Source organism: Cannabis sativa, chromosome 5 (assembly GCF_029168945.1).
Source record: "Cannabis sativa cultivar Pink pepper isolate KNU-18-1 chromosome 5, ASM2916894v1, whole genome shotgun sequence".
In the NCBI taxonomy this organism is placed as follows: domain Eukaryota; kingdom Viridiplantae; phylum Streptophyta; class Magnoliopsida; order Rosales; family Cannabaceae; genus Cannabis; species Cannabis sativa.
Window position 1 is genome coordinate 5,233,227 of NC_083605.1, and position 72,089 is coordinate 5,305,315.

At 31.8% G+C, this 72,089-nt stretch overlaps 6 protein-coding genes across 9 annotated transcripts; 3 read left to right on the forward strand and 3 right to left on the reverse strand.

The window, feature by feature from the left end:
* Positions 1–3,292: 3,292 nt before the first annotated feature.
* LOC115715957 (uncharacterized) lies at positions 3,293–3,836 on the reverse strand. The gene is made up of 2 exons (XM_030644637.2): positions 3,535–3,836; positions 3,293–3,431 (listed from the first exon to the last, which is right to left on the reverse strand). The coding sequence occupies exons 1-2, from the start codon at positions 3,834–3,836 to the stop codon at positions 3,293–3,295; spliced, it is 441 nt and encodes a 146-aa protein (XP_030500497.1).
* A 1,305-nt stretch (positions 3,837–5,141) lies between these two features.
* On the reverse strand, positions 5,142–13,857 carry LOC115717227 (uncharacterized). 3 transcript variants are annotated; one of them, XR_009687782.1, is made up of 4 exons: positions 13,393–13,857; positions 11,718–11,765; positions 7,396–10,578; positions 5,142–6,054 (listed from the first exon to the last, which is right to left on the reverse strand). XR_009687782.1 is itself a non-coding variant. In XM_061115313.1 (2 exons), exons 1-2 carry the CDS (start codon positions 7,540–7,542, stop codon positions 5,605–5,607), a joined length of 597 nt encoding a protein of 198 aa, XP_060971296.1. In that variant the 5' UTR covers positions 7,543–10,718; the 3' UTR covers positions 5,142–5,604. The 3 variants fall into 3 exon arrangements, 1 of the variants encoding a protein (XP_060971296.1); XR_009687783.1 differs by having other exon boundaries at positions 7,396–10,154; positions 10,438–10,578; positions 11,718–13,857; XM_061115313.1 differs by lacking the exons at positions 11,718–11,765; positions 13,393–13,857 and having other exon boundaries at positions 7,396–10,718.
* A 2,783-nt stretch (positions 13,858–16,640) lies between these two features.
* On the forward strand, positions 16,641–17,989 carry LOC115717492 (cytosolic sulfotransferase 14-like). Its single transcript, XM_030646478.2, has 2 exons — positions 16,641–16,869; positions 16,961–17,989. Exon 2 carries the CDS (start codon positions 17,097–17,099, stop codon positions 17,814–17,816), a length of 720 nt encoding a protein of 239 aa, XP_030502338.2. The 5' UTR covers positions 16,641–16,869; positions 16,961–17,096; the 3' UTR covers positions 17,817–17,989.
* A 3,095-nt stretch (positions 17,990–21,084) lies between these two features.
* Positions 21,085–23,378, forward strand: LOC115717363 (putative pectinesterase 63). Its single transcript, XM_030646331.2, has 2 exons — positions 21,085–21,633; positions 22,419–23,378. The coding sequence occupies exons 1-2, from the start codon at positions 21,145–21,147 to the stop codon at positions 23,034–23,036; spliced, it is 1,107 nt and encodes a 368-aa protein (XP_030502191.2). The 5' UTR covers positions 21,085–21,144; the 3' UTR covers positions 23,037–23,378.
* A 14,907-nt stretch (positions 23,379–38,285) lies between these two features.
* On the forward strand, positions 38,286–52,349 carry LOC115717033 (cyclic nucleotide-gated ion channel 1-like). 2 transcript variants are annotated; one of them, XM_061115314.1, is made up of 8 exons: positions 38,289–38,505; positions 38,658–38,713; positions 39,345–39,813; positions 48,347–48,559; positions 49,956–50,263; positions 50,351–50,462; positions 50,938–51,186; positions 51,737–52,349. In XM_061115314.1, the coding sequence occupies exons 2-8, from the start codon at positions 38,679–38,681 to the stop codon at positions 52,214–52,216; spliced, it is 1,866 nt and encodes a 621-aa protein (XP_060971297.1). In that variant the 5' UTR covers positions 38,289–38,505; positions 38,658–38,678; the 3' UTR covers positions 52,217–52,349. The 2 variants fall into 2 exon arrangements, with proteins under 2 accessions (XP_030501831.2, XP_060971297.1); XM_030645971.2 differs by lacking the exon at positions 38,658–38,713 and having other exon boundaries at positions 38,286–38,505.
* Positions 52,350–65,109: 12,760 nt separating this feature from the next.
* Positions 65,110–70,479, reverse strand: LOC115716012 (cyclic nucleotide-gated ion channel 1). The gene is made up of 8 exons (XM_030644701.2): positions 70,192–70,479; positions 69,441–69,550; positions 68,448–69,015; positions 68,027–68,239; positions 67,052–67,335; positions 66,701–66,812; positions 66,330–66,566; positions 65,110–66,050 (listed from the first exon to the last, which is right to left on the reverse strand). The coding sequence occupies exons 2-8, from the start codon at positions 69,467–69,469 to the stop codon at positions 65,352–65,354; spliced, it is 2,142 nt and encodes a 713-aa protein (XP_030500561.1). The 5' UTR covers positions 69,470–69,550; positions 70,192–70,479; the 3' UTR covers positions 65,110–65,351.
* Positions 70,480–72,089: the final 1,610 nt, after the last annotated feature.

The window sequence follows — 72,089 nt, forward strand, 5'->3', positions numbered from 1 at the left end:
TTATTAATTATTGTTTTATTTTTTTTAAATAATAATTGTTTTATATTATGAATTATTATTAATTATTGTTTTATTAATTATTGTTATATTTTTTTATGATTTTAGTAATAATTATTAATTATATTTTATTATCAATCAATAATTATTTTTTTATTATTAATTATTGTTTTATTATGAATTATTAATTATAGTTTTATTTTTTATTTTTTATTAATAATTATTTTATTATTATTTATTAATTATTAATTATTATTTTATTATCAATTAATTATTATTGTTTTGTTATTAATGATTAATTAAGATTTTTTTCGGTGAGATTTTTGTTGTAAATTATAACTGTGTTTTTTTAAATGTTTGTGACAGATTCAACTGTTAATGCGTGTGTTATGTATAATGGTGTTTGGGAGCTTGATGGTAGAGATTGGATTTATAAAGGGAGTGCCGCTTTGACAATTGACATTGATCCGAACCTAAGCTACTCGGAGTTTGGTTGATGTTTTGTACGAAGAAGCCGGATGTTGACAAAGCGGAGTATGACTTGAAATTGGAAGTAAATTACAAGTACAGGAAAGGCTATGAGTATCCTCCTGAAGTTATTCGAAATGATAAGCGTGCAAGGTACTTTTTATCTACACTTGCGAAGAAGCCAGATGAATTTATTCCTTTGTTTGCGACTTTGTTAAAGAAGAATGTTTGGGTTGATCCTAGTCCCACACCAAGTTCTGTTAAGGATAATCGTAGCGAGGTTGGGAGTTTTGTTCCAGAAACAAATCCAGAGGTGTTGGTTGCGGATGTATTACCTGAATTAAACACTATGATGCCGAGTGCTGATATTGTAGCACAAATGCCCTTCATTGATGGTTTTTGTGATGGTCTAGACCCTGAATATTATGTTGAGGGCAATGATGGCGTAAGAGACGACGAAGGTACAGAGGCCCCTGCTGCTGTACCTTTGAACTTGACTCCACTATCGTACCAAATACCACCGAGGCCACCGAGGCCACCGACACATAAAAGAATGCCTCGTAGAGAAAATTGCCAAACACCTGGTACTAGTAGTAGTCGTCCAGGCGAAACCAGTCATGCTAGAGGAACTACTGACAGTACAGGTCCTAATAATGGTAGAGAGACCAATGATGTTAGTGGTCTTACTGATGCTCGAGGTACCAATGTGACTGGATGGAGCGATCCATTTTCTTCTTCGACAAGTTACGGTAAATTCAAGGAGAAAATGTATACAAGAGAAGACATCGAGGATCATAGTCATTATATATCTACGGGTGGCACACCAGGCGGGGAGTTACATGTGGGAAAGTTTTTTAGAGACAAAGAGCATTTAAAGATGGTTGTTGGCCTGTATGCAATGAAGAAAGGGTTTGACTACTACGTTAGGAAGTCCGGTACTGATATTTGGTACGTCACATGTAAGGATACAGATTGTGGGTGGAGATTAAGAGCGAAGAATAACGTACTTTCTAACATGTTTGAGGTGAGTACATTTCATAATGTACATACATGTTCCCTTGATCTTCGAGGAAAAGATAACCGTCAAGCATCACCTGTAATAGTTGCCCATCTAATTAAGGATAAGTTCACAACTGACGGCTCGGATCAGTTGCCCTCTGATATAAGAAAAAGTATGCACAAGGATTACGGGATCCAAATGAGTTACGAAAAGGCATGGAGGTGCAGAGAGAAGGCAATACACCTGTCTCGGGGTACACCTGAAGATTCGTACTCTTTATTACCTAGTTACTTGCACATGCTACAGTTGCGGAATCTAGGTACCATCACGGATTTTGTGGTAGAAGATGGTCGCTTCAAGTATTGTTTCTTCTCTCTGGGTCCTTCTATTCGGGGGTTTAAGTTTTGTCGACCTGTTATATGCGTTGATGGGTCTTTCTTGAAGACTAGGTATGGTGGGCAAATGTTGTGTGCAGTGGCTTTGGATGCAGGGAGTCATATCTTTCTGATAGCTTTTGCTATAGTTGACAGTGAAAACCACAATTCCTGGACCTATTTTATGAGAAAATTGAAAGAAACGATTGGTGATGTTGAGAACTTAGCTTTTGTTTCGGATAGGCATCAAAGTATTGTTCGTGCTTTGGATATCGTGTTCCCTGATGCACACCACGGTGCATGCTACCACCACATTATTATGAACGTCAACCACAAGTTCAAGACTGACGTCTTCACGAATCACATTTACACGTGTGCGTACACGTATTCAAGATCAGAGTTTCACAGAGAATTCGAGAACATTCGGGCCATGAATCCAGCGGTTGCAAAATATCTTGAGGAAATCGGATTTGAAAAATGGGTCCGGTCGTACTTTCCAGGGGTACGTTACAATGTAATGACGAGCAACTGGGCTGAGAGCTTCAACAACACAACTAAGGATGCAAGAGGCTTGCCGATCACTGCTGCTGTAGCATTCCTGAGGTCCAAAGTCCAGAAGTGGTTTGCTTCACAAAAAGAAAAAGCTGACAAGTGGACGAAACCCCTAGCACCAAAAATGGAGGAGGACTTGGCATTGCATTTTGAAAAAGGTCGGTTTTTGAACGTTGACTCATGCGGGCCTTACACGTTGCAGGTTCACCCTGGAAGAACAGTTCTCACCGGTGGCGTAGTGGACTTGCAGGAAAAGAGTTGCACTTGCGGCTTGTTCCAGTGCATGAAGTTTCCTTGTCCTCATGCATGTGCTGCATCTCAGGAGCGAAGTATTAGCGTGTACACACTATGCTCGCCATATTACACAACAGAATATTGGAGGAGAATATACGAAGGAACAATTATGCCAGTTGGTGACGAGGATGATTGGGAATTGCCTGATGACATAAAGAACATGACAGTTGGAGTGCCTGTTGAGAAGCAACCAGTAGGGCGACCCAAGAAGCAAAAGGTTGGAAGAATTAAGAACAACCGAACTGCTTGTAATGGTGAAAGGATTATCAAATCACGAAAATGTAGCAAGTGCGGTGCCAAGGGACACAACAGAAGCACTTGCACCTACCGAGGTTTAACATAAATTTTTAGTTTATTAGTATTGTGATGCGCTGGACTATTATGTTATTTATATTTATGGTGTAAAATATTTTTAATTTGTGGCATGAACATGTGTTGTACTGTTACGTATTTCTTAGAAAATTATTTCTAAACTTTGTTAAACATCTGAGCCAAAAACAAGTTCTACTGATAACATAAAATAATTTTAGTGAAAGTAGTTTGTTCAAATTGAAAAGTGTAAAAGTAAACATTGTTCAACAAATATAAAAAATTAAACATCTAAAGTTCATGCCAAGTTCTGGTAGAATAAATCTACTGCCCATCTCTGGCGAAAGAGCGACATATGCTGATCATGTACTCCATCGAATGGTAGATCCAATAACTTATGCTCAATATGCTCTATGACGTACATTCCACAATCGCCGCTGCAATAGTAGGTAAACGCAAAATTTAATAAACCATAGAGAATATTATAAATTTTTTTTGTTAATTAATAAACATACTATAAAAAAAATGCATTTAAATTACCTCGATTTTGTCTGAGGTACAACTTTATTGTCCATTATATCCCAGTCGAAGGGTCTGACCTGGCTTTCGGAGGCTGTCATTTGAGGGACCATCACCATGTAATGAGTGTCACATACACCACACTGGTCCACCAATTTGGCTAGTAAAGGGCACCACACATCCATAAGCGAATTCAGTTCGTCTTTCGTTAGAGATCCAAGACTCGAATCGAAGAGGAATATCTTCCACAACTCAAGATTGACCTCCATAGCGATCCAATGTTTCTGTCCGTTCAAGAACATGGCCATGTATATGCACTCCATACCCTTCCAAGAAGGCAAAAATTGGTTTGGATCCCCACGAAGGAGTTCCAAGATGGACTCATCCCAAACAAAACCATCATGGTCAGTATTGCTCTTTCAAGCATCCCACCGACCCATCAACGATGAGGTAAACCAAGATGGCATGACAGTACACTTACGTGGGTACAACTCCGGGAAGAAGTGTTGCCTCCTCCTCATCATATGGAAAGGAGCATCCAAATGCTGCACAGCACATATAAATAAGTCAGCACAACCACATTACAACATTAAAAAAAAATAATAATAACAACGGTAAAAAGCAGTAAATAACAACATATAATACTTAGTTAATAAACTTACGTCATCAGAAAGCCATAGTTTGTCTGTATTTAGGGTCGAGAACCAAGCCACGCCACACAGACCGGTGAAGACGTCCCTCGGATACTTGTTTCCGATGGTTCCCACTAACCAATTTCGAAAACTATGTAGTAGCTTCTCATCAACGGGCCGAAGTGGGTCAACATTCACATTGGTTGTTGATGGCTTCATCTTCTTCTTCATTTCGGTGTACTCGTCAAACCACCTTGGCCTTTTCTTCGTTCTCTTCTCCACCGGTGTTGGAACGGTCTCTAAAACCTGAACCTCTGAATCTTGGGTATCTCCAATGGACGTGACCGACATGTTCTGAGGTGTCTGGAGTACATCTTCCACATCATTAGGTCTGTAATCATTCGGAAGAATGAACTCATCATCTCCTGGAGACACGGCGTCTGGTTGTGGCTCTGCCTCTGCGCTGGGCCTTCTCTGATCTCCCATAAGAGCCAATAGGGTCTTCAAGTAACCCATTATCTCATTCTGCCCTTTCAAAATATCAGTCTGGCCTTGCTTCAAAGCAAGCTGTTCCTTTTCAACACGCTCCAATCTTGCCAATATGGCAGAAGATATTGGCACCTGAGGCTGTGAGGTGCTGGGAATAGATGCTGACTGCGGCATAGATGCAGAATCGGGCATTGAGGCAGACGGTGGAACAGAACGGGCCCCTGATGGTGGAGAATGTGGTGGTGTATCATCTCTGAAGATTCCAGCTTCCTCCGCTCGTTGTTCTAGCGTGAGTGCAAGCTTTGAAGCTTGGCTGCGCAAACTATCCTGAGTAGGCGGGCCATCATTGCTAATAACCAATTCCTCCATATCCACAAATAGAGGCGCCTCACCTCCAGTGACGTGGCTCAAAAACTCGACCTCATTACTCCGCGGACATAAAACGGAGTACACTGTCAACTGCAAATTATAACAAATTGATTATTAGACTTAAATTGAAATAAAATAAATAAATAAACGTAAGCAAATGCAATGAATTAACAAACTCACTTTTTTTGCAAATAATCTGATGACTTCCTCTTTCCCGAGTGGGGCATCCTTACTTTCCCAGTTCACCATTCGTGGAAAGCGATGCGATCTTCTGATTGCAAATTTCTCAGCAAGCTCGAGGATGGACTCATAAGCCCAATACTGCAATGCTACAGCATATCCATAGGCCGAATACTTTGACTCCTTCTGAGTCGTTCCCTTCTCAATCTTCTCATCCATATGCTTTTTCTTTTGTACGAAGTCCTTACTCCAAGTATCTTTCAACAAGTTGAAAGAAATTTTCCCCCACGGGTAATTGTAGAAAAAAGGGAGGTCCTCAACCATTCTAATGATAAATGGGGGAACCAGGGTCTTCTCTTCTTTCCCAGTCAGAACACCCATAACGAACAGCACCAAACCCAACTTGTAACAATCATCCTTCTCAGTGCAGCTCGATCTCAAAGACGCTGCGCAGACGACCAATGCTGATAGATGGATCCCCATTAAAATATTCTACTATCAAACGGTCTGACGTCGCCCTCTCCGAAACCTCAGCCTCAGTCGGTCCACGTAACAAATTAAGCCCAGTCACCAAGGCAAACTCAGTTCGGCCGAATCGGCATCTCTTCTTTGCAATATAAAAATGCACCTCATCATCTTTATCTGATTTTATCTTATGCATGAAGAGTTGATGGATAAGAGCACCTGAAAACGCTAATGGCTCTCTCTCAAAAAAATTGTTGAAAGGGGATTCCTCCTTCACCCTTTCCAACAACTGCATTTGTACAAACTTGGCTTTTACTTTGGGGTAATAGTAACTACCGCCCCGCCAAGTAACACGACCAGTGTAATGTTCAGACACTGGCAGTAAAAGTCGTGGAACTTTGGAAGACTGCACAAAAAAAAAAAACAATAATCAATAAATAATAAAAAATTAATAAGACAATAAAAATTAATACAAAAAATAATAATTAATAATTAAACAATAATTAATAAATAATACAAATTAATAATTAATAATTAGTAAAAAAATAATAATTAATAAAACAATACAAATTAATATAATAATTAATAATTAATAATAAACATTAATTAATAATTAACAAAAATTAATAATTAATAACTAATAATAAACAATAATTAATAAATAATAAAATAATAAAAAATAATACAATAATTAATCATTATTAATAAAACAATAATCAATAAATAATAAAAAATTAATAACACAATAAAAATTAATACAAAAATTAATAATTAATAATAAAATAATAATTAATAAATAATAAAAATTAATAATTAATAATTAATAATTAGTACAAAAATAATAATTAATAAAACAATACAAATTAATACAATAATTAATAATTAATAATAAAACATTAATTAATAAATAATAAAAATTAATAATTAATAATTAATAATTAGTACAAAAATAATAATTAATAAAACAATACAAATTAATACAATAATTAATAATTAATAATAAAACATTAATTAATAATTAATAAAAATACAATAATTAATAAAACAAGAAAAAATAATACAATAATTAATAATTATTTAAAAAACAATAATTATTAAAACAAAAAAAATTAATACAATAATTAATTAATAATAAAAAGAATACAATAATTCATTATTAATAATAAAACAATTATTAATTAAACAATACTTAATAATTCAATACAAATAAAATAATACATAAAACAATTACTAATATTTAAAAAAAAAAACGAAAAAAAAAATCAACTTCCATACCCATCGGGCCTACAATCGGCCCCATCGGGCCTACATACAATCGGCCCATCGGGCCTACACCTGCCCCATCGGACCCCTAACCTACAAAATACCCCAATCGGACCCTTCGAAGCAGACCATCGGGCCTGCATGAAATCGGCCCATCGGGCCATCGGGGGTCCCATCGGGCCATCGGACCCGATCCTTTATTTCCCAAATTCGGTCCATGTATCGGGCCATAGCATCGGACCCATCGGGGGTCCCATCGGGCCATCGGACCCGATCCTTTATTTCACAAAATCATCCCTACATCGGGCCATAGCATCGGACCCATCGGGGTCCCATCGGGCCATTGTCTTCCAAACCGATTTCTTAGCCTAAATCAACCCCTAAATCTAACAAATCCGTTCAAATCAAACCCTAAAATCAATACTCTATGTCATAATCACTCAAAACAATAACAAAAATAAAAAAAGAGGTCGGTCGAACATACCTTGGCCATTTCCGTTTGGGTCGTACGCGGTGGAGGATGGCTGGACCTTCGTACGCCGTGGAGGGGGGCTGGAGAATTGGTCCTGCGCGGTGGAGAGGGGGCTGGGGCTTCGGTCGTACGCGGTGGAGAGGGGTCGGGTCTGCTCATCGTGCGTTTGGGCGAATTTTGGTTGGGATCCCTTTTGGTTTGAGAGAATAGGGGACGAAGAGAGAGAGAGTGACTTTTCAAATGAGGGGGTAAAATTGGGTTTTAGTAAAATGTATCCCACTTTACAAATTATATCTACTATTGTATTAGGTATCCAATTTTATTATTTATTATGCATACAAATTCAAATTTCCCTTTTATTTCATTGTACTATATATATTTATATATATTATCCCTGATAACCAAGAGAGTTAATTCTGTTAGTTTTAGTTTTGGTACTGTTACATTAGTTAGTTAGTTGTTAGCAACTTGTTTATTTTCTCTGCACTTTTCCTTTTCTGTTTTCTTAACAGAAATCTGTTATGTAATTGTACCATTCTTGTGTTCTATAAATAAAGTGTAAATCCTCATTATTGAGGCAAGTATTATAAAGCAATCCTTTGTGTTACTCTCTTTCTCTCTCTGTTTCTCCCTGTTCTCTAAGTTTTCATGGTATCAGAGCCATTGACCTCTGTCAATGGCGTCTTCTGGTGACAACTCGTCCCCAGCTGGTGTCTCCGATCCTGGTGCAAACCCCTCTGCAATGGCAGCTCAGTCCTGGAACCCGTTTTCTCACTCACTTACTTCCTCTCTAACCATCAAACTCGATCGCACAAACTTCTTAGCATGGAAATCACAGATTCTTCCCACTGTGATTGGCCATGAGCTTGATGAGATCCTTCTCACTGATCAGTCTCCCCCACGGTTTCTTCTCAATAATGCTCCAAATCCTGCTTATCAACAATGGCGCAAGAAAGATCAACTTCTTCTTTCTTGGCTTAGATCTTCAATGACCGAAGGGATTCTTGGCACTGTGGCAAGTTTTACTAGCTCCAATGGTGTGTGGAAAGCCCTGGAACAAAAATTTTCTAGCCAATCCAAGGCTCGATTACTACAACTAAAGAGTCAATTATCCAATATTCACAAAGGTAACCAATCAATTTCAGATTATGTTGACAAAATTAAAATTCTGTGTGATTCTCTTGCTGTTGCGGGTCATCCTATATCTGATATTGACTTGGTCCTTCATCTTCTAAATGGTCTTGGACCTGAGTATGACTCGGTGGTCTCTGGTATCACATCTCGAAGTGATACTTTCTCTCTTGAGGAGGTACAAGCCCTTCTCATGTCCCATGAAACAAGGCTTGAGCGACACACCACTATGATGGATCTCTCAACTAAGATGGCTGCTAATCTTACATTTGGGTCAAGAAATGGTGGATACAGATCTCACACCAATAACACTCAAGTTCGAGGCTCTTCTACTGATTCATTTTCCAGATTTCCCCCCAAGAATCATCATCCATCTCAGTACACCAGATCTCAAAACCCAAATCGCCCTTTGTGTCAAGTCTGCATGCGTTATGGCCACACAGCTCCAACTTGCCACTACAGGTTCGATAAGAACTGGATTACTCCCAAATCTGTAGTTGGCAACCCATCTCCACAAGCTCATCTCACAGAACAGGTTCTTGAATATGACCCTACTGCATTTGTGGCTCAAACCATCCCTGATTTTGGTGATGATCAAGGTTGGTATGTTGATACTGGTGCAACTCATCACATCTCCTACAATGAAGCTCCCCTTGACTCATCTACTCCCTATTCTGGCCAAGAAACAGTAGCCGTGGGTGATGGTAAGAAACTTATCATCTCTCACATTGGTAAAGCTTTCATTCCCTCAAAAACTTCCTCTTCTTTGCATCTTAATTCTGTCTTACATGTCCCTTCCATTACTAAAAATTTAGTTAGTGTTTCTAAGCTTACTAATGACAATCATGTCTTTCTTGAATTCCATAAAACGTGTTGTTTTGTTAAGGACAAGCAAACGAGAGCAGTTCACTACTACAAAAAGTATAATTCACGTCGGTTTTTAAGTGTCACTTAAAGAATTTACGTCGGTTTATAAAACCGACGTATATACCGTAGTCGCAAATAGTTTTTTATTAGCGTCATTTTTAAAATGACGCAAAAAACAATTTTCGACATTTATAAACCGACGCTAAATACTTACTTTTCTATTTTATTTTATGCGTCGGTTAAAAAATGACGCTAAATGTTTCGTGGCATTTTAAAACTGTCACAAAATACTTATTAAGTCGGTTTAAAAATGTCATATCAATTGTCAAAATACTTTTTTTTTTACCTATTGCGTCACTTATAAAATGAAGCACAAATGTAAGTAAGGAAAAATTATAAATTTTCATACAATTTTCCCCACCTGCATTATCAAATTTTAGAATAATTATAATAGTATAAACATAATACAAAAAAAGTTAAAATAACATTTTTAAAACTTATATAAAATTAATAATCGATTCTATTAACTACTCACATAATACCAAAATTGTTAATAGAATCGATTCTAAAACTTAAATTCCATGTATATCGTAAACTAAATTAAACTAATTACATATGCAAAAGTTAACAACAATCATAAAACTTGTTACTCATGTATTATAACAAAAATAATAACCTTGTACTTAATCTATAATCAAAGGCTTCACAAATTCGGCCAACTCATCCCGTACTGCATTGATATCCTCGTTACTATAGGGAGCGTCTGACTTAAACTGTAAAACAAAAGATAAAAAATATTAATCATTACATTAAAAGTATAATTAAAATAAAAAACTAAATGAAGAAGAGTTATACATGTTTAGACATGCAATTAATCTAATAAAACATCAACAATAATACAAACAAACAAAACAATAATTAACAGTACAAAAATGACCACCCATCCAACCGCAGTCATGCAATCCCGAAACTTACTTCACTATGGATGAATATCTAGGATATTCAAACTCTTTTAGGATTTATAAAATATAAAGAAATAAAGTTTAAGTTGCTTACCAATTCCAAGCTATCGTTCAATGAAAAGCTTCACACAATCGATAATTCAAAGGTTCTAATCTCGAGCTTCAGATCAACCTCACCGCCACCCAACCAGAAGAAATCGGGGTTAAGTTTTGTAATCGCTTCGTCCAAAATCACCTGAAATCAATTAATCACCCATGTGAAATTTCAAAAGCTGCTTTTGTTTTTGATTCCATACATAGGTCAATTTACAGCAGCTGCTGCCAAAAGAAAGAAAAACTAATCATGTTTTCCTTTTTCTTCCTTAAATCTAAGCACAACACTGAACTGAAAAAAGGGGTGCTCTGTGTCAAAATTTTGATGCAGTGATTTAAAGATCTTTTTTTTTTTTATTTTCTTTGTTAAAAGAACTTCATGTTTATGTCACAAACAGTCAAAGTAAGCATCATTTAACATCACTGGACCATACTTTTGTTTGCCTATGTTAATTGCTATCACAGAAATGAATGTAAATGAAAGCTCAGATTAGATGTGATTCAATTCAAAAGGACTTTAATGCATTTGACATGTCTACAAATGAATATCAAAATACTAATTAATTTATTTATTTTTTTTGTAACAAACCAGACCAAGTAAATAAAAGGTTTAATTCTCTTTTAGTAAAGCTAAAATAATTTTATTTTCTTTAACATATTCTATCCAAGCATGGCCTCAAAATTCAAGATCTTTATTCCTAAAAAAAAAGGGCAATATGTCAAAACTACAGCACCCATCAATATGTGTATTCTCCTCTAATATAAAAATGCATAAAGATTACCCTTTTAGGAGTGACAAAAAGTGGTCCTCCCTATCCAATTATCTAACCCAATAACAAAATCAACAACAAAACGATAAATCGACCTAAAGACCAACGATAAATAGGTTGTCGGTTAATCTTAGTCATGTCATCTAATATTGCATATTAGAATTAGAATTACAAAGATGACATGTTTTTTTACACTCTTAATTAGTATCGAAATCTGATATTGATTTTTTTTTGAAAACAAGTCTAGAGACCATGTTAGAATCATTATATTTCTATTTTTCTCCTATAATTTGAGACATCAACCAAATTCATTCCTCTAGGCTAAACTAAACACTAGACACCTTCAAATAAGGATTTAGTAAAAAAGGTAACTAAACTAAGACTTTTGCAATAGTTTATGGACCAAGTCTATGTTGGTCATTTTATTAGTAATACTAGGACACTCAAAATTCAGCAATAACATTCTCATTCCACTTTGAAATTTATCAGAAGAGTGGTCAAAATTTAATACCAGATAATTTGTGTGGAATTCGAAGTGTCCTAGCATTAATTTCCTTCCCTGCAAAATCCAATAATAATAATTATTATAATAATAACAATAGCAAAACATCTAGTACTACCCTCTACCTTAAGGAAAAACCATTAGAGATGTTAATGGGAAAATTAAGACAAAAAGTAGAGTTATGATAGATTTTTGTTTTATAAACTCCCATTACAGTGATAATATATATAGGTGATATATAAAAACTATGATGAGTTCTTGAATTTCCAATTAAAATGTAGATTTAACTTATAATGAAGGCCAACCAAAGAGAGAGAGATAGACCCTTCAGAATATTGACTACCAAATAAATGAATGAGTTCTATACCAAATATATTGAATTATATCGTCGCAATATATTACCTCACAATTTAGCATTTCTAATTACATAATTAACACTTCAAAATATCATTGTGGAATTATATCAAACACTTAATAAACATAACTAACACATTTCAATGAGAAATATAATCAAACACTTTACTGAAAAGCCAAATCAAAGTAAATTGGTTTAGTTTAAATATATATAATTACATGCATATTAATATAAAAGTAAAGCCATTCTTCCTGGCTCAAATGAACAAAAAGCAATACCAATAAATATTTTAATATCATTAAACTTGCAAAAAATAGCTTCTTCACCATAAAGATGACATGAGACATAATTCAGCATTTAGAAACCACTCTCAAAATTACAAAATGGGGGTTCTTTTAAAACATTAAGATAACCTGTCAATCACATTAGCTAGAAATCTATATTCATATTAACTAAGCGCCTAGCCAAAAATCCATGTTCCATTAATCATTTATTAAGAAAAAAAAAACATAACAGATCATAACTTAAACCATTTACAAAACAAAAAGAAGCAAGTAAACCAGTGGGAAGGAAGCAAGTAACCAGTGGGGAAGGAATGTTTAAAAGCCAGTAAAATCAACCCTAACTAAAATTTTTGCTAAACCAACTAAAAGGGCAAAACTTTTAACATAAGCTAAGAGTTTGAAATTCAAGACAAATTGAAAAACACAATCCTTCAAATTCTGCATTAAAAATCCTTAACAAAAGCAGTTTTTAACACTTCTCAAATGAGTAAATCAATCACCTAATTTTCATAAGACCTGTAAAAACTGAAAAATGTAATCTCTAATCAAACAAAAGAAATGAGAGAGAATAGAGAATCTGTATAAACAAAACATAAAAAAAAGAAGTAGAAAATATTATGAAAAAGAAATCTATTCCATAAATATTTCCAGTATGTACAAACTATAACTTTAATACTACAAAACTACTTCAATGAATAATTATGGGTGGGATTTTACACTACATCATCATCTATAGGAGAATCACAAAAGCAAAAAACTGTATTGAAAAAAAATAAACACACAAAAATCTGTAATGGAAATAAATTAAGCACTAAACTCAACCAAAATACTCACCAAGAATCCCTAATCTTTTATCATTTTCTTATGCAGTTATGAATTAGAAAAAACCAATTTTGAGTATCATAATTTCTTACAAAAAGAAAAAAGTTTTATCTTTGTCTTTTCTCTGTAATAACACGAAGAAGAAGAAAAAAAAAATCAAAACTCAATTTAGGCAAAGGTAACAACAAGAGAGAGAGAGAGAGGCGTATACATTATAACAAACCTCAAAATCTGAAAATTTAAGCAGAGTTATCCTTCTGCTGCTATGAGCCTTGCCTCAAAAACGAATCCCCTACTGAGACCATCACCACTTCCGGGCACACCATCTATCGATCTCCAATCCAGATGATAGATCGATTGACTGAGAGGGAAAGAAAGGGTGGAGGAGAAAGGGACCTGGTGAGAGATAGAGAAGGCGGAGGGTGGAGGTCTTTGAATCGCCAGCGGTCTTCGAATCACCAGAGGTTTTCAAAATTTCTAGGGTTCACGGATGATTTGCTCATGGTCTATGAAATTTTGGGTAATATGAACAATAAGAGAGTTTGTGTCATTTTGTCACACTCGCAACATGTTTACCGTCGGTTTGAAAATGACAGAGAAAATATTCGCGAGGCTTTTAATACAAAGCTAATAGTATATAATTTTTTTTCAACTTTTTCCTTTTGCCGTCGGGTATCTAATTAGCGAAGGATAGACAACTGACGCAAAATACCTATTATTCGTGTCATTTTTAAAACGACATTTACATTCATTGAGGCACTATTCACGTCGGTCAACGCGATGAACAGTCGCGTTGACCGACGTGAATAGTGAATTTTGTAGTAGTGGTTCTTGTCAAAGGGACACTTAAAGATGGGCTTTATCTTCTTGGAGATGATGGCTCGAACCTGTCCAGCACTTCCATTCAATGTCAGCTTGTAGAATCCAGTTGTTCTTTTGATTCTAAACACTGTTTCTGTCAACATTGTAATACATATGGTTCTCTAAATCCTTGTAATTCTTCTCATATCAATAAAAATACTGATTCTTGTTCTTGCTTTCAAAATCATGCTGCTGTGTATAATTCAAATTTATCTACTGATGTTAATTTGTGGCTAGGAATGTCAGTCGGGCCGGGCCCGGCCCGGCCCGCCACAAACCCGGCCCGGCCCGACATCACTTTGGCCCGGCCCGGCCCGGCCCGACTCCTTCTTTTGGCCTAGCGGGTCAAGCCCGGCCCGAGATAATCGGGCCGGGTTAGGCCCGACCCGGTTTTTTTTTTTTAGAATATTTATTATTTTGTTTTGTTTCATTTGGTAAAGTGGATGGTATTTAATTTTGGTGGTGGTTGAGACAATTCATTATAGACACTTTTTTTTTATTCATTATAGGCAAAACTTGATTGAGAAGAGTCTTCTTTTTCAGATCAAGTTCCAATTTTATTTCGGGTCTAGGATACTTCACTATTTCCCCCCTTGATGTGCAACTTTGCAACCCCTATGCCCACCCTGTGAGTGGCATTTCCTAATTTATTTTAACGATAGTACAATAATTCTGTTTGTTAGGTGGTCGAATAATATATACACTTGTGTGTGGTGCTCTACAGGAGATAAGTCCCGGTAAGTTCACCTACCACACCCTGACCCACCAAAGGAAAATAGGTTGTCAATAATCAAGCTTCTCAAAGAAATTAAATTTTTATTTTTTTTCCTTAAAAAAATAATAAATTGATTTTTTCTCAAAAAAAAAAAAAAAATCCTAAAGCGCACGCTTCCTCTCCTTCCCATATTGTCTGTGTTCTTCTCTCTCTCTCCCACTATATAAAAATGCATATATAGCGTTACCTCATCACTCCAAGAGTATTTCCAAACAGTGTATTCTTCTTTCTTGTTTCTTCCTATCCAGTTATACCCAGACCATACCCTCACTTTAAACTCTATATCTGTCTTCATCATCCTCAGGAAAAAAAATGGGAAGCATTGGGGCAGAGAGAACCATTACAGGATGGGCTGCCAGAGAAGAAATTAGAATTTGGGATTTTTTTTAGGGATTTAGGTTTTTTTTTTAATATTTGAAATCGGGCCGGGCCGGGCTCGACCCGAAATAATTTGTACCGGGTCGGGCCGGGCCGGGCCAGAAGCCCGATAAGAGCCCGAATAATTCGGGCCACAGTCGGCCCGTCGGGCCGGGGGCCCGGCCCGGCCCGCGAAAATGACCCAGATTGACATTCCTATTTGTGGCACTCCAAACTTGGTCATCCCTCACCCTCTGTCCTTACTAAAATCTTGAGTCAAGCAAATGTTCCTCATTCCCTCAAAGGATTGCAATTTTGCAATGCCTGTCAGCAGGGAAAAAGCCATAGATTACCCTTCCCTCTGTCTACTACTCGAGCAAATCAACCTCTTGCCCTTATCCATACTGATGTATGGGGGCCTTCTCACCTTGCATCTAAGGACAATTACAAGTATTACATTGTTTTTGTTGATGACTTCAGCAGGTTCTCTTGGGTCTTTCCAATGTCTGTCAAGTCTCAATCTTTTGAGATTTTCATTCAATTCAAAAGCTTAGTGGAAAAACAATTTAATTTGCCCATTAAAAAGGTTCAGGCTGATGGTGGGGGTGAATATCGAGCTTTTGAAAGATTCTTAAGAGATCAAGGGATCTGGTTTCAGCACTCATGCCCTCATACTCATGAGCAAAATGGAAGAGTAGAAAGGAAGCATAGACATATCACTGAAACAGGTCTCACTCTCTTAGCCAAATCTGGTCTTGACATGTCTTATTGGTGGCATGCTTTTCAGTGTGCAGCCTATTCTATCAACAGAATGCCTACTCCAGTTCTTAATAATCTCAGTCCTTATGAGTGCCTATTTCAGCAAGCCCCTGATTACAATATTCTCAAAGTGTTTGGCTGTGCATGTTTTCCCCACTTAAGACCTTACAATCACCATAAACTTGACTACAGATCACTCCAGTTGATATTCCCATTATCTGGGTCGACAATCAAGGAGCAGCATCCCTAGCTGCTAATCCTATTTTCCATGCTCGATGTAAACACATTGAGATTGACCAACATTTTGTTCGTGATCAACTCCTAAACAAAGAACTGGAAGTGAGATATGTGCCTACTATTGACCAAGTTGCTGACATTTTTACAAAAAGTCTTCCCAAGGATCGTTTTCAGTATCTAAAATCCAAACTCAAAGTGGTTACTACCCCCTTTCGTTTGAGGGGGAATGATAACCAAGACAGTTAATTCTGTTAGTTTTGGTACTGTTACATTAGTTAGTTAGTTGTTAGCAACTTGTTTATTTTCTCTGCACTTTTCCTTTTCTGTTTTCTTAACAGAAATCTGTTATGTAATTGTACCATTCTTGTGTTCTATAAATAAAGTGTAAATCCTCATTATTGAGGCAAGTATTATAAAGCAATCCTTTGTGTTACTCTCTTTCTCTCTCTGTTTCTCCCTGTTCTCTAAGTTTTCAATCCCTACCTATACCCGCTAATCCATGTATAAATTTTATAAAGACAGCTCAAACTTTATTGTGATATCTACGCAAGACGCACGAGAAATCCTTAAATTGCTCCTAAAACACTTCCACACTTCTCTATATATATATCATTTTCTTTATGCATAGAAATTTGTCAATATTCTCTTCTTTCTCTCTTTCATCAAAACTTTTAAGCTCCATTGATGCATTTCCGTATCTTAATAACTAAGGTAATAATCTGTTTCCCTACATCATAATGATTTTTCTCTCCATATATTATGTGTTTGACTAATTAATAAATGAATCTATTATTCTTTGCAGTAAGTAATAGTGCTCAAAATTAAGATGACAGAGAATATTAATAATGATAAGGTGGCTATTATATCTGAGCTACCTAAATCAATTAGTTGGTTAAAAGATGGTGTAACCTTATACCAAACCCAACAAACATCATATTATGGATAATGATCAACACCCTTTGCTCACCACAAACCCACATCATCTCGTGTCTTCTTTAGAGCACAACATTTATGCCCATCATAAGCCCTATGACTTGGCCACTATGTCAAGCCCTCGTTTGATCTCTACACATATTCCCTATGCATCTTTAAACAACACTATTAAGCATGATTCCAAGTCTCGAATTGTTTACATTACTCGAAACCCTCTTGATGCCATAGTCTCTACTTGGCATTTTTCGACGAATGGACACCCGGGTGGCCACTCGCAGCACGAGTGGGGTATGGAAGAGTGTGTGGACATGTTTTGTAGAGGTGAGGCTTGCTTTGGGCCATTTTGGGACCATGCTTTAGGGTATTGGAAAGTTAGTTTGGAGACACCTGAGAAAGTGTTGTTTTTGAAGTACGAGGATTTGATAGAAGATAGTGTTGGTCAAGCCAAAAGTGTTGCAAACTTTATTGGGGTTCCTTTCTCACAAGAAGAAGAGGCTAATGGAGTTGTTGAGAAAATATTAGAGTTGTGTAGCTTTGATAAATTGAAGAATTTGGATGTAAATAAACATGGCCAACTTTGGCCTAAGTGTGATAACAAAAGTTTCTTTAGAAAAGGGCAAGTGGGTGATTGGGCTAATCATCTTAGTCCATCAATGGTGGAGCGTGTGAACAAGATAATGAAAGAGAAGTTCAATGGTTCTGGTCTATCATTTAGAATGTCTTAGGTGGATTTTTTATTTTCCCATCTTAAATTAATATATGAGATGAGAATAATATTTACCACAATGTCATATGAATTATGGTAATCATGTGTTTGTTTAGTTGCCTTCTTATGTTTATTAATTATTTGATGTGTATGAATGTCAAATTAATTATATCAGTTTGGTAATTATTATTATAGTTTGTACTTTTTACTTTGTATTATTGTTTTAAGCAATTATTGGTGAAAATAAAATTTTATTTTAAAAATTGCTTTTAATTACAATTCCCTACAAAAAAAAAAATATATATTTTTTAAATTACAAAATATTCTTTGAAATAAAAGAAATATGTCTATACTCAGCGCCTTGGCAAAGATGGGAGTAGGAATCAAATGTTTGATATATTAGATTGGATCCATATGGGCAGCCCAAACATACCCTAAATCTTAAAAGAGAAATGTTAGTAAATAGCTTTATTTCTAACTTTAGTGATAGTTAATGTCTCTTTTTTAAAATAATTAAACAAATGTCCTTTTTTACTTTTTAATACCTAAAATATCCTTCATTATATAAAAGGTATTATGAAAATACCTAATATGAATATAACATACAAATACTATACATTAGAGTAATATGAGTTATTATGTCCTTTTTTATTTATTTATTTTACTGATATGTATTCTTTTAATTTTATTTTTATTTCTTTCCTTCATGATATATAATATAACATATAAACGATATACCTTAGATCAATATGAATATACCATAAACTTAAACTAATATACTATTAAATGATTTTTTTTCTATGATATACAATAGCATATAAAAACTATATTCTGCAATTATCAGCATAAATACTACAGTAAAAAATTAATATATCACCAGTATAGTGGAAAAAAATATATACATACCAAAAATTTAATTTAATATTTCACATATTTTTTTTTTCTTTTTCTTTCCTTCATAGACAATATTTTCTAGTGAAATATAACTATACCTCAAACTTATAATAATATTCCACATTTTTAAATTTCCGTCTTCGTTCATTATATATCATAGCATATTAAAATAATATACTACAATCTTAAACTAATATACTACCTTTCAATTTTTTTTAATATACAATTGCACATAAAAACGATACACTATTATACAAAATAACTATACCAAACACTTAATTATTCAAGGTTATAATTGTAATTTTATTATCAAACTTTTAATAGAATGGACATTTTGTTAATTTTTTATAAAAAGGGACATTTATTAACTTAATTGTTAGATTTAGGGTCATTTTGCATCTTGGCTCATGTTAAAAAATCGTGAATCATGTTTAGATTTTTTTTTTATTAGATTTACAATTTTTATTTTGGAAATCTAATGTAGATGATTTGGAAATTTAATTTACAATATGGAATCCTAACTTTCTTAATAGATCAAATATATTGATTCTTAGCTTAAGTGATTGTAAGACTGAAAAATTGTACACAAATTTAGATAAGTTTAAATTAACTTTCTCTAGTGAATTAATGGTACTATAGGATAAATTAACTTTCTTTTGAACACTATTAGTCCACGGGGCTACGTCCAGAGAATGAAATCAATTAGTAAAGTATCAAAGATTACAAAAGCGATTGACTTAAGCAAATTTAGACTCCCTCTTATAATTTCCTGCAACCTTTTGTAATCCACTTTGCTAATCTAATCTCTAAAACACACCAAATAGTAAACTCCCTTTAGCTATTGATATGTGCTTACTTCCTCCTAAAGTAAAGCTTAAACAAATTTTTTCTCGAATATGCTCACTTCCTCTCGAAATGAGACTTGGAAAAGTCTTCTCTCGAAGATCCAGGCTTGTTCAAAGCTTCTTCATCTTATTCTATGAATTGTAAGAGATCATAACAAGAGAATCAAAGCCTAGTTGAACATTCTATAATTTTATTGGAGAACATTGTCCCACATGGATTAAATGTAAAAATATTGAGCCATATATAAGAACATGGGCTACTCCACTCATTGCCAATTGGTTTTGAGTTGGAACCCCATGATTCTCAACATGGTATCAGAGCCATATCCCTAGCGGGCTTTCGATCCACACCTATCCAGATGGTTAGCCAGCCGCACGGGATCCAGATGGTGCAAAGACGCCTGAGATCTGAACAAAAATAAGCGAGCAAATGGCATGGCCTGTGATAAAGTGATTCAAGATTGGTGAGCAAAAATAGCCACCATCTTGAGGGGGGATATTGGAGAACATTGTCCCACATGGATTAAATGTAAAAATATTGAGCCATATATAAGAACATGGGCTACTCCACTCATTGCCAATTGGTTTTGAGTTGGAACCCCATGATTCTCAACAAATTTTTACAAAAGAAACACTCTTCTCACAAAAATAGATATAAAAATGTGAAACTAAAAGAGATAGAAACATTTGGCTGCTCTCTAGGTCCTATTTATAGAACATGAAAACCCTAGAGACAGTCACAAATACATTTTTCCAACTATAAAAAACTTTCTTAAAAAATTCCTTAATTTGCAGCATCAAAATCAAACTCTGTTGCATTAGATCAGGACCAAACAAGAAACTTTTCAAAATGGACCAAGACCACAATTTAGCTTCAATACCTGCCAAATAAAGTTAATTATTTAATCTGGTATAATCATGGCAAAATTGAATTCATCAATTAGAAAAATATAAAGTAAAGTTTCCTAAAAATAGGCAACTTTCCATAAAGATAATTCCTTCTATTGTATTGTATATGTATGCATAAAAATATTATAATTATACTGTATATTTTTTATCTATAATATTTTAAACTAATACTTTTATTATCAGTTGGTTGTAGGATTGAATTAATTTATGTATACCCTATGTAAATCAACATCAAAACCGTATAAGTTAGAACTTCAGATTTTCCAATTCAATTAAATCCGTACAAATAAAAATATGTGCAACTTGCAGATTTAGTTGAATTGAATAATACGGATTACATCAAATTGAATTGAGTATTTTATATGAACACCTAACTTCTAATAATAACATGTTCTTTTACAACTAATAACTTTGTAAAATATATATTACGAATAGATTACATGAAATAAAAAGAAGAATTACAACAGGTAGAAGTCAAATACAGATATTATTAACGTTCATCTCATCCACATATAGAAGTTCTTAATTAATAATAATAGAAAGAAACTATGAATAGAAACTTAAAACACGCGACAAGCCCTCCCAATTCTCACATATTAATAGTATATACGTAAATCTAATGTCTATATAAAACAAGCACATTCAATTAAGTACATACATTCCATTAATTCTCTCATCAAATTAACATTTCATTCAACAATGGCAAAGGATTACTTAGCAACTACACTTCTCCAATTCATAATCATTAGTGTCGCCGTGGTTGTTAAGGCCGATGATGCATCGCCAATTCCAGCCTCGAAAGGGGAATTGGAAGGCTGGTTCAGGCAGAATGTGAAGCCTGTAGCCGAGAGCAAGGGCCTAGACCCGGCCCTAGTGGCGGCCGAGTCAGGCCCTGCGAAAGTGATTAAGGTGATGGGAGATGGGAGTGGAGATTTCAAAACATTGCAAGAGGCTGTAAATAGTGTCCCTAATGGGAACACAAAGCGTGTGATGATCGTACTCGGAGGAGGAGAGTACAAAGAGAAAGTTAAGATCGAAAGAAGTAAGCCATTCATCACGTTGTATGGGTCACCTAAAGCAGTTCCCACGCTCACCTACGATGGCACAGCGGCCAAATACGGAACTGTAGATAGTGCCACCTTGATTGTTGAGTCTGATTATTTTGTGACAGCAAACATAATAATCAAGGTGTGTAATAATTCTAGAATATTTATTTTAGTGTTTCTATTATTATTTTTATAGGTATAATTTAGTATCAACATTCATATTTTTGAGTGCTTCTATAGTACTCACTAATATAGGTGCACTGATGGATTGGTATCTAGAAAAAAATTTTACTCCAATTTTTCTTTATAATTATGTATGTTATAGTTGTTTAAGATATTTTGCAAAATTTTATAGAATTTAGAATAATTTACAATATAGAAAGTAATGTTCAAACAGTCTATTTCATATGTGAATAAAATAAAATGGAATTACCCCATATAATATTTTTTTTAATTTTCTTTTTTTAAAAAAAAAAATTACAGTTTAAGCTACTCCAGTGATTTCTATGTATGTCGTTGTGTGGATTTTGATTGTAATTTTAAGTTTTTTCATTAGTTGCTATATGTGTTTTTATATGAATTTTCGTAAAAATGAAAAAAAAAACTATTTAAAGTGTAAAAATAAAAAAGAAAAAAAAACCTCCAAAATAAAATAGTCATGCGTATAACAGACAGTTTGAACATTATTTTTAAAGTGTTAAATTTTTTCGAATTTCTCAAAATTTTGCAGAATATGTTAAATAATTATAACGTACACGACCATAAAAAAAAATTGGACTAAAAAATCTCTCAAATGTCAAAATAGATAAGAGTGCATCACTTTAAAGGAGTACATTATATAATTTTTCAATATTTTTTATTTAAATTAAAATAAATTATACGCTTGTGATCATTTTTCTTAACATAAGTTATTTTGTTTATGGTTAGAATTCTGCACCAAAACCAGATGGTGTAAGAAAAGGAGCTCAAGCTGTAGCATTCAGAGCATCAGGGAACAAGGCAGCTTTTTACAACGTACGAATGTTGGGATTCCAAGACACACTTTGCGACGATAGAGGGTTTCATCTTTTCAAGGATTGTTACATTGAAGGCACAGTGGATTTCATTTTTGGAAGTGGGACGTCTCTATATTTAAACACTGAACTCAATGTTTTGGGTGACCATACAGGATCCTCTGTCATAACAGCACAAGCAAGAGAGAAACCTGATGATACTGGTTACTCATTCGTTCATTGTAAAATTGTTGGCACTGCCAAAGACTCCATTTTGGGCAGAGCTTGGCAGTGCAGCCCGAGAGTGGTGTTCGCCTACACTGATATGGCGGCCGGCGTTGTTTCGCCATTGGGATGGTATGATAAAGGCAAAACTGAATGTGATAAGACTGTTTTCTTTGGTGAATATAAGAACACAGGAGGAGGTGCAGCTACAGATGGGAGAGTCAAATATTTCAAGAAACTAACTGATGACCAAGCCAAACCTTTTCTCAATCTTGGTTACATTCAGGGGTCCAAATGGCTCCTTCCTCCCCCAACCCTTCAAGTTTAGATACCATATATATGCATGACTGGCTATCATTTAATTATGTATACATAACCCTCGGGAAAGGTCAGACCTACTTGTACACGTATTAAAATTTGGGATAAGATGAATAAGGTTTTATCCCAAAATATTTCCTCAAGATAGTAACTATTTTATTTGCTTACTATCTTGGTCAACTCGATCATAAGCGCCTCTTTTTTGGGTTCATTATTCCTAATCACAAGTAACTTTTTTTGCTTTACTTTTTGAGATCGGTATTTTTGAATTTTTGGTGGCTCTTTTTTTTTCTCACTATCCTAAATCACAAGTGGCTTTTTTTATTTTAGTTCTTGGATCAATTTTTTTTAATGTTGGGTAGTTATTTTTTTTTTTTTTTTTTTGACTCTCTACTTCAATCGGTTTTTTTATTATTATTTTTTTTAAGTCGGATAGTCGTTAGAGGATTTTTTTTTTTTTTTGCTCTGATACCATATTAGAATCTCGGATAAGATGAATGGAGTTCTATCTTAAAATCAATTGGCAATGGAAGGAGTAGCTCATTCATCTTATATATTCTATTATATTTCCACACATGAACAATATTATACTTTCTAACAATTAGGCATGTGAATGCCATATTTTTTTTGTTTAATTTTTACTTGAAATTTTACATTCGTGTACGTAACTTGTTTCACTTACCCATCATCAAAGATATATATTATATGAGAAATGCTAACAGACATATTAAGGGGTAACAACAAGAGATATATGTACTATTATTCGTGCAATCTAATATTAGCTTCCACACAAATTATTTTAATAAATGATGTGATCCAACCCGATCACAGTAACCAAGGTCAAGAACAAAAACTCATAAATGATCAAAGTTTAAAAGCAAAATAAATAACAGCAGTAGGAAACGAGATTGAAAAACAAATACAGATATGAAAATCAAAATTCAGCCATTGAGGCAATTCCCATTAAACAATTATATAAGGAGAGATTACACATGAATAGGTAGTCCCAATCAAGAACTAGAGAGCAATAATACACCAGAACTCTCTCTCTCTCTCTCTCTCTCTCTCTCTCTCTCTCTCTCTCTCTCTCTCTCTCTCTCTCTCTCTCTCTCTCTCAAATTCTCTCAGCTCTTAATCTTTATTACAGGTAAGAGACACACCAAAAAGAACCACCTTATCCTATAGTTAGTTATGTCTATTTATAGGCATAACTAACTTAACTGACATACCTAACAAACCGATATTACAGTTGCTAACAGAAATGGGAAAGTACCTAAGAACATTTATCTAAGACTTAGTTTCTAGGCCACATTACAACAATTCCACCTTGGCATAGATACTTAGACTTAGAAGATATAAGAAGAGAATGTTGAACTTTGATGGGGGATGAGAAACTCATCCAGTTTCCTTGATGTTGACCAAGTTTAAACAATGTCTAAACTTGGTTTGAGTGACACATTTTGTGAAAATGTCAGTAGGATTGTGATCAGTGCTGATTTTCTTCACTTGAACCTCTCCATTGGCAATGATCTCTCTGATAAAGTGTAGTTTGATGTCAATATGCTTTGACCTATCATGGAACATAGGATTTTTCATCAAGTGCAATGCACTTTGATTGTCACAATGGACAGTCCTGTCTTCAGAGTTGAATCCAAGTTCCTTTGAGAGACCTTTTAACCAGCTTGCTTCTTTTATGGCTTTAGCTGCAGCCATGTACTCAGCCTCTGTGGATGACAGGGCTACCACCTTTTGAAGATTCGACTTCCAGCTGATGCATCCACCTAGAGCAGTGAAGATGTAACCTGTCAAAGATCTTCTTGTGTCTATGCAGCCAGCTTAGTCAAAGTCAACAAACCCTTCAACTTCACATCCACCTCTCTCCTGTTTTGTAGATTAAACCCAGGCTAAGAGACCCTTTAACATACCTCATAACCCATTTGACAGCATCCCAATGCTTTGACCCTAAATCAGCAACAAATCGACTGATTATGCTCATGGCATAGGCCAAGTCAAGCCTTGTGCATACCATGGCATACATCAAGCAACCTACACAGTTAGCATATGGTATGTTACCCATGTATCTCCTTTCTTCTTCAGTCTGAGGTGCTTGTTCTTTAGTAAGTTTAAAGTGTTGGGTCAATGGTGTCATTACTGGTTTTGCATCATTCATGTTAAACTTCATTATTACTTTCTTCAAGTATCCTTGCTGAGTTAACATGATAAAACCAGGCCTCTTTCTTCTGATCTCAGTTCCAAGAATTTTCTTGGCTTCTCCCATGTCCTTCATCTCGAATTCACCCTTGAGTTGACACTTCAACTCACTGATTTTGTGTTTATCCTTGCCTACTATTAGTATGTCATCAACATACAGTAGCAGGTAAATCTCTTTGTCAAAGTAAACACATGGATCATATCTACTCTTTGTGAACTTTATCCTAGACATGAACTTGTCAAATCTAATATTCCATTGTCTAGGTGCTTGCTTTAGACCATAGAGTGATTTATGTAGCAACATACCTGATTTGGATTGCCATTGTCAAATCCCTCAGGTTGTTTCATGTAGATCTTCTCATCCAAGGTGCCATGTAGAAAGGTTGTCCTCACATCCATTTGATCTATTTCTAGATCCTAATCTGCAGCCTTGGCCATAATAGCTCTAATAGAAGCTTGTTTTACCATTGGTGAAAATATATCATTAAAATCTACACCTTCTCTCTCAATGAACCCTTTTGCCACCAGCCTAGTCTTGAACCTCACTGAGTCTTCATTAACTCCTTCCTTTTGTCGGAACAGGCATTTGCTTTCAATCAACCTCTGCCCTGGTGGTCTGTTGACAACTGACCATGTTTTGTTCCTAATCAGTGACACTTTCTCTTCATTGATTGCTCTCAACCAATGTTCCTTGTTGCTGCATTTCAGTGCCTCCTTGTATGTTGTGGGTTCTGAATTTTCAAGCTCACTAGCAGCAGCAAGAGCAAATGCTGAGAAATCTGCATAGCCAAGCTTTGTTGGTGGTCTTATGTCTCTTCTTACTCTATCTCTGGCCAGGAGATAGTCACTTAGTTCTTCTTGTGATTCCTGAGGTTGATTATCATGTTCATGATCAGGGTTCTCATCTGCATCTGAACATTCATCTGGGCAGTGTGACTGATCCACCTCAAGATTAATTCTGCTGTGAGACTCTTCTGTGTCCAGTGTTGGGTTTGGTAGGGGCTTCAAGGCCATTTCTTCTTCTCTAAAAGTGACATCTCTGCTGATGATACACCTTTTAAATCCTGGTTCAAGACACCAAAGTTTGTATCCCTTGACACCATTAGGATACCCTAAGAACATGCATTTTACAGCTCTAGGCTTCAATTTGTCTTGCCTCACATGAGCATAGGCAGTGCACCCAAAGACCTTTAAATGGTCATAAGTTTGAGCTTCTCTAATCCACTTTTCTTGTGGTGTCATGAAATTGATACCAGTAGAAGGACATCTATTTATTAGATAGCATGCAGTTTTCAAAGCTTCACCCCAGAATTTTCTCTCTAAACCAGCTCCTTTAAGCATGCACCTAACCCTCTCAAGTAGTGTCCTATTCATCCTCTCTGCAAGGCCATTTTGTTATGGAGTGTCTCTAATAGTCAAGTGTCTTGCTATTCCCTCTTTGCTGCAGAATTCTTTGAACTGGTTTGAACAAAATTCCCATCCATTGTCTGTTCTAATCTTCTTGAGCTTCTTGCCTGTTTGATTCTCAAGTAGTTACTTCCAATTGACAAATGTGTTAAAAGCCTCATCTTTGGTTTTCAAAAGATATACCCACACCTTTCTTGAGTAATCATCAATGATACTCATGAAATAATAAGCACCTCCAAGTGTGGGAATCCTTGAAGGACCCCAAAGATCTGAATGAACATATGCTAATTGCTCTTTGGTAGTGTGCTTGGCAAGTGTAAATTTTTGTCTGCAACTTTTGCCATATACACACTATTCACATAAATCCATTTTGCATGACACCTTCCCTTTGAGAATTCCTTGTTTCTTCAATTCCATCAAGCCTCTTTCACTCACATGTCCCAATCTCAAATGCCACAGCCTTGTCAAGTCATCATCACCTGTACCTGTCACATTTGAAGCTAGGCCAGTAACTGTTTTCCCATTGAGAAAATACAATCCATTTCTATAGATTCCTTTCATTACAGTAGTGGAACCTTTAATGACATTGAGTGAGTTTTCATCTATTTTAATTTTACAGCCTTTAGAAGCTAAAACACCAATAGACAAGAGATTTCTCTTGAGTTCAGGGACATACCTGACATCAGTGATTGTTCTTTGAATACCATCATCCATTTGCATCACAATTGAACCAGTTCCTTGAATTGTTCATGCTTTGTTGTCACTTAGTAAAACAGTACCCCCTGTTTTCTTCTCAAGATTGCAAAATATATAGTTCTTCACAAGGACACATGTGAAAGGAACAGCCTCAGTCGAGTATCCATTCTTGTCCAGAATCTGTATTAAACACTACAAGAACACCGGCTGAATCATAACCATCAGCAACATCTGCTTGCCCCTTTTCTTTGTTCTTTTCTTTCTTCAGTTTGTTTTTCAGAGAAAGGCATTCATCCCTGAAGTGCCCTTCTTTCTTGTAATAGAAACATTTCTTGTCAGTCGTGTTTCTTGAACTTGTCTTTTGGTTCCCTCGATCACCACCATATTTGGAGTTCTTGTGACCCTTCTTGTCATGCCTTCTTTTGACAAACAGCCCCTCACCATTGTGCTCTGTTTTCACATCAGATTTGCTTTGAATTTCCTTGGAGTTCAATGCAGCTTTCACTTCTGACATTGTGAGAGTGTCTTTGCCATAAAGAATTGTATCAACAAAGTGTTCATACAATTTTGGCAGAGAACTCAGTAGGATAATAGCTTGATCCTCCTCATCTACCTTTACACAAATATTGTTCAGATCAAGAACAATCTTGTTAAAATCATCTAGGTGTCTTCTAAGTTCCTTGCCATCTTCCATCCTCAAGGTGTAAAGCTTCTTTTTCAAGTACAACTTATTTGCAAGGGACTTCTTCATGTAGATTGTAGCAAGCTTTTCCCATAATCCAAGGGCTTTCTCTTCATCAGCAACTTCTCTTAGCACTTCATCTCCTAGACTGAGCAGAATGACAGAATGTGCTTTTGTCTCGATTTCTTGTTTCTTCTTTGCATCTTCAATTGCCTTCAATGCATCTACATTAATGGCTTCAGCAATGCCTTGATGCACCAGCAAGGCCTTCATCTTGATTCTCCAAAGGCTGAAGTCATTAGCTCCTGTAAACTAGTCAACCTCATACTTGGTTGTTGCCATTTCTTGATTTCAATCTTGCTGCTATGAAACTTTAATTATCAAACACTTCTTGATCTCCTTGAATTGAACCTCGGCTCTGATATCATTTGATGTGATCCAACCTGATCACAGTAACCAAGATCAAGAACAAAAACTCATAAATGATCAAAGTTTAAAAGTAAAACAAATAACAGCAGTAGGAAATGAGATTGAAAAACAAATACAGAAATGAAAATCAAAATTCAGCCATTGAGGCAATTCCCATTAAACAATTATATAAGGAGAGATTACACATGAATAGGTAGTCCCAATCAAGAACTAGAGAGCAATAATACACCAGAAAAAGCACCAAGAGTTGATGGTTTTTCACACCAGAACTCAATCTCTCTCTCTCAAATTCTCTCAGCTCTTAATCTTTATTACAGGTAAGAGACACACCAAAAAGAACCACCTTATCCTATAGTTAGTTATGTCTATTTATAGGCATAACTAACTTAATCGACATACCTAACAAATCGGTATTACAGTTGCTAACAGAAATGGAAAAGTACCTAAGAGCAGTTATTTACGACTTAGTTTCTAGGCCACATTACAATAATAAACAATATAAAAAACTTAGCACATTAAAATGTAATATTAATATACAGGGGTGGACTCACATGGAGGCGAGAGGGTACTACAAAAAACTGCTACTTTTAGTGACAATTTTTTAGTCACAATATAATTTTTTGTGACGAAATGTGCTTTTTAGTCACAACAAAATGTTATTTGTGACTAAAATATAGTTTTTCGATATAAGTTTGTAATTTTAGTTTTAGTCACAACAAGTATTGTGACATTAATTTAGTTTTAGTCACAACAAGTATTGTGACTAAAAATATATTTAGTCACAATAAATTATAATTTTTGTGATTAATACTTTTTGTCACGGACATTTTAGTCACAACATAGGAATAATAATTTATAATTAGTCATAACTTTTTCACTTTTAGTTACAAGTTTTATTGTGACTAATTGTAAGATTTTTTGTAGTGGAGCACTCGTCCACTTTGAAAAAAAAATAAAAAAATATATATTTTTTATTTAGTTAAATATATATATAATTAGTCATAACTTTTTCACTTTTAGTTACATAAAATATTACTCATGTTAACAAGCCAATAAACTCACCATTAATTAAATACTTAAATGAAATAAGACTATATAATAAATAATTATTTAAACCTAATAGAATAGTTATAAAATAATTTTAAATTTATCAAATATATCATAACATATAACATTAGTATTATGACATACATCATATCAAGTTACATATTATTTTAACAAAAACAATGTACAAACACATCACATTTTAAATTTTTAATAATTTCATTACATTACTAAATAATTATTTTTCAAATTTCAAAAATTATATACCTAAATCAGATTTATTAGACTGAGAAAAAAAAATCTTATATTGTTAAAAACATACCTTTCACAAATATAAATTTGTGCATACTACTGATCCAATAAGCTACAAAATATCCCAAAAAAAAAAAGATTTTCTCCCAAATCTTAAAAAACACAAAATTAGAATCAAATAATAAATACATAAAGCATTGAGATTATTATTATAAATTACATCTATATAATCATATAAATAAATGCATACACATATATACCATAAATATAATATTGAAAATATTAACTTTTTAAAATTTTTTAGTCGTACATATACATACACACTTAATCAAACCATGTATATTTTAAAGGTTCACACTAAAAATAATCAAATATATAACTATTTTATTAAAAAAAATTATAAGTTTTAAGGAAAAAAGAGATGAAAAACTGACCTACTAAAAAATATGCATCAGTCGTGCACTTTTGGTTTCGGCCAATAGTGGTTGAGATAGTAGAGACCTTAACAATATTAAAAAAAATTAGAAAAATATTTATAGAATTAAAGATATATTTTTATATATATAAATAATAAATGTTAAAATAGAAAACTTGCAGTTAAAAAAACTTGCACTGGTGGTAGATAATTAAGGGTGGTGGTGTTGCTCCGGGCAGAGGGGTTTAGGGTGGACGGAGGGAGGCGGGGAAGGGCTGAGGAAGGTGGGTGTAGAGGAGGAATTTTTGAGAGAGAAGAGAAAGAAAATGAAGGAAGCAGAGGTATAAATGAATCTGATAGCATTTTTTATATACGATATTATTAGCGACGAACTATTCCGCTAGTAATACTAGGATTCCGCCGCCAATAATAAAATTATCAGATTTCTTATTATTAGCGGCGGGTTTTCACCGCTAATAATAAAAAAAGTCCGCTGCTAAAAAGTTTTGAAAAATATTTGAGTGGGAAATTTCCCGCACTTTTTCTATTTTAGTATTAGCAGAGGACCCTCGCCGCTAATAGTACATGGGTCCGCCGCTAATACATTTTTATACAAAAAAAAATAAATAACATTTAATAGTTGAAGTCTGTCGGTATTAGTCCTATTAGTAGCGGCGGATTTGCTCCGCTGCTAATAACCAAAATTCTTGTAGTGTACCTCAGGGACGACACCTATTGGCTGCAAATGGGTGTACAAAATTAAACTTAATGTAGATGGTACTATAAAAAAATTCAAGGCAAGGCTTGTAGCCAAAGGCTTTTATCAACAACCAGGTTTTGACTTCATTGAAAGTTTTAGTTCTGTTGTCAAACCCTTTACTATAAGAGTGGTTATGTCCTTGGCTCTTGCACAAGGGTGGTGCATCCAACATAATGTGAATAATGCCTTTCTAAATGGGGATTTGAAAGAAGCAGTTTACATGACTCAACCCCCTAGTTTTGAGCTACCAGATGCTCCTCATTTAGTCTGCAAACTCAACAAAGCCCTGTATGGTGTCAAACAGGCACCAAGAGCTTGGTTTGAAAAACTGTAGAACTGCCTAATAGAGAATTTCGGCTTCATATCTTCTAAGTCTGACCACAGCCTATTCATTCAACATACCAGCAGCTCAATGATTCTTATACTTGTATATGTTGATGATATAATCATCACCGATAGTAATCTTAAAAAGATTGCAGCCTTAATCAAAGCCTTGGATTTAAAGTTTGCTCTCAAAAATCTTGGCAATCTTCATTATTTCCTTGGCATTGAAGTTCATCATACCAAAGAAGGTTTGCATCTGTCTCAAGCTAAGTATGTTAGAGATTTGTTGTGCAGGGCTCAAATGCAAGATGCAAAACCTGCTCCTACTCCCATGACAAGTGGTCTGAAGTTTTTTGCTTTTGATGGGGATCCTGTGGACAATCCTCAGCTGTAGAGATCAATTGTTGGTGCACTTCAGTACTTGAAAATAACCAGACCTAAAATTTCTTTTAGTGCCAACAAGGTCTGTCAATTCATGGCCAATCCTCTACTACTCATTAGAATGCAGTTAAAAGAATACTGAGATATCAAAGTGGTACAATTTCACATGGCCTGAATTTCAAATGTCCCAAAGATTTTGATGTTACTGCCTTTTGTAATGTTGATTGAGCTAGTGATCTAGATGAAATTTCTAACTTGGTTGCTTGGCAATGCAAGAAATAGCATATTATTTCTCGATCAAGCACTGAAACCGAATATAGAAGTCTAGCTCAAGTGGTATCTGAGATAACTTGGCTGCATTAATTCATTGTTTTCTGAACTCCATGTTCAATTACCTCGAGCACCTACAATTTGGTGTGACAATATGAGCACAATTTTACTCACTACCAATTCTGTTTTACACGCTCGCACTAAGCATATTGAACTTGACCTATACTTTGTTCGTGAGAAACTACAAGAGAGAAACTTGTTCAAGTTCATCATGTTCCTACTGCAGCTCAAATTGTTGATGGCCTTACAAAGGCTATTTCCAGTTCAAGGTTCACTCAACTCAGCACTAAACTTGGCATTGTTGGTAGCACCAATTTCAAGTTTGAGGGGGACTGTGAAGACAGTTAATAGTTAAGTAATTGTTTTTCTGTTACAAATATTTGTTTTGTGTTGTATGGTTGTTAGGAGTTAGTTGGATTGATTGTTAGCTTCTTTGCTCGATTGAGCTTGTATATAATCTTGTTATTGTGCTCATTACTGAATAAGATTTAAGTCTTCTTATCTTTCTCTTTTTTTTCTCTTTCTTCTCTCTTCTCTCTTCTCTCTTTTCTCTTTACTCTGTTTCTCTTCTTCTTCCTTACTCTGTTACTTTTGAGCTCGACAAAAATGGTGAGAGGGAATGAGAACTTCAACAAGTATAAATGTTTACAATTGTTGTTTTTGATTTTTACCTTTGGCAAAAAAGAAAGAAAGAAAAGTAAGTGTCCCCCTTATAGAAACTTCTCAAATGGATTAATAATATTTGATTTAAGTTTCAAAGTCCACAGGCTCATTTCTAGAAGAAGGTATATATATATATATAGCCTAATCTTTTTCTCACATTTCACTCATAATTTGTCATATATGTAGAACAGTAGTCATACATATATACATGCCAAGTGCTAAGTCTATTTAAGGCCAATGCAATTTAGTAATAATTGACTTTTACATTAAAAGAATTGAAGTAAAGAAATTGACTATTAAGTTAAACAGAATTGATCAACAAGGAAGACTTGAGGTTATCCCCCTTCTAATTAAGATTAAATTTTATACACTTATTAACTAAAATAACTTCAAATTTTTATTCTATTTGTAATGTGTCATTATTTTTTTAAAAAAATTAATTTTATGTTACTATTTATAAACACTACCAAAAATAATATCTCATTGTAGCTATAGTTATATAATGCAAAATTTAATTATTAAATTTCAATTTTTATTTTTTAAAATCATTATGTTTGTACTATATTAAACATCTATAATATATATTTATTATTTTTATTTAATTTCTTAAGAAAAATCAAATTTCTAATTAACAAATATTTAGGCCTTTTAAAATTGAAGACTCAACTCTATTGCTTTTTTTTTTCTTAAAGGCACTATTGCTATTATTATATATGTAAAAGGTACTACCAATAATATGTACTATTGTTAGTGATAATTAATTTTTTTCATTATAATATAATTTTTTTGTGACTAAATATCACTTTTAATCACAACAAAAATTACTATCACTAAAAAATAGTATTTAAATACAAGTTATTACTAAATTAGTTTTACTCACAGCATAAGTTATGGCTAAAAACATATTCAGTAACAATAAATTATAATTTTTGTGACTAATACTTTTAACTAAAAACTTTTTAATGATAAAATAAGAATAATGATTTATGTTTAATCATAATTTTTTTGGGGGAGTTCTATTTGCACCCTTTAAACTTATAAATACACCACATTATTAAAAAAAAAATATAAACTTAAATAATTTTTAAAAATTACTCTTAATATTTTTTTAAAAAAATTTCTTCACATTATTTTATGTTAATTTGAATACTTATTTTGATTTCATTTTCATAATTTTTTCTAATTCATGTGTATTTTTTTTTATTTTTTTCTAAAAAAATTTCACATAATTTATTTTAATTTTTTTCTCATAATATTTAAAATACACTTTATTTTTGTTTGATAGGTATATTTTTTAAGAATATGAATTGAAAAAAAAAAAATTTAAAAAAATTAGTGCAATTAAAAATATAAATTTTATATAAAATAAAAATTATCAAAATTGGGTGTCTTTAGAATTTTTTGGGGTGTAAATAAAATTTCCCTTTTTTTTATTTTTACTTATAAATTTTATTGTGACCATAAAAAGCTTTTTAGTTATAATACACAACTGATCAAGAACTAATTTTTTAAAAAAAAATGATCAGTTTTAATTATAAATAATTACATTAAAAAATTAATTTATTGAATAAAGAGGTGAATACAATTAAAATATACTTTTTTATTTCCTTTTATTTAAATTTTAGAGAAATATAAGTAAATGACCATATTTCTAATTTTATAGATAGTTGATGTCCCTTTTTTAAAATAATAAAGCAAATGTTATTTTTTACTTTTTAATACCTAAAGTACCCTTCATTATATAAAAGGTGTTATATGTTTTATTCCTTTAATAGAAATTATAAAAAACAATAGATCAAAACCTCTCTATTGAATTTTTGTCAACTATTTTTACGTTGTTGTTGTCTAATATGTTATTTAAGCATATAATTAGTTTTTTTATTAATATATCGTATGATATACAAACAATATACCTTAAACCAATGTACATATATATATCACAAACTTAAACTAATATACTATTAAATGAATTGTTTTCCACAATATACAGTAGCATACAAAAACTATATACTACAATCATAAACAGATATACCATAGTCAAAAATTAATATACCACCAGCATAGTGAAAAAAAATTATACAAAAAACTTAATTTAATATTCTACAAAAAAAGTTTCTTGTTCTTTCCTTCATGAAATACCAATGAACATAAAATCAATATACCTCAGTCAAATATAACTATACCTCATACTTAAATTAATATTTAATAGTTTTTTTTTTCTTTCTATCCTTCACGATATACATATCACATACAAACGATATACCTTAGACCAATATGAATATACCATAAACTTTAACTAATATACTATTAAATGATTTTTTTTTCCACGATATACAATAGCATATAAAAACTATATTCTGCAATCATAAGCATAAATACTATAGTGAAAAATTAATATACCACCAGTATAGTGGAAAATATATATATATACCAAAAACTTAATTTAATATTCCACATTTTTTTTTCTTTTTCTTTCCTTCATAATATACTAATGAATATAAAGACAATATTTCCTAGTGAAATATAACTATACTTCAAACTTAAACTAATATTCCACATTTTTTAATTTCCGTCTTTCGTTCATTATATACCATAGCACATTAAAATAATATACTACAATCTTAAACTAATATACTACCTTTCAGTTATTTAAAAAATATATATATACTACCTTTCAGTTTTTCTTAATATATTATTGCACATAAAAACGATATACTATTGTGCAAAATAACTATATCAAACACTTAATTATTCAAGGTTGTAATTGTAATTTTATCATCAAATTTTTAACTGAATGGATATTTTGTTAATTTTTTAAAAAAAAATGGACATTTATTAACTTAATTGTTAGATTTAGGACCATTTTGCATCTTGGCCATAAATTTTACTTAATATCACATTTTTATGTCCTACCAACTACATTACTTTTTTTAAAAAAAAAAATTTACCAACTACATTACTTATGATCACATGATATTTGAGGGTACTTTATATATAAATTATCAGTAAATAATTTACCTTTTGCACGGATGTTTAAAAAATTTTAAATTATATATATAAAATAAGTTATATTTTTTATTTCATTATAAAAAATTTTAGTTTTAGTCACAATAAAACTTGCGACTAAAAGTAAAAATGGTTGTGACTAATTATAAATCATCATTCCTACGTTGTGATTATTATTAAAAGATTCGTGACTAAATATAATAGTCACAAAAATTACAATTTGTTGTGACTAAATATATTTTTTTATCACAATACTTATCGTATCTAAAAATAAATTAGTGACAATTTATATCTAAATATTATGTTATGACTAAAAATCACGTTTAGTAAACAAAAAAATATATTATGACTAAAAAGTTGTCACACAAAATAATAATTTTTTTTGTAGTGTTTCATGATAACTAAGTAATAAAATAATCAAATTTTAATCTTATTATTTGTTCATATAATTTTTTTTTTGAATGATATAAAAAAATTAGGTGTAAAAACAGGTCACACTGACCAGTATTTACAAAATAAGAATATTCAGAGTATTGATTAATATGTCAAATCAATAAATGAAGAATCAAAAGTATATATGATTAAAAACAAAATTAAAGTTAATTAGTCTCTCTCACTCTTTTAGAGATGAGTCATTGTGATTATTCTTACTCATATGACACGAGATATTTCTATATTCAAATATGATGTGCGTTGTCAGCATACCTCACTGAAAAAAAAAAAATTGATATAGATCATAAATATTTGATATATAAGTTTAAAATTAATTGTATTTGTGTTTTTTTAAATATCTTTATTAAAAAAAGATTCGTGATTGATAGTTTGAAAAAAAAAATAATTGATAGTTTAAAGAAAAACGTAATTGTATGATATTTAACACTTGGAATATTACCTCAGGGTTTTTTTTTTTTTTGGGCATTTTACAAAAATACTGGATTTGGGGTAATACTTTTCAATTTTACTGCCACACGGCAGAATTAACATTTATACTGTCCTCCCTTTTTTTTTTTCTTTTATACTGTCAATACCAAAACAAAAGTATGAGGCCTCCATCTTTGACAATCACAAACATAACCACCACAACAACACCAGGACACCGAAAAATAACCATTAATTCCGACAAGAATAAACAAAAGCAGTAAAATCGACGTCAATAAATAATCATGGCAAAACAACGGTAAAACAACACTAAAACAATCAAACAAAACAAAAGAAAAAAATGATTAAAAAAAACAAACAATCTACTGCACAACCTCAACACCAGATGCAAAATCAACTATATTTGCAAGTCTATTCCTAGAAAATTATAAAAAAAAAACTACTAAAACAACACTGAAACAACACAAAAACAAATGAAGCAAATATAACTACTTAGAGAAATATAAAAGAAACACACACCTCAAAACTCTCTTGTGAGTGAGCTCCTCAAATATATTTATAGGACAACCAAAAGAAAAAAACCACAAAAATAGCCAAAGAGAACGAAGAAGAAATGTATTTATAGCCTCCATCTTCCACACTCACAGACATAACCATCACAACAACACGAGAACACCCAGAAAATACCTATTAATTCCAGCGAGATGGAGCAAGGGCAGTGAAATCGGCATCAAATTAATAAATAAATCATGAAAAACAACAGTAAAACAATACTAAAACAATACTAAAACAAAAAAAACAATAAAAGAAAAAAATGATCAAAAATTAACTATGTTGTGCACATCCTCAATACTAAATGCACTATATTTGCAAGAAAAGTTCTAGAAAATTAGAACAAAAAAAAACCACACTAACTCTTATATTTTCAAAAAAAAAAACATAACTAAGAACTTCAAAAAATTAAAAAAAAAAAAAAAAAAAAAAAAAAAAGAAGAAAAGAAAAGAAGATGAAGAAGAAGAACTGAACATGAAAAAAAAATAAAATTCATGAAAAACAACAGTAGAACAATACTAAAACAACGGTAAAGATGAAGAAAAAAAAAACTTGAAGAAGAAGATGAATATTAGAACATGGGGGTGAGATTTATGTGAAAAGCTAGAAGATAAAGATGATGAAGAAGATGAATCGTGAGAAATGGGAGTGGGATTTTTAAATCTATTTAAATAAAAAAAAAAGAGTGAGACATGGGGTGTGATTTTTAAATTTATTTAAATAAAAGAAAAAGTAAAACATGTCACTTTTATGACACATCCCATCAACCTTTTCATCAAAATAATAATTATTAAAATATCTCAAAAAATAATAATTATTAAATATTAAAAATAATAAATAATAACTTTTACATCCATTAAAATAAAAAATTAAATAAATAATTGAGTCCATGTCCCAATCAATCAAAAAAAAACAAAACAATAACATAAAATTGTTGGCAGCAAAAAAAAAAAAAAAACAGTATAAAAGTTAATTTCGAAAAAAAAATAGTATAAAAGTTATTTTGGGCGTGTAACAGTATAAAAGAAAGAAAATGGGAAAAAACAGTAAACTGTGTAAATTTCCCTTTTTTTTTTAAGAATATTACTTAGAGTTTTTTTCAGATTAAATTAAATATTAATTTATTATTACCTAAAAAAATATGAAAAAAGTTGAAAAATATTTTGGTAACTTCTTAGAAAGGAACCTTCCTGCATTATGGTTTGTTAAAGATGATTTATGTAGGCTGCAGCCACATAAAAAGAAAAATCAAAATATATATATGAGAAGATAATTGCCAAGTGATGTTACGTAGGTGTACTATAAATTAGAAAATAATTATATATACATATATTTGGTCATAATTGGCATAACAACTCATAAAACTCTCTATTCTAATTATTCTTTCAGTAACTCCATAAATATATCCTCCAAAAAGTATTGCTAAAGAAGAAGAACAAATTTCCAGGTATTTAATTACTACTATACATAATATTCTACTTACAATATTTAATGTATTTAAGTCTTCATTGGTCATATTTAATTATTATTGCTAATAGATATGACCAAATTAAGATTAACACAAAATTTATGATCTGTTTACATGAATTTATTGGGCAGGATATAGGTACACCTATATATATGGAAAATAAGGAGGAGAAGAAAATAGATGTGGGGTGAGTTTATAATAATTTAGCTTTGCAACTTTGAAATATCTCAATAATTCATTAATATTATAATTGATTGGGATATTAACACTTATATTTATTTATTAACTATTAAAAAATCTAAAATTAAAACGAAGAAATATTTATAATATTTGACAGCTCTCCATATTAATATGGCATAATATTAATTGCATTAGGTTTGGATTTTTTAAATAATTTCAGTAAATGGATAATTTGTAAAGCTATAATTTTTTTTTATAAATGTTTAAAGAATTATGGATATAAAAACACACAAATAAAACTACATAAAGCCTCTGATCATGTGTCCAATATATGCTATTTGAATCATCATCATTTCAATACCCTAAAGTTAAATTATTATCTCCATAATTTTTTTCTAACTTTTTTTAAAAAAGAATTATGAGAGATTCCATATAACTACAATATAAATTATCATATAAATATATAAATAATTAAAAAAATTTATCTATCCAACTAGGAGTAGACCCACATAGAAGCGAAAAGGAACCGTAGTCTTCCTAAAAAAAATTAAAAAAAATATATATGTATTTTAATTAATTACAACATATATTTATAAATTATAAGTTCTTGAGTATGATTTTTTTTTTTTTTGGCCCAGCACTGCAGAACCAGAACCAGAATGGAGCGTACAGAACACATTTGGTCCAACCATGGGGTTGGAGAATGGAAGGGATGATAATGAATTTCATCATCATGACATGAAATTTTGGTGGAGAAAAATAAAGGAAATTTTGAATGAAAAGAGGTGTTTTGTCCCAATGTGGAATAAAACATTTCTATTGGTTTGTGTTATTGCTGTTACATTAGACCCTTTATTCCTCTATATTCCAATGATAGACAAAGATAGAAAATGCATTAAGATTGACAATAAGTTGAGAAATTCAGCTCTTGTTTTAAGATCATTAACAGATATTATTTATATCATTGATATTATTTGTAACGTAGCTAAGGCCATTGAGTTACTAAAAAAATATCATATAGTTAAGATCACTGTTTCGGCTGTAGCAAATTACACCTCTTGGTCTCTCGTCTTCGTTGACTTTCTAGCCATCCTCCCACTTCCTCAGGTACATATATATATATATATATATATTTATATAAATATATATATTCCTAAATATATACTATTGAAGATTACTTTTTTTTTTATGAAGTTATTGTTAAATAAATTAACAATTAACTCAAGATCTATTTGTATATAACATAGAACACAATAGTAGTATATGATAATTGAGTATGTGTACCTGATTGATCCATAGCAATTATCTCTGATTGATCCACAGCAGTTACTCCAATTTGATAGTGCAATACTATCAACTAAGTCTTCCTCCCTAGATCTCTAAATCAGAAGCAGTTTATTTTCTCTGATTATCAAAAGGTATACAATTGTGATGAGACAATATGTATTTATAGAGTTAGGGAGGGGACTTAGCTACAAAACCCTAGTTGGCCGGGCTCGCTCATCAAAGGCTTCAGGTCAACTAGAAAAGCCCACACTTCGCTTCACCTAGACTTTACTCACAGATGCTAAGCCCATTAACAATTGATCACCAACAACATGGGCTAACACAGCAAAGAACTATCCAATCAACCCAAGTTTTAATAAAACCAATAAAATTTAATGTAAGCCCAAATAAAAGTCTAACATTCTCCCACTTGGGCTACATTGATTTTAATACATATATATTATATATCAAAATAATTTTGTTTGAAAACGACTCATGGGTTGAACAACAGGAAAACATTTGTGGCCACTTTAAAAACTGATAGTTCTCTGATAGCATCTCAACATACCGGTCCAATTTAACCTTTGATAATGAACTATGACAGTCATATTGTTTTTAGCTCAACAAAAGACATTCATAATCACAAATACCAAAGTATTAAATCGACATGGTCAATAAGTCTAGTAGTGTGGTAAGGAATTATGTTCAACATGTGATCAATATAAAATAACATAATATCCTTATCAGTCCTCAATTTCACTGATACCGTGATGCTTAATAAATAAGCCAGTGAAATTAAACATACACCACTTAAAATAAGTAAGTGTCACTAAACTTGCTTAAAAATTAAGCCAACAAAATATTATTGTCATTAAGCAAATATACTTAATATACAATGATCACAACAAGATATGAACTACATGCTTTCAATTCAATTATTCTCGAGAATATAACAAAGCCTAACTGAAAGCATAAACATCCAATAATCAAAAAAGTATTGGCCCACAAAGTAGTTCATAACATCAACAAGTAAATTACATATAAATGTAATCTCAAAAGATAAAGCAGAAAACTCCCACTAACCCAAAGGAGCAAAAGATTATAAAATGCCTATATCAAAAACATGTTTATCAAACAATATGGCACTTAATCCTTTGGTTAGAGGATCTGCAAACATCAACTTGGTCTTTCAATATTCTATCACAATGTCTCCTTTCTTAACCAAGTCTTTAATAGTGAGATACTTTATTTCCTTAATTTTAGAAGCACTACTAATCTCATTATTCTTTGAAAAGAAAACAACAATACTATTATCACAATAGATTAGTATAGGAGAGGAAATAGGATCAACTAGTCGTATCTCTAAAATCAAATTCTTTAACCATAAAGCTTGCAAAAATGCCCCATAACATGCAACAAATTTAACATACATAGTAGATGATACGATTAAAGTCTATTTAACACTTTTCAAGAAATAGCAGCACCAACAAAAGTGAAAATATAGCCAGAAGTTGACTTTAAATCATCTACATAACCACCAAAATCTGAATTTGAATAACCAACAACTTAAAGATTGTTGACATGCTTATACACGAGCATAAAACTCTTCGTTCTTTGCAAATATCTCAAAACTTTATTGGCTGCAACCCAATGATCATGGTCAGGATCAGATAAATATCTCCTAAGAACATCGACCATGAAAGCAATATCAGGTCTAGTGCAAACCTAAGCACACATCAAACTCCCTACTGCACTTGCATATGGGATATTCTTCATTGCTTCTCTTTTTTTTTTTTTTTTTTTAAGTCGTTCTTAGGACATTGTTGCTTAGTGAACTTGTCCCCTTTCAGAATAGGAACAGAACCAGCTTTACACAAATCCATGTTGAACCTTTTGAGCACACGATTAATGTAAGCTTCTTGAGATAAGCCAAGAACTTTTCGATTCTTGTCACGATGGATCTCAATCCCCAAAACATAGGATGCCTCTCCAAGATTTTTCATATCAAAATTGGAAGACAGAAAATTTTTGGTCTCATTTAGGAGTGACAAATCACTGCTGGCAAGTAAAATGTCATCTACATAAAGAACAAGAAAAATATAACGACTCCCACTGATCTTCATATAAATACACTGATCAAACTTGTTCTCTATGAAACCAAACGATGTCACAACCTTGTCAAACTTCAAGTACCACTGGCGAGATGCCTGTTTGAGACCATAAATGGATCGTTTCAACTTGCAAACCAAGTGTTCTTTTCCATTCTCCTTGTAGCCTTCAGGTTGAGACATATAGACTTCCTCATTCAATTCTCCATTCAGAAAAGCAGTTTTAACATCCATTTGATGCAACTCTAAATCAAAATGCGCAACTAAGGCCATAATAATTCTGAATGAATCTTTAGTGGAAACAGGTGAGAAAGTTTCAGTGTAATCAATACCTTCTCTTTGAGTAAAGCCTTTAGCCACTAAACGCGCTTTAAACCTTTCAATCTGTCCCTTTTTATCCCTTTTAGCCTTTAAAATCCACTTACAACCTATTGGTTTAAAACCATCGAGTAATAAAACTAGCTCCCATACACCATTTTTCTTCATGGAGTCGATCTCATCATCCGTAGCTGCTAACCATTTTGAAGATTGTGGACTATTAAGTGCTTCACTAAAAGTGACAGGATCCACAAAATGATCAATATCATATTCTCCTTCTCCAAGATAAACAAAATTATCATGACACTTTGTTGACTTCTTTTGTCTCTGAGATCTTCTTAGAGGAGGTACTTCTGGAATAACTTCTCTTTGTTGATCATTGTTTTGAATAACATCTTCCACAACTGGAATTTCTTCAATAACAGAATTCTCATTAACAATAGGAGCTTCATCATTAATAGGCCCTTCATCAATAATAGGACCTTCATCATCTTCGATATCGGGAGCAATATATTCATCAACAATGGGAGCATTACCAACTGGAGTAGGATGGAGACTACTATAATCATCTCTTGAAAATGACATAGGAATACAAATTCCTTTAGATGACTCCCCCATTTCAAGAGATGTTGAAGGAATTTTTTCAGCAACATCAAATTCCAGAAATTTAGCAGTCTGAGATTCAACAATTCGCGTACCACGAGTGGGACAGTAAAAGCGATAGCCTTTTGAGCGCATTGGATAACCAATGAAATAACAACGATTTGTTCTCGGATCTAACTTTTTCAAATTAGGATCATAAATCTTTACTGCAGCTGGACAACCCCATACTCGAAGATGATTAAGACTAGGCTTCCGCCCAGTCCACAACTCAAAAGGGGTCTTGGGAACAGATTTACTGGGAACACGATTTAAAATATAAGTTGCAGTCATAAGTGCTTCACCCCATAAAAACTCTGGAAGATTTGTTCTACTCATCATACTTCTAACCATATCCATGAGAGTGCGATTTCTCCTTTCAGCAACACCATTTTGCTCTGGTGAACCAGGCATAGTGTATTGAGCAACTATACCATTTTCTTGTAAGTACTCTGCAAAAAACCCCATGTGTTGTCCAGATTCTGTATAACGACCATAATATTCTCCTCCATGATCAGAATGAACAACTTTGATGACTCTTCCTAATTGTTTCTCAACCTCATTTCGAAAAATTTTGAGTTTATCAAGGGCGTCAGATTTTTCTTTAATTAAATAGGTGAATCCATAACGAGAAAAATCATCGATAAAAGTGATAAAATACTTATTTCTGCACAACGTGGTGGAATAAGGACCACTGATGTCCGTGTGGATAATTTCCAATAAAGATTGACTGCGGTTTGCAGTCTTCTTTTTTTTTTTTAGTCAATTTTCCACGAGTACAATCAACACAAGTATCCCAATCAGAAGCATCAAGAGGAGGAAGAATTTTAGCTAGAAGGAATCGATCAATTCTTTCTTTAGAAATATGACCCGATATATCGTGCCATAAGGATGTTATCTTAATATAAGATTTCTTATCCACAATATTCACAATATTGAAAAAGGAAGCTAAGAAAGTCAATGATAATTTGAAAAGAATATCAGAGTAAAAACAGTTTCCAATTATTCGGAGTCAAACATAATGTCAACACTATAATTGGCAAAACGAAAAGAAAATCATTGTTTAACTATAAGCGGAAGCGAAACTGAATTACTTTAAAAGTAAGAATCAAGAAAGTACTGTTGAAGACAATCTGAACACTAAACTGTAATTCAAGAATAAATATGCCAACATAGATAACATCATCGCTAACATAAGTGCCACTTTAAGCTTTGACTCCTTCTCACTTATCTTCTTGAAATCCCTTAGCCTCTGGTTGTTGTTGTTTTTCTTCATATTTTCTTTATCCTTTGTTGGGCTTGAGTTGAGAAACAAAGTGAGAAGACTCATTCTTTTCATTTTGTTAGCTTGCTTGTTTCAGCTACACACTGTGAAATTAGATCACTAAAACTCCATGTTTTATTATAAGTGTTGTAGGCTGTCTTGATAAGACTGAAAGAGGCAGGAAGTGCATGAAGAGCTCAATGAATAATGAAAGAGTCAGGAAGAGGAATATTATGATCTTTCAACTTGGACTGAACATTCACCAATTTCAGAATAAAATCTCGCACTCCTTTTATTTTTCATACTTAATGGTTGCCATTTCATCCATAAGATGTCCAGCTTTAGCGATTTCACTAGTGTGAAATAGTTTTTCTTTGCTTTGAAAAACTCATTAGTATTTGAGGTGTTTGGCAAACCATCAAAAGATGTTCAGGAATTAAACGGTTCATAGCAATGAAACTAAGATGATTTGAATTTTTCCAATGTGCATGATGAGTTCTCTCGGCAGCTGTACTGGAGTCAGTAAGATCAGCAGGTTTTTCTTCTCGTAGGCACAAGTCCAAATCCATTATGCCTAAAGTAAATTCCACATCTCGTTTCCATGTCTTGTAGTTGGAAGCATTCAAAATATGGATTGAAGCATTATTGTTGTTCACAGAAAAGGAGACTGAAAAATTCAAAAATTATAAAACTTGAATAAGCAATATGAGCAATGTATTAGAAAATATTGTAGAATCAACTGGTCATTATAAACTCCCCTTTGGGGTGAGAATATAACACACACATGATCTACCTTCATGAAGTTAACAACAAAGAAAAAATACATACCTTTAAGAATTTTATTACCTTTGGGCAAATAAATTTCTTAAAAATATGTATTAATTCAAGCAAAAAATAATAATAAATTTATATATTTAAATTATTACCTTTGGGCAAATAATTAAAATATATACATTTAATATTAACTCACTTCATGGAATGTGAACTAATATATGTAAATACTACCTTTGGGCAAGTAATTACACATATAGTCAACCAAAAATATAATATTTTCTTCAACATGTGAAATTTGGTGATAAAACAATCATTGAAAATTAATAATTTTCAACCAAATTTCCAAAAGAGTTATATAATTGCTTTTATTATATTGATAATAAAAAAAAATAAAGTGTCCACCATAACACATTATTTTTATATCAAATAATCAAGTTTTATATATTTAGAACAACAATTAATGGAAAAATGTGAAATAAAAAATATAGGTGGAGATTACATAGTCAAAATAAATTAAACAAGAGAGTCACTATGTCATATGGGACGAGAAGAAACCCAAAAAATTTTCTATGATTGACAAATTTCGAAAAATTATCAAAAATTATTTTTAATAATTTTTTAACTGCATAATTATCATTAAAATAATAATAATTATTAAACGGAGTCAAAAAATTAATTAAAAATCATAGAAAAATCAGAAATTGAATTTTAAGCACGCTGGAAAAAAGAACGTCGAAAACCGATGCCCCACGTGGCCGCACGCGCCCCCACGCGCCACCTGCGCGAGTGGGCTTCGCGGCCTGCTTCTTCTTCTTCTTTCTGGGCGGGTTCCAGTCGGGTCACGCGACCCGTTTCGGCCCAGTCGGGTCTGGTCGTGTTTTCCGGCCAAAAACTCGACGAAAACACCGGAATTTGGATGGGTTTTGCTCGGGATTGAATTTCTAATTGATCTATGCTACTAATTTCGGTTATTAAAGTCTAAAAAATAATAGATCTAAAGAAAAGCAATCCAAAAAATAAAGAGCATAAAAAAAAAAAAAATTGATATGGAATATCAATCTTAATTACAATACAAAATTAATCATTTAAGAACATTCATAAACAATTAATAATGAGATATCTATAATCAATTTTAGATTAAAAACCATAAAATCAAAATACACAATTATAATTTCACATTATAATCATATAAACCATAAAACTTTAAAATTTAAAATTCTCTTAATATACACAATGATTTCATGCATATAATATATCAATAGAACGAGAATTTAATAATAAACAAAACCCCTAAAGTTTTAAGATTTAAAAACAAAAAATTGCACATAAAATAATAACGAAATTGATATGAAATTATGGATAATTAACATATACAAATTAATTATACTAATTATAGGTTCTAAATCATATACAATAGGCAATCTGATACCACATGTTAAATAAATTAACAATTAACCCAAGATCTATTTGTATATAACATAGAACACAATAGTAGTATATGATAATTGAGTATGTGTACCTGATTGATCCATAGCAATTATCTCTGATTGATCCACGTTAGCTACTCCAATTTGATAGTGCAATACTATCAACTAAGTCTTCCTCCCTAGATCTCTAAATCAGAAGCAGTTTATTTTCTCTGATTATCAAAAGGTATACAATTGTGATGAGACAATATGTATTTATAGAGTTAGGGAGGGGACTTAGCTACAAAACCCTAGTTGGGCTGGGCCTGCTCATCAAAGGCTTCAGTCAACTAGAAAAGCCCACACTTCTGCTTCACCTAGACTTTACTCACAGATGCTAAGCCCATTAACAATTGATCACCAACAACATGGGCTAACACAGCAAAGAACTATCCAATCAACCCAAGTTTTAATAAAACCAATAAAATTTAATGTAAGCCCAAATAAAAGTCTAACAGTTATTACATGAAATGATGAAAATTGTTCATGCACAAAGTACATATATATAATTAAATATATATATATATATATATATATATTTACTTGTTAGGAGGAGGTTTCAATGGTTACATTTTTATTGTAACCATCATGGTTACATTTTTTGTAGCCATTGGATTACTATTAAATGGTTGTGATTAATTTGAAAATTAAATAAAAATAAATAATAAATAACTTGTAACCTGAAAGTAACCTAATCATTTATTTCCTTATAAAACTTTAATTAAGATAAATTATATTTTAAAATTAAATTAATTATAATTATTAATTAATTTTTTTCAATTTATTACTATATAAGGATCTTTTAGCAATTTATTTTTTATACTTAAATTATTTAAAATTTTATAGTAAAACTTTTTATAATTTAAAATTATACACATATAATTTCATAATTTAAATTTTATTATACATGTAATCTTAATTTTAAATTATTACACTTAATTATTTAATTTTTTTTATTTAAATATTTAAAAATTAAAAAATGAAATAAGTTGAAGGATTTTTTAGAAAAAAAATGACTGCACTTGTTATCGATTGATTAGTTTGAGACCTCATACTTAGTTCATATAATTGTAACAAAATAATTAAATATCATTTAAAAATAATTAATTATTTGAAAATTTATTATAGGAAGAAAATTTTAATTTGTGTCAAAAGAAGTTTAATTTTTGTAAAAAAAATAAATTTTATTGTAAATATTATAATTAAATGGCTTAATTATTAAAATAATTCAAGTAAGGATTTATATATAAATATTAATTGCTAAAAGAGGTCTTGTTAAATATTTAATTAATTATTTTAAGAAAATAGTTAATTATAATTAAATAATTCTAAAAAAGGAATGTCTATTTAATTAATTATTTTAAGAAAATAGTTAATTACAATTAATTAAATCTAAAAAAGGAAAGTCTACTTATAGTAACCTACTATTACAGGTTAAAGTAAAATGTAACCATATGGTTAAAATAAAAATGTAACCATTGAATAGTCACCCTTACTTGTTATTATATATATTACTAAAAAGATTATAAACTAGCCAGTTATCTCCTTTTGAATGGACCATTATAAAATTTTTTAAAAAAAAAATTATGTACAATAAATTCTTTGTTGTTTTATTATAGGTAATAATAATTTTAGGTTTTGATGAAGGATTAAGTGTAACTCTCTAAACTAATATATTTTAAGGATTGTATTATGCAAATATTTTCAATAATTGACTACAATATATAATTTCGTATAAAAAATTATAATTAAAATTCTTCAACTCTACTATAATATTAAAATATATATATATTGTTATTTTGTAGGTAATAATTTTAGGGTTTGATAAAGGAATAATTGAAGCGTCGGGATCTTCTAGCAAAATATTGCTAAATGCGATTCTTCTGTCTCAATATTTACCTAGGGTTTTTCGAATCTACCAATCATGTAAAGAACTTGAAAAGAGTCAAGATACAGTGACTAGAATTGTTTGGGTTAAGGGTGGACTAAACTTTTTCCTCTACATTCTTGCAAGTCATGTAAGTTTTCAATCCATATATATCATATATTTAATATTTCTCCATTAATTAATATTTTAGTTATTAACCATAAATTATTACAGTTTGTATTAATTAAGTTTTATTTAGGACAAAAAGCTTTTTTTCTCTTTGAATTATTATTGTACTTGTAAAAATACTCCTGGATAGCACTTTTGTCCCCTTCCACATCCAAAAAAACTAACGGTTTGCTAACGTGTATTTTATGAATTTTTTTATTAATTAAATGTTTCTAAATTTAAAAAAAAAAAAAATCAGTAAAAAATTATTTTTAAAATAAATAAAAATTAACTACTCAAATTATTTATATTATATGTCTATTTTAGCAAAAATAAAATTAATTTAAAATAATAAAAAAAAAAATTAACAAAACCAAATCAACTAAAGTTCTTTTCCTTTTGGTACTCATCTATTTTTCTCTTAGTAACTTTTTGTTGAGATTGATTTATTTTCAATTTTTATTTCAAGTATAATTAATATTACTTGTTTATAAATTTGTATTTCAATTTTGGTGTTGATTATACTAGTGTTTCCCTTTTAAAAAAATATTTTAATTTCTTGAATGAATGTTAGATATGATTATTTGTGTTTGTATTTATTTAATTTATCTTTTTATTTTGAGAAATTTAAAACTAACTTTATATTAATTTTTTTAGTTTTAATATTACTTATTTTTAAAAAAATATAAAACATAATTTGTTAATAAAATAAACCATAAAATATATTTTTTTTTTTAACTTCTACATTAGCAAACCATTAATTTTTTGGGTGGAAGTGGCAAAAGTAGTCTCTAAGTGTTATTATAGTTCGAGGATATTTTTGCAAAGTAAAATAATTTAAGAGCAAAAATTTACAAGTGTAATAATTTGGAGGGTAAAAAAAAAATTATCCTTTTATTTATATATAGTAATATACATAATCATCATGACAGGTTCACATTATCAATTGTTCAAATTTAATGGAAACAACATACATGATGTTTGTCATTTCCAAAAAAAAAACATACACATGATGTTTGTCTTTATTTTTTTATTTTATTTTTTATATTAATATATTTATATATGTATATGTGAAGGAATTTCAACTATAACGATCTTCTGAGGTGTTTCAGAAAAAAAAAATATGATCATAGAGAATTTTCCCCGAATTATGTTTTTTAGTTACTATTTTTTTTATTAATTAGAGAAAAGAGATAGAAAAATATTATTCAACCAAATTTCTTACCAACTCACCAACCACAAATTTATATAGAATTATATTTGACTATTAATTAAAGCTATTGATTAGTCAAAAAAAAAAAACAAAATTACATATTTTATTACTTTTTTTTCTTATTATATGAGCTACTATTAATTTGTTTGTTTTGATTTATTATTAGGTGTTTGGAAGCTTTTGGTACTTTTACTCATTCCAAAGAGAAACCTCATGCTGGGAAAGAGCTTGTAACTTATATGGAAAAGAATCATGTGAAAAGTTTAACAATAATCATATTTGTAATCAAATTAGGGAATCAGAACCAAGAAATATGACAAATCTGATCACTGAATACTGTCCAATAAATCCCAAGAATGCAACAATCTTTGATTTTGGGATATTTCATGAAGCCCTTCAATCTGATCTCCTAGAATCAAACGATTTTCCTCAAAAGTTCATCTACTCTTTTTGGTGGGGACTTAGAAATCTCAGGTTAGAATTTTATATAAATATATATATAGCTATCATTAATGATCAATAATTTTAATAATTAAATCATAAAAAATTCATATGTTGCAGTTCACTTGGACAAAACCTGGAAACAAGTAACTATATTTGGGAGAATTGCTTTGCCATTTCTATTTCTATCATTGGCTTGCTACTCTTTTTGTATTTAATTGGAAACTTACAGGTAATTGGTATATATAATACATGTATATATATAAAAGAAACAATTATAGTATACGCCCTAAAAGTGTAGATGTACTTATCCACCCTTATCTATCTTAGCATCCGAAATAATTTTTTAGTCAAATTTTTGCACGCGTAACTATTTTATTTTATACGCACGTGAAATAGATTGTTTGAATACTGCTTTGTATATTATAAATTATTCCAAATTTTTTAAGTTTTGTAAAAATATCTTAAATAACTATAACGTAAACGAATATGAAAAAAAAAATTAGACTAAAAATATTTTTTGGATGCCGAAATAAGTAAGGGTGCATCAGTGCCCCTTTTAAGGAGTGGATTATAGAATCACAGTTAGTATATGTCATTTTTGTTTATTTTTTTTTTTGAACACATGTTACTTTTGTTATTGGTGTTTAGAAAATTAATTATTATAATTATTAATTATATATACTTGTGGCATTGCATATATATAGACATATTTGCAGTTGGCAACTGCCAAATCAGAAGAGCTAGGAGAGAAGATGAAATTGAAAGAACAAGAAATAGAAGTTTGGATTGAAAAAAATGGTCTACCAAAAGAAGAGAAGACTTCAATTATGCTTAAAGTCAAACACAAATTGAAGGAAAACAAACAAGTTGATGCTGAAAATCTACTTTCTATACTCCCTCCACAAGATGCAAAACGCTTAAAGCTTCTCTTGTGCTTGCCTTTGCTTAAAAAAGTAATTCAACTATTATTATTATTATTATTATTATTATTATTATTATTATTATTAAATATATAAAAACAAAATAGAAAAATTCTATATAGTACACCTCTTTAATTAAAAGGATTTTTTTGCATATTCTTTACCTGTTTCGGTATCTAAGAGAGTTTTTTTAATCTAAATTTATATTATGATTTTGTATGTTATATTTTTTAAAACGACCTGTAAATTTTTCTAAAATTCAGAATAGTTTACAATGCTGGAAAGAGAAATCATACATTTAGTTCTAATGCGTGAGAAAAAACAGTCACTCATGATCAAAATGTTTGACTTTATTTTTTGGTATAGTAAACTATTCAAAAATTTCTGAAAATTTACAAGTAATTCTTAATAATTTCAACGAATACAGAAATAGACTAAAATACTCTCCTAAATACCGAAACAAATAAGAATATTATATTCTTTTTAGAGAATTAATGTATTATAGAATAATCCTTAAAAGGATAGCTACATAAAGTGGGATGTTTCTAATTTTGTGTAACTTATTTATTTGTTTATTATTTAGGTACCATTGTTTGAGAATATGGAGAGAGAAATACTTGAGTTGATTTGTGCGCATCTTAAGGTAGTAATCTACACAGAAAGCAGTTATATGATCCGAGAAGGAGACCCACTTGATAGGATGATTTTCATCACACATGGCACAGCTTGGGCCTACACAAACAATAATAGTGATAGTGTAAGTACAAGACGCCTTAAGAAATGTGATTATTTTGGAGAAGAGCTGTTGGAGTGGTCAAGGACTCACACCAACATTACTGATTTTCCCATTGGGACCACCAATGTCAAGTCCCACACTAAGGTTGAAGCCTTCTCTCTTATGGCCAATGACTTGTTGAATATAGTTAAGAACAACTATAGGTTCTTCAGGCGGAATATTCCGACCAATCAACAACGCTGCGAGATTTCGGTGCAGTTGGAGGATGATGATCACGATCATGTTCAGTCACACCAAACTTCCAAGTATCAACGCTTACACAAATAGTTGTTTTTTAACTTGAGTTGAGTTCTTAATACATGCTTCTTTATTTTAAAGAATTCTATAAGAAAAATAACCATGAAAATGGTATTCATATTAAAATTTTAGAGCAATAAGAGCACTCCTAACAACTTTTTTACTCTATTTTTCAAAATACATCATTAAAACTTTACTTTCTTTATTTCACATCAAACTTTTACATTATACCATACAACAATTCTTTATTTTTTCTCTATATCATTTAAGTAATAATTTTTTAATATATATATCTATAATACACATAACAAAATAAGAATAAAATACTATTTATATATTATTAAAATATTTTTGAAGGATGAATAGTGTTTCTCTACATGTAGAGAAGCACTATTGCATTCTTTATATTGTTCTTTAAAATACATCACTTGTTTGACCATCATTCTTACACTTTTTCACTTCTTCTCTTTTTCATTTTAAAGAAAAGCTAGTTTTAAAGGAGTTGTTAGGAGTGCTCGGAGCACTCCCAACAGTGTCTTTATTTTATTCTTTAAAATTAATTACTAAAATAGCATTTTCTTTATTTTATCTCAAATTTTTATATTACACCACATATCAATTTATCTATTTTATTCTTTACTTCATTTAAATATTATATTTTAACATATTTTTAATATTAAACAATAAAAAGAAATAATAAAATATTAAAAATGAACAAACAAACATCCAATTGAGGGGAGAAATTGAAAAAATAATAATATAAAATTGATTTAAAGAAGCTCTTAACCTTAAGGAATAGAGCTGATGTATAATAGCTCACAATATAAAGCATATGTTGGAGTAGGATTTTGGGACCAATTCTTCATATTTTTAAATTTTTGTTATTTTAAAGGAGCAGTTGGGACTGCTCAAGGCCTTTGCCTTCCCTCCAATTGGGAACAATGTTCCTCTCTACGGCTCCTAGATTAAAGCTAACTCTCACGTCTGGAGTTGTTTTGATACCAGAAAGCCAGAAGCTAACCATGCCGGAAGAACAGGCCCTTGCCTTCATTGGTGGCTAATTAATTGAAAATTTTGAAGCTATGTTTGTTGGAGAAGAAGAGCTTAAATGAGCCTATCTCAGACAAGGTTGTTGGAGGCAAGGGGCCCACCACACTGTCAGAGGGGAGGTGCATAGGGCCCGTTTGGTACGTAGAATTGGACTGGATTGGATTGAAAAGGATTGGACTGGACTGGACAAGATTGGATTATGCTGAAAGTAATCCTGTGTTTGGTTTAAGAATGGACTGGACTATTTTATTTATTTGCTTTTAGAAAAAAAAACTTAAATTCAATAAAAATATATAATAATAAATTAAAATTAAAATATATAATTATAAATAAATATAAATAAATAATTCGTCGCAAAAAAAAATAATATATCATATATAATTAAGAATATATCATAAATATATAATAAAATATTTTTTCATATTTTTTATTTAATAAATAATAAAAATAGTAAAATAAAAATACTTGAATAATATAAAATTGCTTATTTTAAATACTAATTTAATCACTAATTTAATATAAATATTAATTTTTTAAAATATTTATATAAATTTTTTAGTAATTTAAAAATAATATATAATTTTATTGTCATATTTTTTTCTTAGAATCAATTAAAGTAACTATTATTTAATTAATAATATTCTAAATTTTAAAAACTTATGTATAATAATTCAAAATTATACATTTTCACTAATTTTAATGAATAAGTTTTTGATAAAAAAAAAATCTATAAATAAATGTGTGATAATTATTTCCTTTAAATTTAATATATATTAATAAAATTTAAATTAAAAAAACGATAAAAAAAAAAATCTCACCTGCATGGGATTATTTATCCCACCCTGCTGGATGGGATAAATAATCCCAGACAGATGAGGTTAACTGGATTAGTTATCCAGACTTCTAACATGTCCAAACACTGGATTAGAGCTGATGTATAATAGCTCACAATATAAAGCATATGTTGGAGTAGGATTTTGGGACCAATTCTTCATATTTTTAAATTTTGTTATTTTAAAGGAGCAGTTGGGACTGCTCAAGGCCTTTGCCTTCCCTCCAATTGGGAACGATGTTCCTCTCTACGGCTCCTAGATTAAAGCTAACTCTCACGTCCGGAGTTGTTTTGATACCAGAAAGCCAGAGTCTAACCATGCCGGAAGAACAGGCCCTTGCCTTCATTGGTGGCTAATTAACTGGAAATTTTGAAGCTATGTTTGTTGGAGAAGAAGAGCTTAAATGAGCCTATCTCATACAAGGTTGTTGGAGGCAAGGGGCCCACCACACTGTCAAAGGGGAGGTGCATAACGTCTTGGCTCAGGATAGTAAGTCTACGTCCATTTCTTGTACTGATTGTCAATCTTTGGTTGATCCACTTGGCAAGTGTTTACCGAGAGAAATAAACAATTAAAAGAGAAAAAATAAGAAAGACACAAACAGTTTTTACGTAGTTAGGGCGTTAACTAGCCTTAGTCCACGAGTCGATGTTATTAAGTAATTCTTTAGCTTAAAAAGCCTTTGGGATATACCATGAATGTAAGTTCTCAAGTTTGCCTAAGTAAGTATTGCAAGAGAATTCAACCCTTAATTTATAGGATTCACTCGGTATTTATAGTAGTTTGAGAATTACATTTAGTTTCTATTTTCCCTCTATTGGAGAATTCGCAATGAATAACACACTTAGGCTGTCTCGTGAAGTCTAGTCCACGAAGGAGAGAATATGCTGACTAGGCAGATTAGATTTGGTTGGATTTAGTCAACATTGTGTTCTATGATTGTGGGCAATTAATTGTGAATTAATTGCTTGATATCTGTTTTAGAAAATTTTTCCTATTTAGCTTGATACGATCTTCTATCAAGATCCAGCAAACTATTATTTCTTTATTTGTGCACAAGAATAAAAAGGGAAATCGGACCACTTTCAGGAACATGTTGTCTTACCCTTCCGACCTTACGGTACTAGACCTGCTTCCGGACATGAGCTGTCAATGGCGAAAGTTTCTCCGATCACGAAGCTGAAGTACATTCCTGGAAGGACCTGTCCAAATGGGTTTGGCCCATTTTATCTTCTTTGGGGGACCCATTGATGGGTTTTGGATGCAGACTTGGATTCCATGTGTTCACTGCCAAAAACGTAGATAACATTTACCCTCAAGCTTCCAGAATGCTACGTATGATGGAAGCTTGCATTACACCTTCAGTGTGGACATTTGGAGGATGAGGGATAATATCATGACTTTACAAGTGTTAATCAATCAGGGAAGGTGACTTCCGTCTTTGATTGTGGCATATCCACGTCGCATGTGTTGGGTTTTATGCCCTAAATAAAACTCATTTCATATAATCAGATTTACTTATTAATAAAGATCAGAAATAACATTTTATGTTGCATGGTTCACATGATTTATTTCATGATTATACGTATATAATGTATGAATTCCTTTTAAGTCCAGAACATATGTGTTTGTTAAAGATTATAGTGTTGTCAGCACAGTGGAATATAATCTTTATTATATGTTCAAAAGTTGATTCCCTGATTTGTCAGAACACTGGATTTAGACTGACATGGTATAATCAGCGATAGGTATTCTTACACCTTGGAAAAGTGTTATGTCCTTTCCAGGACATTGGCAAAGTTTACCAAAGATTCGATGTATGGAGTATACATCGGAAGGGACCAATATTGAACTTTGATTAGATATGTTAAAACTTACCGTAATATCTATTCAATTCAATATCACATGTTGATCCTAGATCAAATGATCTCAATCCTGATATGGTTAGGCTCAATTTCAAGAGTGTTACTCGTGTTCTTTGATTTGTTAGTTAAGCCTAGTTTTGTGTCAGGGTGATACGTACATTTTGGGAACACGGTAATGCAATTGAGTGGGAGCGCTAACATAAATATGGAATCTATAGCTTCTATTTGGCAAATAGAAATAAAGGATGATTTCCTTCGAGCTTAACCAAACGAAGATAAATGGTGGAGATCTCATTTCACTTAGGTGAAATATCATTTATACAGGGTTAAGTGTTTTAAGGATAAAATACATTGTAGGGTGTTACGGTAATTTAATCCCTTTACAGTGTAAATCATCTATATAGAGGATCATTGATCACATTAGGGTTATAACAATGGATAACTAATGACGTGTCTATATCGTGGAACATATAGAGCGTTTCTATATGACTGAGAGTGCAATTCCAAGTTCTAAGTGTGGATTCAATGAGGAATTAATAAGTTAGGGAATTTACTTGGTAAATTCGATTCGACTTATTGGAAGCTCGGTTATATAGACCCATGGTCCCCATACTAGTTGAGACCATACTGCTTGTAAGACTCAGTTAATTGATTTTAATTAATCAATTATAATTCTAAAAGTTAGACTATGTCTACTTTATGAATTTTCACTAAGCAAGGGTAAACAGTAAATAGAGAGTTTAAAGGGTATATTTATTAAGGAAAATTTTATTTACACCCCAAAATTTTCTAAAGGCACTCCATTTTAATAATTTTTATTTTATATAAAATTTATATCTTTAATTGTACTAAATTTTTTTAACTTTTTTTTTCCAATTCATATTCTTAAAAAATATACCTATCAAACAAAAATAAATTATATTTTAAATATTATGAGAAAAAAATTAAAATAAAAAATTATATAAAATTTTCTTAGAAAAAATTAAAAAAAAATATACATGAGTTAGAAAAAATTATGAAAATAAAATCAAAATAAGTATTGAAATTAACATAAAATAATGTGAGAAAAAATTTTAAAAAAAAAATTAAGGATAATTTTTAAAAATTATTTAAGTTTATATTTTTTTTAATAATGGGATGTACTTATCATTTTGTGGGGTGTAAATAGAACTCCCCATTTATTAATTGGGAAACTTTGATTAGTTTTTATTAATAAATAAAAATAAATGACAATATATTATTTAATAATTAATTATAGTTATTAAATAATTAGATTTGACATTTATGAAGTTGAAAGAGAGAATTGGCAATTTTGAGAAAATGGGAAACTAGAAATGATGAAATAGGAAAGTTGGAAAAGTGGAAGGATTTGTGTTTCCTCAACACATGGCCGGCCACCTTTACCCCTATTTCTCATTTTATTTTTCATTTTAAAATGCCAAATAATTCAACTTTAACCCTATGTGGTATTCTATAAATAGAAGGTAAAGGCTTCAAGTTTGAGACACACTTTACAGTTTATTCTCTCAAACACTATGAAACCGCCACTCTCTCTCTTTCTTTCTTCTCTGTTTTTCGAATTCTCTTGAGTGATGAGTAGTGCCCACACACATCAAGTGGTATCTCAATCATAGTATGGAAGACTATAGAAATTCTACGCCAAAGAAGGAGAAAAGAAGATCCAAGTTCAGATCTTGGTGATGCTCTGCTACAGAAATGAATCAAGGGCTAGAGATCTGAACGGAAGGAGTCATAATATTCTGCTGCACCCACTGTAAGGTTTTCTAACTTTATATGTGTTTATTTTCATTGTTTTAGAATTCATATTAGGTTGTTAATCCAACATACTTGTTAGTAAATCTAGATCTTGGTAAAATAATTTCCAACAGCATGGTGGTGGAAGGACACAACCATCGAGGAGTTGCTTTCTAGATTTGACTTTATTTTGACGGATATTCACTTTTCTAGTACAAAAATTAAAAAATGGCATCTCCATCATTGATTTGTGCCTCGATTTTGGGGAGCACTAATTGTGAAGATGCGCGAGCATCGTTGAACTCCCCAACCGTTGGATGAAACTTATTATTTCTGGAGGTTTGATCGTGGACCCTTCATCCTCTTTCATGTGGATTGCTTTTTGGGTATAAATACCCTTTACAACTTCCAGTTACCACTTTTCTCTTGTTTTCAAAATTTTAATGCTTAGAACTTTCTTTGCACTCTTCAAAATCAAGAACTGAACTCAGAGCCAAGTTTCCTTCTTCAATCTGGATCACGCTGTCGACTTTCCATTCACCTTCTGTTGAGGATTCGAGCACGAGAGTTTCCACATCGTCAATCCCCAATGATCAGGAGTTTTACGCTAGAAAAAAGTGCAAACCTAGATTTTAATGTAGAACTTGACTTGTTGATTGCCCTAGCATCTCATCTTCGTGAAAAACATGTGATCGACTTCCTCAGCCTATGTTAGGCTAAAATTAGTCTAAGATTCGGGTCATATTTCGGTTAGTTTTCACTCTTTGTTTCTAGTTTTAGGGCTATATTACGCTTGATTCTTTTGTTTCAGGTCCTCGGGCATTTAAAGAAAGTATGTACAAGAATTGAGGAAAAACGGGGAAAGAATCGAGAAGAAAAACCAAAATTGGTGTTGCTGCCTATTCCCGTCGCGACGGGGAATTTGCCAGTCGCGACGGGAACTGACAGAAAGTTTCAAAAATTCGATGCTGAACTCCCGTCGTGACGGGGGCTTTGCCAGTCGCGACGGGCACCCAGTGACGGGATTTTTGGGCAGTTTCGTAATTTCACGAATTTTAAAGATGAGAATTGGTTTAAATAGCAAGGTTTCGTGAAAATTAGGGATTATTGAGAATTAGAACCCTAGAAACAAAGAAGGAGGCTAGAAGAGCGGCTTGTGGCGACCCGGATCAATTGCTTCAACTAGTTCTTTCTCTTCTCTTTAATTTTCTATGCTATTTTCTGTTTCAATGTTAATTATGGATTTGATTATGGATGTTTTGAACTAAACTCCTATTTAGGGAGAATGATGAATGTTGTTTAAGTTTTTCCTAGTTAATGAATAATTGCCATTCCTCCATCTTGATTGTGAACACTATTCATATTTATGTTTAATTTCCATGTGCAAGCTTGATCACCTTCTACATGTTCTATGATCTCAATTCAAAATCTGAAAAGTGAGAATTGAGAATGCTAAAATTGGATAGTCTAGGTTTTGATGTGAAACGAAAGTATTTACATAGCCTTTGTGACATTTAGATTATTGCTTAATGCTGATTTCATGTTAATTTAATTAAGAGATTAATTAGAGAGCATGAGATTTAGAACCTAGAAGATCTGAAAAGAGCTAGGTTAATTTATAATCTGTCATTCACTTCAAGAGAAGGATAGCAATTAGACATTAACATTGGTAACTTAACAACAGGATTCGTCTCCCTATTCTCTCATCTTGATTAATATTCACTTGTTTCTTTAAGTTTCTTGAATTTATTTCTTCCTTTTTTAATCATAAATACTTTTGATTTGCCAAATAGAATTATAAGTATAGTTTAGTAGTAATTAATCCAATTCCCTGTGGTTCGACCTCACTTGCGTGAGTATACTACTTGATTGCGTGCACTTGCGTAGTAAATCATAAATTCAGCAACAAGTTTTTGGCGCTGTTGCCGGGGAATTGTTTAAAGATTGATATTACATAAAATTATACTAACTTCTACTTTGGTTAATTATTTTTGCTTACTTCTAATCTGTTTCTTTTAGATTAAATTTTGTAATATTATTAAAAAAATTAAATTTTGTTCTAATTTGATTTTTCTTTTTAGTTTTAGTATTAATTTTGTTGTTTCAAATTTTTATCTTTTAATTACGAATTTAGTTTTATTTTTTATTTTTTAATTTTACTAATGTTGTACTTATGAGTTTGACCTGCAAGATAAATCCAGATGCTATATCTTGAGGATTTTGCCCAACAACACAATGAATCATTCTATTCTGCTTGGAGGAGATTTAAAGAGCTTGGAGACAGATGTTATCCCACTTTCTCAAGTGGATGTTTTACGTGGCTCTTTTATAATGGACTTGATGATGAAACAAAAAGTTGGGTGGATTATGGAGCAGAGGTTACTGGAGAGCCTTTGTTAAGGAGAGGCCATGAAGCAATAAATCTGTTGAATGATATGGCAGATTTTGATTATGATTGGCATTGGAATCCATCACTTCAAGGTTGGAGTCATCAATACCCTCCTTATTGTCCAAACTCACCCCAACCAATTGAAGAAGAGGAGGATATACTATCACTTCCAAAAGAGATTAATCGATTGGCGGACATGGTAAAAGCTCTATGTGATAATTTAATGGCGCAGGATTCAGAGAGTTTTAAGGATAATAACTCAAATAACGAAAGTTATGAGAGTTGTTTGAATATAGTAGAAGCACCATCAGATGAATACATAGAAGAGACTGAGCCTAGAATTGAAGAGAAAGAATCCTTTGAAGTGGTTGAAAATTTGGATACTTTGGATGCTTGCTCAACAAATGATGAACTCAATTTGGTGAATGAAGAAACATCCATCCTCAATGATGAAATTATTGAAGATCAAATCACAGTCAAGGATGTGGATGGTCATGAGGAAACTGAACAACCAATTGAGAGGTTATTTGAGAAAAGCAAGAAAGAGGTGCCATTGGTGGTAGAAGAATCACTTGTAGTTGTTGATTTGAGGTTGTCAACACCACTATATTATGAACCCCCAATGGACCCTTATTTTCCACTAATGCCGCATTCTCCATATTGTATTCTCTTCGAGTTACCAAAGGCTTCTCCCCAAGCACATCATCCAAAGTCTTATGTTGTTGGTGCTGACTTTTGTTCAAACTCATCGCTTGCCAAGCTTGAAGGCAAGTATAACAATACTTTTCAAGTTTTCTTGCATGACGCTTATTACGGGCGTCAACCGCTTGTTGATGTGGCGCTCAGGTAAGTTTCCTTTCCTTTTTCTTTAATGTCACATTGGGGACAATGTCATATTTAGTTTGGGGGGAGAGACTTAAAATTTTTAAATTCTGCATTTTAATTATCTGTTTTAGTTAAGGAATGGCAATAAGCTAGAAGATAATTGTGTGCTGCTGATTAGTGTGATGTGATCTGAAATTGTAAAATAACTGTGTGCTTGATTATGCTAACTCTTTGGATTAGTTTGGATGCTTAGGAACCTGTGTTTATCTGTAAATATTCAAGTTGTGAAAATTGTTATAATTGTTTTACTATGGTTTGTGGTAAGATTGACAGGATAGCTTAGAACTTGCATGTTTATTCTTTTGAGACGAAATCCTTGATGGTGTTCAATTGGAATATGACTTAGGCATTTGTTGGATAGTTTGAGCCTTTCAAGCCTACCGTAATAATGTGTATCCCTAGTTAACCTTTTGAGCCTAAACCTATTATGTTTTTCACCCATCGATTTGAAAAATTGCAACCACACTATTAATTTTTTTTTTCACCCTGTTATCCATGATATCATAAGCGACATAATTAGTCTGGGGGAGGAGAAACATTTAGTGTGAGGAAATAGTGAGAGTGAAAAAAAAAAACTTGTAAGATTGAGAAGAGGAAAATTGTGTAATTCAATGTCACTGAAAAAAAAAAGAAATATGATGAAAAAAAAAACACAATAAAAAGTAAGAATGTGTGTGAAAAAATTTCAGTGATGTTGAAAAATAATAGAGACGTCTTCTATCAATCTTGGTAAATTTGGGAATATTATGGGATCTTAGAAAAAAGAAAAGTAAGAAGCTTGTGGGTTCTGTTTGTGTGCTTATGATATCTTGAGCCAAAAATTGTCTTTTGCCTATCCCTGAATATCTGAGCCATACTACCTAAAGCCTTGAAAAGACCTAATGATTCCAAAGAATACTGTCAACATTAGTGGAGAAAGGTAAGCATGCAAGCTTATGAGTTATCGGGTTGTGGAACTGTTGGAAAGAGTAAAACTTTTATAACAATGTTTCACATTTGAATAAATTTTTGCAGTTGTACATAGTGTTATAAACTGAGCATTTAAATTAATTGTTAGAGTTGGTAGAATTGAAATTCTAGTTTGCGCAATAGAAGAGAACAACACATGAGGCAGTAGTATTATGATTATCTGATAGCGTAGTTAGTAGATTAGTAGTTAGTAGTATTTACTTTTTTATCTTACTCGAGGGCGAGTAAGAATCTAGTTTGGGGGAATTTGTTAGGCTAAAATTAGTCTAAGATTCGGGTCATATTTCGGTTAGTTTTCACTCTTTGTTTCTAGTTTTAGGGCTATATTACGCTTGATTCTTTTGTTTCAGGTCCTCGGGCATTTAAAGAAAGTATGTACAAGAATTGAGGAAAAATGGGGAAAGAATCGAGAAGAAAAACCAAAATTGGTGTTGCTGCCTATTCCCGTCGCGACGGGGAATTTGCCAGTCGCGACGGGAACTGACAGAAAGTTTCAAAAATTCGATGCTGAACTCCCGTCGCGACGGGGGCTTTGCCAGTCGCGACGGGCACCCAGTGACGGGATTTTTGGGCAGTTTCGTAATTTCACGAATTTTAAAGATGAGAATTGGTTTAAATAGCAAGGTTTCGTGAAAATTAGGGATTATTGAGAATTAGAACCCTAGAAACAAAGAAGGAGGCTAGAAGAGCGGCTTGTGGCGACCCGAATCAATTGCTTCAACTAGTTCTTTCTCTTCTCTTTAATTTTCTATGCTATTTTCTGTTTCAATGTTAATTATGGATTTGATTATGGATGTTTTGAACTAAACTCCTATTTAGGGAGAATGATGAATGTTGTTTAAGTTTTTCCTAGTTAATGAATAATTGTCATTCCTCCATCTTGATTGTGAACACTATTCATATTTATGTTTAATTTCCATGTGCAAGCTTGATCACCTTCTACATGTTCTATGATCTCAATTCAAAATCTGAAAAGTGAGAATTGAGAATGCTAAAATTGGATAGTCTAGGTTTTGATGTGAAACGAAAGTATTTACATAGCCTTTGTGACATTTAGATTATTGCTTAATGCTGATTTCATGTTAATTTAATTAAGAGATTAATTAGAGAGCATGAGATTTAGAACCTAGAAGATCTGAAAAGAGCTAGGTTAATTTATAATCTGTCATTCACTTCAAGAGAAGGATAGCAATTAGACATTAACATTGGTAACTTAACAACAGGATTCGTCTCCCTATTCTCTCATCTTGATTAATATTCACTTGTTTCTTTAAGTTTCTTGAATTTATTTCTTCCTTTTTTAATCATAAATACTTTTGATTTGCCAAATAGAATTATAAGTATAGTTTAGTAGTAATTAATCCAATTCCCTGTGGTTCGACCTCACTTGCGTGAGTATACTACTTGATTGCGTGCACTTGCGTAGTAATTAATAATTTTCGCAACAGCCTAACCCAATGACAATTAGCTTGACATCTCCACTTTCAATACCACATATATCGATGTTAATATGTTAAGTTTGTAAGTAATAACAAATTGAATAAGTTATTGAAAATTAAAATTGGTATATAGAATACTATATTAAAAAAAAATTATAACGATAATAAGAAAGATTAATAATAAACTTTGTATAGTCAATAATTTTAATATGATTGTACCAATAAAAATTTATAAAATTATATGAAAACTATATATTAGATCATATATGAGGTGGATAGTATCACCCTTAACCCTGCCCCATTATCCTTTTCGGGTATCCATCTCCGCAGGACAAATTTCCATATCTATTGGAGAGAGTATAAATTTCAAGGTCCTCCTTCAAGACCCCAAGCTTTTACAGTCTTGCAAAGTCTAGCAATAGGAGTACTTGAAGAAAGTGAATATATCTCACATAAACACACGTCGATTTAACCCTGCTGCTCACCCAACCCATATTTTTCCACTTTCTGATAGGTTTATGATATTGATTGTTTGTGGGTGTAATTGGTCTTGTTACAGATTCTTTTAAGCTAATTGGTAATTGGTGTTGTTCATTCTTTTTTTAATTGGTGTTGTTTTTGTTTATGTATTTGTTGTTTCATATAAAAATTCCATATTGATTGGGAAATTTTCATTTTTACGGTGTTTATGGAACAAGTTTGCAAAAATAAGACTTTTTTCCAAAAAAAAAATATATATTATATATTTTAGAGGAAAAAAATAAAAAAAATATATATATATGAAAAACTATAAGGTAAATTTACATTGCTCTTTTAAAGGAGTGTTTTGGTAACTCCTATCTGTCTCGGCATTTAAGAAAGTATTTTAGTTTAAATTTTTTTTTATGATCATATACAATATGCTATTTAAAACTACATGTAAATTTTTAAAAAAAATTAAGTAGTTTACTATATCAAAAGTAAAATTTACATATTTTGTTGCAAGCGCAATTATTTTTTTTATACACATAGTAAGTATTTGTTTAAATCATATTTTCAACACCGTAAACTATTTAGAATTTTTTAAAATTTTACTAAGGGTCTTAAATAACTACATATATGATCATAAAAAAAAATAAACTAAAAAACTTTCTTAGATATCGAACAGATAAAAAATCTACTAAAACAACTCTAGTATCTAGTTATCCTTATTAACTTTTTCTTAAATTTTTCCCAAAAAAAAATCTTTTTGAAAGAAAAAAAAATAACCATATTTTTGGAGAGATTTTTTAAGATCCCATAGAATTTGTAATTTCCTCACAAATAATTTTTACATCTCTTGATTTTCCTCTTCCAAACATAGTGTTAGTCACTCTCCTTTTCCACACTAAAATTTCTCCCGCTTTAACTTTTTAATTTTTATCATGAAATACTGTCAATTTAATCTCTTCTTTTCCTCAGCAGCTCACTTTCACTATCGTATATATTTTTCACCTCACTCATTTATTTCACCTTTTTCACCTCATATTATATTAAATTGTGTAGTGTGTCAAATTTTTACACTATTTGAAATTGATATTAAATTGCATAATACATTTTCATGAGTGCTTCTTTTAGTTTTCTTTGGTGAGAAAAAGATAACACATCTTCTCACTCTTTTTTCTTTTCTTTTTTTCTCCTAATTTGACCCAAACATGAGAAAGAAAGTTCATAAAAGTCGTCCTAAGACTTCCTAGTCAACATTTGACAAGAACCGTAATCACCATAAAACAAAAATATATATATATTCATATACAACAATAATATACAGACCTTTTACACTTAACAAAATAGGAAGGCTACTGCTTTAGGTAAGGAATGATACTAACTTGATGATTCTTCACTAATTATCTTTTCCCCTCTTTTTTTTTTTCTATCTGAGTTAAAATCATCAGAAACATTTTACATTTCACCCAACAAAAATAAGCATATTGGCAAGTCATACGTATTTATAAAAATTACCTATTTTTCTTCAGAAGTAAAATCTGGCTCCGCTGGCTTCTGAAGCAGCATCGGTGGCATTCTTTCGGGCATCCTTGTTTTACGTGTACTATTACGCCTTATGGCACGCAGTGCGTTTGCAGCAAAGCGTGAAGCATAAATGGTGGCACCTAAACTAGGTGAGCTCGCCCCGGCCTTGGCCAACGCATCCTGCAACCTATTCTCCTCTTCCCTAAGAGACTCTTCAAGCTTTTTCTTACTGTATCGCCGCCATGCTGCTTGAATAAAACAAGCTGCCCAAGTCCTCCACTGCTGCGAGTAAAACCTGAAAGTGTGGCGGAGCTGCTTACTGTGAAGTCTCCGGAACTGAGACGCTACAAACTTCAAATCATCGGCTTTTAATGCAAAGGCTTCAACTTCTGTCAATGCTTGCACAGTTCTAGTCGAGATAGGGAGATTCGATGAAGAATGGGGATCTAAAGCCCATGTAAGAAGTTCTTCTCCACAGAAGTCGCCAGCCTTGAGATATTCAGAATTAAAAAAACCAGTTCTTCCACCATTCGTGGTCACAGTCAGCAGCCTACCCCGCATTATGAAGAGCATTTCATCAACTGGGTCTCCCTCCCGAACAATGTAGCTGTCCTCTGTGTATAGTACTGGCTTGAGTCGATCACACATTGCATCCAATAGTTGTTCGTCCATTTTCTCAAACATCGGCACCTTTTATCAATTCATAAAAGAAAGTAAGCAATTCTAGCAAAACAACTAGAATTTGAACATCAAATCACAAACTCAATCACCTAAGCCAATAAAATCAGGTTTCACAACTTCAACACAACCAATTAAAACGAGATCATTTGATTTGATTTCCTTTTCTTTCTCATTCTCACATCAATAGTAGGACTATGATCTAAACAGAGTTTCACCTCTTAAGATATGTATATGAGCCGAACCAAAATATTGTAAAGAAAATAAGCATAGAACAGCTGAGGTACTCACTCTCATTAGCAAAGCCAGGCAGAGATGGCGCTTTATATCCCTTCTAAGATCCTTTGGAAGATTACAAATTAGATTCTCTTCATCAACACCTCTGGTTTCTTGCCATTTGTATTGTTCATAACGTCTGATCCGCTCTCTCAGAGTGTCAGGGAGCAAGCGATGGGACATCCATTGTTCCGCGTCTCTCCTTTTCACTCTCATCTCCTCCAATCTCGTAGTGGTTGACTGCAAATATGTCTATTTCAAAGAAACATGAAAAGTGTTAAGAATTAGAATAAGGGCATTGTATCATATTACCAAAAAGAAACTCTACACCATTCAAATTTATCCTTAAACAAAAATTTATGTTACCAAACAAGGTGTGTACTAACCTGCATATTTCCAATAAGAAATGAAAATAATACTAATCCCGCGATCGAAATGAAGACTGCAAAGCAAATTTCCCAGACATAGGTACTAGTCTGAAGGTTCTGACCAAGTGAACTAAAGAACATAAAAAGTAAAAATGAGTCATCATATATTGACAATCGAAACAAAATTAGGTGCACCTAAAAAAGTGACAGTAAAATGCAGAACAGAGTTCCAATATGTAGGCAGGAAAGGTTGAAACAAAGTAATATCCCCATTTCTTGTGACAATAATAAAGTTATATCAAAGTCAGCAAAAAGGTACAAAGAGCTATTTATGCATAAAAGGGGTAGTTAAAAAATAAATTAGCGCACCTCAAATTTCGAAGACCCCACCAAAAGCAGTAAAAGAACTTTTGTGGAAAATCCGTAGATGACTCGACAACACCAGATTTAAGAGCATCAAGGAATATTCCAAAATTAAATAAGTCACTATTATCATCTTGTATTGGACAGGAAGCATTTAAAAATATGTTATTCATTTGGAAGCTATCACAATATAAAGAGTCCCGGTTGCATGTCGGAAACCTCTCACAGGCCTCTTGCCAGCATGTAGTTTCCCGTTCTATAGAAACCAAGTACCAGAAGGCTCCAAGTACCTAAACCAGCCAATTACTCAACAATCAGGAACTTAATAATGAGAGAATATAATACAAATCATTTCATAAGGTTTAAGGTACCTATGTTGGAAATAATAAAGCTTACAGGCCAAATTCTTAATCACCAAGAATTTCCCTTTCAATAATTTCCATAACAAACATAGTGCACTAAAACACATACAAAAATATATCAACCGAGCTTTTTCCTCCCAGTCTATAGCTAATAATCTCTGCCCATAATCTTGTGTATTTTTAGCTCTCAGCCTCGGACACTATTTCTTTTAGTACTAGTCAAACAAAACTTTTTTCCGGTGCAAGTTAAGAACTAAAATTTTAGATGCATAGCAAAACCAAAGATTGACATGTATAAAAGTTTCAAAAAGAGGACCAGAATCCAATTTATTTTTTAAAAATTAATAAAACAAAAAGGGGAAGAAATGATTGTATAAATACTTATATATTATATATAAGTAATCGGTGAAAATTGACCTCATAAGACACCACTTTGGCAATAAGATAACCTATGTTTAAAGAAAAAATTGAGTTAAAAAGATTGCAAAATAGCCTTCTCAACACACTCAATACCTTAACATGTAGAGAAGGTGCAGAGTGTTGTTAAGAAGGCTCCCGGAATTATTTAAACAACAAAACACCCGTCGAAAAATGATATAAACAAGCAAGACCGACTTACATGACTGGCAAGCATGTAAAGCAAGAGATTAAACGCAGCTCCTGCCCATGCAGTTTCAGTTAGTATGCCAGAAGTTCTTGTAACTTCTGTATACAATGGATATACTCGAATGATCCTTGGGAAATATTGAAAAAAGACAATAAATTTCAACAAGTTCTTTGTATTCAATGATGTCGAGCCCTTCAATTTTGGAATGACAATCAAGATCACCACCTATACACATAAGAAGAAAATTAGAGCACCACTGATAACGAAATTCAATATTACAGCATAATAAGTTAGGTGGCATGAAGCGGGGCAGTGTTGAAAATATAAGAAAGGCGAAACAAAAATGCTGACAATGATGCTTCTATCACAAACTAATACACAATGAAAACTTTAACAAAACAAATCGTGCTATGTAATATAGAGGTTAGGCTACCTGCGGGAGTGGAAGGACAGCAAGAATGTCGATTAAGAAGTATGACATTAGATATCTTTTAGCAATAGCACAAGCATCTTCAACTAAAACACCCCTTCCAAATACTCGAGAAGACGGAGCAATAAATCCAGTACGGAATTGAAAGATAATATGAATTATATAAAATATGTCTGTGAAAGACCGCAACACACTAGCAGTGATCTCCAACTTCCTGTCCAAGTCTAAACATTTTCTGGCATCATCAACCACTGGAATATAGAAAAACAATGGATCCAGAGAAATGGCAATGACACAGGTCAGCACAAATATCTTATTCCATCTCTGAAGGAATGGCCCAAGTGGATCAAGAATCTTCTTCTCAGAACCAAAGTTTTTAGACATAGCACTATCAAATGAACAAGACTTGAGTGATCTTTTAATCCTTTTAAGCCTCTCAGATCCAGATTCAAAGCCTCTTTGAAACGTGTGTGAAACCGTGTTTAATGTCAGTTTAAGTTTCCCTGGATTCATTTCATCATTTGGAGAATACAGCACATCTTTATTCTTCTCTGCATTCCAGTCCTGGAACCTGGAAACACACACAAAAATAACTCAAGTCTCCTCTATCTAACTTAAGATAAACATGATCTGAAAATTCGACCGATGACAAACCAACTCTGCAGTTCACAAAATTAAGGTGGTGGTCAAGTGATGGTTGTGTGTCATTGGCAAAAACCGATTTAAGGGGAGAGGTATTAGCATCAAAATGGTACATTAACAGCATAGATGTAAGGCGATTTTCCATCTATGAAAAGGGGGGTTTAATTCTTAATTCAACTTTCAAGAGAACTCTCCAAGTATCTATAACATGACAACCTGATCTTAAACTCTAATCTTATCATCCTCTAAGTGAAAGAAAGGTTTTCTATTTTCCAACTGTTATATGCATAAACAATATGTATAAAATTGAATAATGAACATCACAAAAACTAAGGCAATTATATAGAAACTAACCTCACTATTTTCTCCTGCTGGAAATTCATGGCAGCAGATTTTCTCTAATGCAACAATGAAATTCAGGTCAAGCCCAAGTAAACTTCTTCATTCACCACAAAAGTCAACCCCTGAAAAGATTATTGAACACAAAGGATAAACTTGAATATAAGCAAAACCCTCTTTCTCATTAATTGAAACTTGACTCTACAGAACACTAAAGTATCCAATCCAAGAAAAAAAAAATACTAAATACAATAATCCCTTTATAACATTAGAAACAACAAAAAAAGTTCTGGCTTTTGCCCATATTATAAAACGTACTGATAGGGAATTTGTATGGTAAAAGTACTTATATTCGTACAAATACATTACACAATTGACCACTAAGAAGACCCTTTCCAAAAATATCTTCAGAAAAACAGTCCATTACTGTAATAACCAAACGACTTCATAATATCCCACTTTGTTTTACAATAACATATATCCATTCAGATATGAAAAAAAAAAAAAAAAAAAAAAAAAAAAAAAACCTTTTGTAGTTACTCAAAAAAAAAACACACTTTACCAGAAAATGGGTCAAAACATTTTCAGAACATTATGAAATTACTTTCCTAAAAAGCAAACCTTTATCTCACCCCTAAACTTACGGAAATTTGTAATAACATAAAAAAGAAAAGCCTTTTCTTACTATAACTTTCAAATACGGACTGAAAATTTAGAAACTGCCATAGATAGATGTAAGTTCAATAAAAAAGAAAGAAAAACATACCAAAAAGGAAAATCAGAGTGATTTGAGAACCATGGTGGAAGAAGCTTTGTTCGGGAGATGGGTTATTGCTGGATTGTCAAAAAAACAAAAATATAATCAAACCCAGAAAAGATTTTTGGGGGTTAATGTTGAATGAGTAAGAGAGAGAAAGTTCGAGGAAATGGAGGGCGGGGTCCTTTGAGGACTCAACCCATATATAATAAAGTAATAATAATTAATTAATTAATTAATTAAACTAAACATTGTGATGAGTCCAACATCAGCACAGTAAGTATGTGTGTCTGTCTCTCTGTGTGTATGTGTTTCTTAGCCCAAGAATTTTGTGGCCAATGACTGGGTCCCACTCTCACTCATTATTATTTTTTTTTTAGCACTGTTATTAGGTACTTCAGTCTAACATTTTCTAAATGTATCGTCTTACGATTGGTTAGTGCTATTGTTAGAAAGTACTATCGGGTCTCATATAAATTTAGAGCATCTCTAATAGTGAGCAACACTTATAGTTGTCAAAAATACACACATAATTTTAAAATATTATTTTTTATTTTCTTTCTTATATAAAATTTGATAACTTTTCGTACAAAAATTACTTTAATAATTGACAACTCCAAAAATTATCCATCATGATCACATGCTAGTATTTAAATAATAAATTTTTATTAAATATTATAATATAATACCATAAAGTAATTTTTTTGAAAAAAAAAAATAAAATAAAAAGATAAAGTAATGCCAAACATAAACAAACGTATTGATAAAATTACATTAAAAATAATGAATATATTACATATATGTGACAAAATTAATTCCATGTCAAACTCTATTAGAGATGCTTTAATAAAATAATTTTTAGACAATATCGCTAATTAATTGTAAAGTGTTACTTATAGAAGATGATAAGTACTATTGGTAACAAATAGTAATGCTCTTCCCTAAAAATTATTATATTAAATTATATGAGACTTGATACTTAGTTTGACTAATAGTGATATTGATATGTAAGAGAGTGTTAGCTTTTTTATTATTATTATTATTATTATTATTATTTATTAATTATTTTACAAAAATATTTGTTTCTCTTTCCTGTTACTTTCGGTCCGGTGCGTCCTCTCCCTAAAATTAGCAACCCTTCATTTTTATTTTTATTTCCTTTTTGTACTTCTCCTTATTTTTGTACGGTTTTTTCTAGTATTGACAAATCCATTTTGGTATTCACAAAATTTGTGTTCTAAATTTCTAATATGTATTTTTTTATTATTTTTAGATCAAATCCTACTTTCTCAAAAAACAAAATCAGATCCTACTTACCAAATTAAATAAGCTTACCCAAATAATAATGATAATTAGAGTGGCCAATGGCCATGTTTGTTTGTAGTAAATATTTATATTTATTTTTACATCTTATATTTTTTTTTCCCTTTTTATTCTTATTTTATAGATTTTGAACTATTATTTTATTATTATATGTACTTTCATAATTAAAATAATGCAATTCTTTTATAATAAATAGGTGTCTTTATAAAACTTTGAGGTGTCAATATAATGCTCTTAATAATTATAATGTGTGATCTTAGCAATAATATAATGTTGTATTAATGTTCAAAAAATAAAACTATCAACTCCTTTTTTAAAAAAAAAATGCCCAACTATCCATTTTCAAAGGAAATGTTCAACTATAAACATAACCTCATTTTGATGTGATTATTTAAGTATCACTTAATGGAAGACAGTGAAATATATATTTATTTATATTAATTAATGAGATAATAACATTAATTCAAATTACTTTATAGTGTAAAAAAAGTGTAACATTACTCGTTATAATAACCCAATCAATTTTTTAATTTTATTCTCATGTTCAAAAAAAGAGTTAATATGAAATCATTACCTACTCCATT

Coding starts and splice junctions, on each gene's coding strand:
- LOC115715957 (XM_030644637.2), bottom strand. CDS start 3,836: ATGGAGTGCATATACATGGCCATGTTCTTGAACGGACAGAAACATTGG. Junction 3,432..3,534: donor GTACCTCAGACAAAATCGAG/GTAATTTAAATG, acceptor CTACTATTGCAG/CGGCGATTGTGGAATGTACG.
- LOC115717227 (XM_061115313.1), bottom strand. CDS start 7,542: ATGAGCAGACCCGACCCCTCTCCACCGCGTACGACCGAAGCCCCAGCC. Junction 6,055..7,395: donor CCCAAACGGAAATGGCCAAG/GTATGTTCGACC, acceptor TTTTTTGTGCAG/TCTTCCAAAGTTCCACGACT.
- LOC115717363 (XM_030646331.2), top strand. CDS start 21,145: ATGGCAAAGGATTACTTAGCAACTACACTTCTCCAATTCATAATCATT. Junction 21,634..22,418: donor CAGCAAACATAATAATCAAG/GTGTGTAATAAT, acceptor GTTTATGGTTAG/AATTCTGCACCAAAACCAGA.
- LOC115716012 (XM_030644701.2), bottom strand. CDS start 69,469: ATGAATTTCCAGCAGGAGAAAATAGTGAG. Junction 68,240..68,447: donor CTGTCCTTCCACTCCCGCAG/GTAGCCTAACCT, acceptor TTATGTGTATAG/GTGGTGATCTTGATTGTCAT. Junction 66,051..66,329: donor GCCTGGCTTTGCTAATGAGA/GTGAGTACCTCA, acceptor AATTGATAAAAG/GTGCCGATGTTTGAGAAAAT.
- LOC115717033 (XM_061115314.1), top strand. CDS start 38,679: ATGGAAAATAAGGAGGAGAAGAAAATAGATGTGGG. Junction 38,714..39,344: donor GAGAAGAAAATAGATGTGGG/GTGAGTTTATAA, acceptor TTTTTGGCCCAG/CACTGCAGAACCAGAACCAG. Junction 51,187..51,736: donor GCTTGCCTTTGCTTAAAAAA/GTAATTCAACTA, acceptor TTTATTATTTAG/GTACCATTGTTTGAGAATAT.
- LOC115717492 (XM_030646478.2), top strand. CDS start 17,097: ATGGATAATGATCAACACCCTTTGCTCACCACAAACCCACATCATCTC.